Below are 52,974 nucleotides of genomic sequence, written 5' to 3' on the forward strand. Positions count from 1 at the left end.
TTGCCTTCGGGTCATTTTGACCCGAATCAATGTTTCACCCTCCTGTTACCTTTATATTTACTAACATATTTTACCCTTTGGGTTCAATTTGACGCCAGCAATTAAAACCTCCAGAAAATTATTAGAGTTTAAGTGTGAGGCACTTTATGTTTGTTTGTTGACTACCGAAAGAACACCGACATTAAACATTGAATGGGGTCAAATTAATCCGAAGGCGGGGGGAGGGTGTAATATTGATTGGGGTCAAAATGACCCGAAGGCAACACAAGGGTTAAGCTAGCCAATTCAAACAGCCACCATTACCATGCCAATACCTAATTAAATATATAAAACTGACATCATTAGTTTTCAATTATAAAAGCACGACACCAACGTCAGACGTTGCCACAGGCAGTGTTTAATTATGCCCTTTTAATAACAGCAACTTGTCAGAGGACAAAAGGTCAAGCTTACTGAATGAAAAGCCCATTCAGTGTTACCTTGAACTTGAACAATGAGTCTGGTGTGTGAGCTGGGGCCACTTCCTGACCTTTCCATCCCTCTGTGGAAGCAACCAACCGCAGTCTCTCCTTTCATCTTACAGATGTGACCCTGCGGCGACGCACACTGACCAGAGAACAGCCAGTGCAATGTTTATATCACTCCACTGCAACCAGTTGATGCTCCCCATCAGACAAGGACGTGATGTGACTGTTGAAGCTCTGAACCACAAGTTTCCTTTTCTCATGATTCACTGAGCAGACAATATAGACAAAAGATTCCTCCTCCTCCCTTTTATCTTCCTTCATTCTTGACCTCCCATTTCTCCAGCATCAAACCCTTCCCTCCTCCTTCAAGATGCTTTCTCTCATGCTTATTCACCCACTTGTCTAACCATCGCAGACGGCCTGTTTCTTTACGCCTTCTTCTTTCTTTCCCCCTCTTTCTTCACACCCTACCCACCTCTTCTCCTATGTCTGGCACACTTGAGGCTGACACCTCCAACGCAGCTGCAGCCACCGCGAAGCATCATGCAAAGCATTGCGAATGCCATGCGTATGTTGCCAGAGGAGACGCAATGACACATGAAACGACTTTACCTTGAAACGTGTACACATCTCAGGGCTATAACACATTTGTATTTGTATTTCCCTTTCAATTAATCCATTTATTGAAATTACTCAAATGTTCGAATGTTAAAAATGCCCATTATTGTCAAATTACTTTTTCTGTCTTACGTTTGTGGAAACCGTTCAAAAAAGTTGACTCAGGTCTAAGGACTAAGATAACCAACTGGCTGCAGTGTTATGATGAACTGACCGATAGAGTGGTATCCATCTTCTCTTGAAAATACATTTGGTGCATTCCTCAAAAGTGTTTTTTATCAGAGCAATACAGCTTTGTGACAATCCCAACATCTGATACAACACTAAAGACACAATGCCTGATGACATCAACAAAGCCCATTTCTCAGGAACCTGCTCAATAAATCCTACATGACTGACATACTTTAGAGGACACAACGCCAGAGAGAGAGCTGTGCTCGAACAACCCCACTCGCACAGTTTCACTATCTATCTCTTTTTACCCAACCCCAAACTCCTGGAGCTCTTCAGATGTCTCTGAGACTTCTAAAGAGTCTGAAAGGAGAGGGGAGACAAAGAGGATCAAAGCTCCAGACAGAACACGGAAGAAAAAGACGAGATGCAAAGAAGGAACGTGGAGATGAAGACGGAGATCAAATGTAGAGGGAGACGGAAGAGGAAGCCATGAGCAGAGGAGGCGAATGAGGTAGATTGTCGAGGTAAGAGGCAACACTGAGGCCGACTAATGCAGAACTGAGGAATTCTCCCTGCTGACTCCAAACACATTCCTCCAACCTGCAAATATTAACCCCCACCTCACCACCTCAGCCTCCTTCTGAATGCACGAGGCAGCCACCTGGGCCCTCCACGAGGAAACTATTCATTGGCATCAACTCGCTTACTGGAAGAAATTCGAACACTGCAGTGCAAGGGAAACAGAAAACACCTTATAATCAACGCCGTTCAAATTAATTAAGAAATTCTTCGAACAGAACTATTGAAAAATGTGTACTCTCTGAGAAAATGTGCAATATTCCAATCTGTGCAAGATCCCCACATAACCTTCCCCCACCTCCCAAAATGTGCAATATCCCTATATAACTGTCCCCTTTTCACAAGCGAGGAACAGCACTCAGCACTAGCCTGTTTATTTATTAACCTCTGCTCTCTCCTTTTTTATGTTGATAACCTGTTTTTTAAAAACTGGACCGTATATTCTACTACCTCAAGTCTGAGCCCCTCAAAGTGTTGAGGTTGATCCTGAATGTTAAGTTGAAAAGATATTTCAGCTAACATGAAGAGATATTTTAAAGAGTGTTAAAATTGGGACCATGAACTGTGTGCTGAGCGGGCATTTTACGGTTTAAAAAATTCACTTGAATGAACAGTGGTCTTTAGTGGATAATTAATGCAAAGGTGATGCTGTTTCTAAACAACCTCAAACAGATCATTAGCATTTCTATATTGCAGCTTGGTGTTACTCTTGTGCTGACATACTGTACACGCTGATACCAAAATATGATATAACACAATATTGGGCAATACGTCGGTCAGGTGGCTCTACTTCAACATAATCTCTTCTTCAAAGTCATGTCCAAGTGCTGTGTGTAGTAAATAAGGAGTATTATATCAAGCACATAACAGCAACAACAACATTTTCATCCTTATTATTTAACTTTATTGAATATATATTGAATACCTTTAAAATACTCAATTACAATTAGATGTCCTGTGTTTAAGATTCTAGTATAAGTAACAAAATATTCCACAAGAACCAAAAGTAAAATGACTTATCATTCAGAACAACCCTTTTGTTATATTATTTTATATTATTGGATAAATAGTATTGTTTATGAATTAACATGGCAGGAGCATGTTAATGTAGCTGGTCGGGTTGGAGCTAATTTTAAGTATTTTATATACCTTTGGGTAGTTCAATCGATAACAATCTATCCTATTTGACAAGATTATCATATGGAAGTATTTGGTAACAACAGCTGTCAGATAAATGCAGAGTAGTAAAAAAGTGCATGTCAAATGTTATACAATTCTATACCTTAATAGAGAAAAAAGCATCTGCAGTAATTAATGATCTTTCAATATCAACAACATCGCCGAGGAAATGACGACAACATCAAGACGTGCACCGTTTGCAACTGGAACAATGCACAAGAACTTCACCTTAGATTTAAACTGCTCAAACGTTGCACTCTCAGAGAGAAGCATCATCTGTATCTAGCTTATAGAAGGAAAGCCCTTTGGGTACCCAGATGGAGCGCACTCAACGTCAGCCCCCTTTCAGCCCCCATGTCCTAGAGAAGGCCAACAGACACTGATGCAACTAGAACACCGAGTCCGGGGGGAATCGCTCTTGCTGAGACAGCTTGAGAGTGTTAGTACATCCACAGCGGTCACATGGTGCAATGCTTTCTCTCCCTGCTGCCTTGTGTGTGTGTGTGTGTGTGTGTGTGTGTGTCCCTCTTCCCATCTCTTTCACACCCTAGCTACATAATTGATAGCGAAGGCAGAGTTATGTTTTATAAAGTGAAACACATTAATGGCTTCCTCCGCACTCTTAAGTTTAGATGTGCTGGTATCAGAAAGTGACGGCCTCAAGTTGAAGAGGCTTTAAATAACCGATACGTTCATTGTCAGTTCAATAAGCCAGAGAAATCCATTATTTCTGCCAAAGTATTTAGTATTGTTATGGAGAAGCTCTCCATTGAAAATATACGCAATGCTTTAAATACTCATAAGTGATATAACATGACAGACGGTCTTAACCAGACACTAAAAAAGGTTATTATTCTCGGTTTTTAGCTTGTTTGAGAACATTTTATGAAATAAAAAAAGAAGCTCCATATTCGATTTATGAAATGTGCAAAACACATCAAAACTGGTGCATGACAGTGATTGTTCAATTGAGGTTTTTCCTCCAGAAGACAATATCCAAATGATCCGAGGTGCTTTGTGCAACAACCATCAGCAGGCGTTCCCCTGGACGAGCATCAGAACATGCAACCATAGCGTTTAAGGATTTCACAGTGCACAACTGAACATGAATAGAAGTTTCGAAATAATGTGGTTTGATACCAAAAGAAAGAGTCAGCTGTCAGGTGCATTTGGGCATCTGGAGACTGACAGACTCTAAACTGCTGAGCTGGATGAGCGTGGCGGTAAAATAAAGGGACAGCCTACACTTTCAATTGTGCCGGCTAAATTGCCACATCGAGCTCCCGCTGCTGGACACCATCACACCACTCACTAAGTCAGCATCAAGGTCAGTGCGTCCTACATGTGTGTTAGTTTATCGGAGCTAAAACAATTGGTCCATTGACAGAAATAAATCAGTAACTGTCGTGATAATTGATTAACGGATGAAGCAGAAGTGCGAAGAATTCAGAGGTCCTGACTTCTCAAATGAATATTTGCTAGTTTACTGTGAGAGTAAATTGACTATATTTGGGTTTTGTACTGTTGGTTGAACACAATAAGCCTTTTCAATCGATAAATCAAGACAATATTTAGACAAATTGATAATGAAAACAGTTAATGCATCATCAGCATATTACCTAAAGTGGTCATTTTAACCTGCTTAGTTTCTTTTGGGCAACAAAGTATTGACAATAAAACTGGTACTTTCTGCTTTTTAATGACTTTACCTTCATTAGCATTGTAAATATTCCTCCACATTGAGACGGAGGTGGAATATCGTCCTCCTGAACAGCATCAGAAATATATTATGAGTTACTTGAATTCAACTGGTTTGAGTAATAAATTATTAAAGTTCATCTTTTAACTTAAAGACTTGTTAACTCAAGTCAAGATAAAATATGTGCACATGGATGAGGCTCAATGTGCAACGGATCATTTCTATATTTGACCATGGATAAGAACATTGGTTCTAAATTGTGTTGGTGTTTTCTATTAATTGCTCAGTTTATAATCTCCAAAAAACAAATATGTTAGTTGAACTGTCCTTCTGTGCAAGCCGGCCATGGCTTAATCTTCTCTCCAGCCCCCAATAATCAAGATTGTCTCCCAGAGACTTTGGTTTCAAGTATTAAGCCGTCAGTTAAACCTGCAGACAGACATAACTAGAGACGACCATCATCCCGCAGCCACCCTCTGATCCACTATGTATGCCCTTTGCCAAATGGCGCCCCCTGTTTTAGAGATAACCGGGGTGTCTTTGTGAGTTTGTTTGCATGAAGTCAAGGGTACAGACACTCAGAGCTCGTATCAGGTCTCCATGGAGATGGAAGCGGCTTGTTAAGGACATGAATAGACTGAGAATATATCACCGGTCCTCGAGCGCACATGCAAGGGACAACAGTAACTTGTCGATATCAAACAATGGAGGCGAAGCCGAGAGCAACAGGACAACAAGGATGGAGTGAGAGCGGCAAGGTGTTGGTGGACGCTGTGAGACCGTTGAGGGACACACAGCGAGACCACAAACAGTCAGGGGAAGTCGAGGGTGGGACGTGTCAATTCCAGAGTGGAGAGGATGACAGACAAATAATTCAAATATACTATGTCATCTTTTCAACTGCTTCACATCAGATGAAACTCTCAGAACTAAAGTCAGGCCAAACACATTCACTCCCCCACAGTACACGCGTAAAGATTGACAAAGACTGAATGCACAACTGGGCCCCACAAGAAGCCCGAAGCCTTCAAAGATCTTTCAGCAAATACACTTCTTTTTTGTCGAGGAACTACAGGAGATAAAAAGCATATCTAAGTTATGGGAGAAGCGTGGAGACGGGGAAAGTGTTCCAGCGGGAGTGGAAGGAAGAAAAATGACTTTAGTTACACAAACCAACAGAAACCATAGCAGAACTGAACAGAGAAATTACATCGACAGCTAAACACAACACAGAAATCACACGTGGGGATAATTACTTTTTCAACAGCTCAAGGACTTAACAATGACAATTAAAGAAAGCATGAGAATTCTTTATTTTATTTGTTTTACCTTTTCCCGCGTTTCTTTCTCGATTCCAACTTGATTTCTCCTCCCCGTCCCCTCTTCTTCAGTCTGGAGTTAGTGCTTTCCCTCCTGACATGCAGCCGTGCATCTCTATTTCACTCCAGTCTCGTCAAATTTGATCCGTTGTTGCCTCATCTCCTTTTCCTCAGACACCATTTCTCTTTTCTTCACCCCTCCATGCTCAGGACTTTGAAGGGAAACATGCCTTGTGGACAAAGGAGATCAACGGTCGGGGAAAAAAGTGCACCACTGAGACGCAAAAGTCTCAGTGGTGCAGGGAGAGGTGAGAAAACGGAGAATGCAAGAGAAGGCATCAGTCATCGTGTGTGTGTGTGTGTGTATATCTGTGTGTGCGCGTGTGTGTTAGAGAGTGTGTGCATGCATGCAGGGTAGGAATGAAGGAGAGAGGAAGGGACAGAGATTGAAGGAAGCTGGAAGGGAATAGGAGGAGTATAAGTGGAGAGACAAAAAGGGGAGGAGACATTTTTCACCATTTTCCTATTCACGTTTCTTTCTAACCCCCTCTTTTAGTGAAATGATCCCCATACTGTCTCCGTGTACACAACCATCTATCAATACGTCATTATTCTGCCGCTCTTAGACTGTTTTCCCCTCGTCATATTCCCCCTTTGTTTAGAGCCAGCTGTGTCTTTAAGCTCGTGCACTTGAACTCAGAGTGCTTTTCTTTCTCCGTGTACTTCCCCTCCGCTGGCCCCCCAGCATACAGGAAAGAGACACAGCTTGCAGGGAGAGAGAGCGGCAAAGGGGGGAGAAATGCCGATGGGGGAGGGGGAAGGTTTGTACACGGTTGTTCAAGGCCATATGAAACACTTGGAAATCAGTTCGAGAAATGCACGAGATTTAAAAAGACATAAACATGAACACAACACGTTTATATGAATATTAAAGGGCCGTCTAATGTGTTTGTAGAAGAGGGAAGAGGATATACTGCTGCTGAAATATTGATTTGCGGCATAAAGTATATCCATATGTTTGCAACATCATGAAAGCGTTCAATCGAGAAAGTGCAAGGTTAAGGTCAGACCATGAGGCAGGGCTTCACATTACTGCACAAAATCTCCATGGCAACTGCTGACATACAGGTGAAATATGTGTGATAAGACAACTCGTTTGTGTTGTGGGTCATAAAGTGGACTATGAAACCAGCTCATGCTTTTATCTATTTTTCATAGAAAATAAAGAGTGGGCAGTCCCCTCACCTTGACTGGTCTGATTGTGCAGGCAGCAGAGTGGGAGACCGAGGGGAGTCAGGAGCTTCGATCGCAGGCCAGCGGGCGCACACGGTAAACGGAGCCGCCCAGCGACTCTCACCACACAGTTCCAAAATAAATAAATAGTTCTACATTACACAAGGAGTGTCTGAGCATTTTCCTTTGCGGGGCCACGGTTTGTACAGTTTAATGAGTGGCATTTATTCGGATGAAGATTAAGCTCAACAATAGAAAAATAAAGGACAGACAGAAGGAAAAGAATAAACTCAACAGGTCTTTAAGCATCCACATCTGGAGGCCATACAAAGAGATACGAATGAAAACGAGACAGCACTGGCTTTCCAAGCTTACCTCCTCACAAGCACTTTCACATTCAAGTTTAAAAACATCTGCAGTTTGCTGGGAGGAAAGTATTCTTAAAGCCAGAGGAGAAGGCAGATGTTTGGTACAAGCAGGACATCCCTTGAAAGGTAATGGAAGTGAAGGTTGTTGTCTTAATAATTACATTTACAATTATTGATTTATTCATTACTTATCCACTACTTGATCCTTTTCTATATTGTGTTGTTTATTCCTCATGCACTTAGAAGACGGTTTGAGCAGTTTCTTGTTGAGCTAATCCTGTCTGAAGCTCCGATCAATAAGGGTGGATAGAAGACGAGGTCTGTCTACCGAGAATAAATGATGAGGGGAAATGTCAACATGGCTGCACATGCGGCACTTGAACCCTCGCACTGAAGGGCCGCCTTCAAAAGCGAAGGGAGGCTGGGAAACTATTATGATGTAATAACTAATGATTTAGCAGGTTAAAATGGAATTTACTTAGAATTCAGAGATCATGAATATCAATAATATGAACGACTATATCTGAATACGGTTCGGCCCTCAAACCAAAACTCATTTGGCCTTTTTGGCTTGTTACTCTTATTTCGCCAAACAACGCCTTGTCACAGATGTCTGTGAGCTGTGAGGGTTGAAGTTCCCTTCTCGGAGTAGATTGTATTTGTTAGTTAGTTTGCAGTCCTTAAAAAGGTCAAACTCCCACAATCTCACCACAAGGACTTTCCCTAATCTATCAAGGAACTGTTGATGTACCAAACAGATGAGAGCGTTAGCTCGCTGGTGAACATAGTCGAGTATTTAGCTGCTAAAGACCTGCATGAGTCTCTGGATTGAAACAGAGATAAAGAGAGTGAATACGGGACTTGTGTTCATCAGACTGACAACGTTGCTCTTTAAGTGCTTGGTGCATAAATAAGGAACTGTTTGCTAACCAGTTCGCCAGACAAAGGTTGATGTCAGTGTTGCGTTTACAGCTTGTTCCACTGCATCCAGGGGGCCAAAAACAACCGTTGACCAAGAGTGAATAGAAAAGTTGTTGTTTTTTGGACAACCCTTAATTTCTTAGTATGATCCAGAATCTTTAATTTTTAATAAATAAAGTAAAATTCTTTTATTCCATAACATTTTAATTCCTACTTTTCTAAGAGCTTACCCAACAGATACATGTGATATTAACGATTTTAATATGCCTAAAGACAGGAAAGGGGGGGGGGGTGCTCATAATGAATTGTTGCTGTGGTTTGCCTGCAAATTTGCTAAACTGAGAAAAGCCAACTTTTTCAATCTAAAAAGACGGCTCTGCGTCTAATGCATTGCAAGTACAAATGGGTATCGACCCGCTGAGAGGAGGAGAGGAGGAGAGGGGGATGAGCAGATAATAAAGGTCAAAGGAGGTGTGTGCTGCATTCGATCATACCGATTGTCAAAGAGGTAAATACACGTTCCATATATCACATTACTGGGGACCAGAGAGGACAGAGAGTGACTGGATGCCACGAGAAACACTTCTCTCTCTTGATGCATACAAATTATTCCTTCAGCCCAAGGACAGTCATTACCTGAGGAGAAAGAGGCAGCATGTGTGTGAGGGGAAGAGATGCTCCTACTGGCGCTGATCTTGAAAGGGCCCGGCCGATCGATCGCATTAAGCTCCCTGTAAAAGACAGAAATCAATGTTTTTAAAAGCGAAGCAGGTTGCATGTGGTGTATGCGTGTGGGCTTCATTGATAGTGCCAGAGAAACTGTTCCTGAAAATGAACGTTTGGATTTCGAGGTCAAGTGGTTTAATTTTCAATAGTTAACGACAAAATCACGACACTTGTGAGAGTCTTGTCCATTGAAAGAGAAAATAAATTCTGTTTGTATGAAGTGTCACAGTTTGGGTTCTCAAAACTGAAATACTGGCCAGTGTTTGAGGAGCGTTAATAACACACTGACAAAGAACCTAAATAGTATTCAGTTGGAGAAAGTTGGGTAGAAGCTACATCCGGATTAGAAAGAGAGAAAGAAAGAAGCTGAATGACCTGCGGAAATTAATTGCTTTTTTAAAGACACTGTATTGCAATCAGTCTTATAGTTAGCAACATGAATTGTCTCCAGAGGTTTGGCTCAAGGAGATAGAGTGGGAAGGAGGTCAACAAGAGCAAAAGAGTGAGAGAGACAGAGGAGAAACAGAGACAGAGAAGGCTATTTAATTTCCATAAATCATCAAAACAATGCTAATTAACATCAAAGACACCCACTCTTTAACTGATTCTACCTCTCTCATCCAAGCGATTTCTCTTTCTCTACATCTATCTCTCTTGTACAGGCTCATGGCAATAATTTACTCTTGAGTTGGCATTGGGGACAGTGTCCTCGGTGTACCTGCACACACACACACACCACTAACTGCTGGCAGCAAGAAAGAAAGGAAAACTAACATATAAACATTCATCTCATTGAGCAAATGAGAGGACAGAAGAAAAGAAACTGGGCATGGCATGCAGGTGTGTGTAGAAAAAACGAAGAACAAGTTGAAAGAGAAATAGGAGAAATAAGAGGCAACCAAAAATATTCACAAAAAGGTCCTGCAAAACACTATTTTCAATTTGAGCATACAAATTTGAAAAAAAAACATAACAATGGAGGGGTTATAGTTCGACATAACTGGGGATTAGAGATAGGAACATGGCAGGAATACATGAAGAAATCAGACTGATGTTCATTGGCCACGTGAATCTGCACATACACATTACATTACATGTCATTTAGCAGACGCTTTTATCCAAAGCGACTTAAAATAAGTGCATTCAACCTAGAGTACAAACTAAGAACAACAAGAATACAGAAAGTAACATTTCCTCAACATAGTCGAACTACAAAAGTACCACAATAAGAGCTATTTAAGAGCCACTGAAGTGCTAATCTGTGTTTTAATCCAGATATGGTCGGAACAGATGTGTTTTTAGTTTCCGGCGGAAGCTGTAGATACTTTCTGCTGACCTGGTGTCAGTGGGGAGCTCGTTCCACCACTGAGGAGCCAGGACAGCAAACAGTCTGGATTTCGAGTTATTAGCTCGAAGTGCAGGAATCACAAATCGACTGGCTGTTGCCGAGCGGAGCGAATGTGCCGGGGTGTACGGTGTGACCATATCCCGGATGTAGACGGGGCCCGATCCGTTCAGAGCACGGTACGCCAGAACCAATGTTTTGAAGCGGATGCGGGCAGCCACCGGTAACCAGTGGAGAGCGGAGGAGCGGAGTGGTGTGGCTGAAGACCAGTCGAGCAGCTGCATTCTGGATGAGCTGCAGAGGTCGGATGGCCTTAGCAGGTAGACCAGCCAGGAGGGAGTTGCAGTAGTCAAGGCGTGAAATGACCAGAGCCTGGACCAGAACCGGTGCCGCCTTCTGAGTACAGAACAATACTTTTTTGTACCTACACAGAAATAAAATAACAGCTTGTGACAAGGTCAACCAAACACTATCACACAGGAGAAGTAGTCAAAATAACAACATACAAAAGAAAACGTTTGTATACAGGTCAAGTGCTTCAAATAGAGCAGATACATGCATCTGGATGGATGCACATGGACTGGATGATTGACTACAGTGTGCACACGTGTCTGCACAATGTAAACAGCTAGAAGGATATGCAGATACAAAGGTTATGTCAAAAGCAACGTGCTTTAGAATCTAAAGCTTTCAGTTTCATGAGGTTAGAAACATGCAACCACCATTTAAAACTGGAAGAGACGTAATCAAAGAAACCAGCCTGCCCCCTAGTGGTCGCAGAGAGAAACACAGGCTGGCTGGTCACGAGTAAAATGCCACTAATTGATCGATATCACTAATACCGTCTACAAAGCAGTGGTGGAAAGTACCATTTAATGAGGCATTGCACTTTGAGGTTCTTGTATTGTACTTATTTTATGAAACCAAATGTTTTTCTTAATTTAAGAGGGAAATATTCCTACATTCATATTAGCTGAAACTTTGAAATGATGCGTACACATAAGCCCATTAGTAATTATAATATACTTGAATAATATAATTATTTTAATAAAATATCTTAACACTAAATCCACAAGTGCTAAAAAGTAAATTACAACCATACGGGAGGACTTTTTTATGGGGAGAGAAATGAAAAACAACCACACTGAACAGAACTCTGTTAAAATAATATCAGCTTCTCCTGTTTGATTTAGATCTGCAGACTGTGTTGCTATGACATGCTGGTATTTATGGATGCTGTACCTCAGCCTGCAGACTCACTGTGGCCAACAGAACAAGAGATGTGGAGAACAAACATTGTAACGTTACTTATTACAGTAACACTAAGCGCACTTTTCTGACAGCAAAGGGTACATTACTTTGTTATAAATATTTCATAAATAAAACGTATGATTATATTACAAAATGTAAGACATTATTACCAGTGTAATACTTTGATAATGTTAGGTGGTAAACATTGAGTAGCATTGAGCTGCTAAATAGCAACCATTGTTAGAGACCAGTTGAGTGACAATTACTTTGCTCAACCAGAACATTGCAGATTTTTTTGAATTTAGCATAATATACTATTTAATAGTTCCTCTCAGTTGAACACGTGATTGTCCGACTGGCTCTCATGTTACCTGGTCAACTCATTTGTGACTGATCCCCGTAGTCAGTTTGTGTTTAACAACCACGTGCTCCTGCTGCGTTCACGTCTTCCATGTCAATCCTCTCCGAAAGGTGCTTGAGATTATGCCTGTTCTTAAATGTTTTATATATATATATATATATATATATATATATATATATATATATTATTTTTTACCAGCAGGTTAGTTTATAATGCTGTCCCGCAGAAGAGTATAAGTAAAAGCCTTAATTCTATAGTTTAAATGTGCGCCGTAGAAGATATGTTTACAGTGACCAGCAAGTATGAACTTCTTCCAGCGACAAGCGAGCGACGAGCGAACACCGGAGCGGTTGCGCAATCTGCTTTAATTGGTTAAGACGCTGTACATTGTGCCGGGTGCTGGCTCCACCTAGCGGCCACTCTAGGAAGTGCACATCAAACACTATTTTAAAACTGTTCTATCCAGCCACTTAGCTTTGCCCCACTTGCCTCTAATTAAGCAATAGCTCAACAATAAACAAACAAACAAATGGTATATAAAGCAGATTAAAGTAGCTCTCATTAAACTGGCTACGAAAAATATAATTATAATTTAACAACAGAATACATATAATAAAAGCAACACTCTGCCTAATGATTAACTTTATTTAGACATCCAATGTGTTAAAGGTGCTGAGAGGTTGGTCTTGGCCCACCTTCGGCCGTAGGTGAAATCATCACTGGACCCTCTGCTATTTACAAACCAGCCTCATGTGGGTGTGATCATCATCTACCTGCTGCAACCAGCGCAGTGGCACCTGGATGGAACCGGTGTCTCTGTGAGAATCACTTTCCTTGACTTCTCCACGGCATTCAACACCATCCAACCACTGCTGCTGAGTGAGACGCTGCGGGTGGTGGGGGTGAACACGTCCACCGTCTCCTGGATGACTGACTACCTCACAGGTCGACCACAGTATGTCCGTCTGGGCCGTGTGCTGTCTGGGACGGTGGTCAGTGATGTTGGAGCCCCACAGGGAACTGTCCTGAGTCCCTTCCTGTTCACCCTGTATGCCACTGACTTACAGTGCAACTCTGAGTCATGCCATCTGCAGTTCTCTGATGACTCGGCAGTATAAGGGATCTACAGGAAGTGGAGGACTGGGCACTAGTGGATAACTTTGTGGAGTGGTCTGGCAGAAATCACCTGCTTCTGAACGTGGCCAGAGAGATGGTGGTGGACTTCAGGAGGAAGATGAAGGCTCCACAACCACTGAGCGTTCTGGGAGAAGATGTGGACATGGTGGAGGATTACATGTTCCTGCATAGTAAAATTGAAGGTGTCAATTTAACACTTAAAGAGACAATTTTAACACTCAGCCACTGAACATATAATCCCTTATCTTTAGAGTGTTAAAGTAACACTGAACATAGTGTTAACATTTCAGAGTTAACGCAACTCTGGGAGTTTTTATTTTACTACACTACACTGAGAAATGTTCATTTCGAGTAACACTAGTCCGACTGTCAAATGTAAATAACACCAAAAGTGTTATTGCGTGTGAAATGTCAATTCTCAGTGACTTAGAATCATGTTACAATCATACACCATAGACACATACTCTAGTGAGCAATTCAGGGTTAAGTGTCTTGCTCAAGGACACATCAACTCAGGCAGAGATTGAACCGCATGTTGACTGGCTTAGTATTAATGACTCTTTAAGTCTTGAATTAACACTGCCTGTGTAACTTTTGACTATGTCATGTTCGATATTTCAAGGCACAAAAACAGCTTGAGTGTAAGTTGGACTCAGTATTGAGTTATTCTAAAATAGTGCTTCTGCTGAAATATCAACATTTGATATAAAAAATTAAATATAAAAATAATTTCTAGAATTAAAATACGCGTGATAAAACTCAATTTGAAAGGAGAAGGAGGGGACAGAGCTTTCCAGAGTGACGATGAACATTGTCATGACTGGGGGGTAACATTTCAGAGTTAACACTTCTCTGGTAAGAGTTATTATTCTACACTGAGAAGTGACATCATACACTGAAACGTTTTTTTGCGGAGAAGACTACGATACTTTTTCTTATTAGAGTTTTAAATATAATAGAAGTTCACTATTTGTATCTGAGTGTTGTTACCTCTTTTTTCACACCAAGAAAATGTGCTCTTACAATTGATTGATAAGGCATTGGCAAATAATCTACTGTTAATAAAGGAATTAGTTATAACTTTGAAATGAAAGGTGCCTTGTTAGCGTATAAAAATAGGGACATACGTCTCCATCTCAGATCTCACTATTGTAACACAGTCAGTTGTTTGATTAATAATACAAAACAATAGCTTCAGGGAGTTAATAATACAAAACAATAGCTTTAGGGAGTTAATAATACAAAACAATAGCTTCAGGGAGTTACAATATCGGATACACACAGTATTATCTTGCACCAGATGTCATCATGGGAAAGTGAAACGATCACTGTGGTTTGTAGGGATGAACACATGCACTGTAGTTGTAATAGAGTACCCCCCCCCAGCTGTTTACCTGTACTGCCCATATTTGGGTGGGCAGGGAGTGTCTCTCGCGGGGAGCCAGTCAGCGCTTGCTCACAGCCTGGAGTAAAGGAAGTGAGTCACAGTGACGGTAACGTTACGTCTTTGTTGCAGCAGCATCGAGAGCCGAACAGAGAACAAGGAAGCAACATGTGCTCACCATAATAACTCCTACACAGCAGCCCAGGCAGCCACGAGTCTAGAGACAGGAGACAAGGAGGCGAGGAGGCTCAAGAGTATTCTGCGACTGGACACTTATCAGCGTGAGTACCACACTTTGTTTCATCACTTGCATGTTATGTTCACTGTCGCGTATTAACTTTGGAAGAGGCACTTTGCTGGGATTGTTGCTTATTTAAAAAAACAAACAAACATCACGTGTAGCTGTCGTGTTTGTTACATTGTTACAACTTTGATGTTAGTTATCATCGTTTGTCTTTCATGTCTCGTGAGGTGTGTTTTTATTATTATTAATTGTGGGTTTTATCTCCTATTATGTTTTTTCCCACCCGACTTCTTTCTACTTAAAAAAAACTTTTTATATCGAGCCTTATGATATTGTTACCAATTTCAAAGTATGAGTTTTTAACCCGATATGCTTCAATGCTATACAAACATACATCGAGAGTAACTTGATAATATCCGCAACACTTCCATCCGTCGGTTCGTCTCTGCTGAGTTCCTTTGGGGGGTTTCCGCGCGGTGAGAACCCCCAACTGCGTTATTTCCAGCTTGTATCAGGAAGTTTGCTTTATCACACCAGAAAGAAACAGAAACAGACGAGAGAATACATGAGCTGTCGTTCAGTTTGAGTTGTTCTCCTTTATCTGCTTGTAATGGCCATCCATGAGCAGACCCACGCGCACACGCACACCTCGTGTTCACTCCCGGGGTCACACAGCCGTGCCTTCACTCCTTTGTTTTGACTTCTTTGTTTCACACACGCGATTTCTTTCTCACTCAAAGTAAATGTAGAGGAAAATATGCTGTACGGTGCAAGTGGCAATTATATGTGTCGCACTGAGAGCCGAACACAACACATATGAAGTGTGCTGAACACAGTCTGAGCCAAAGCAACAAGATGTTGAGGGCCAGACGAAAGGAGCCTGTCCTCAAGTGAACATCAAACATATGCAAACACACAGTTCGTATGTTATCAGCAGGGTCCAGTTGTTGTTATTGTTATCCAAAGCCAGAAGGACAGAGGGTGCAGTGTGCCTTCAGTCAGATTTGTGATATTGGGCTTGATGAATAAAGCAGACGTGACTCTTGCATATGGGTCAAGTTGTTGTCTTCACACTTACAATCAAAACCTACAGGACTGTCTCAGAAAATTAGAATATTGTGATAAAGTTCTTTATTTTCTGTAATGCAATTAAAAAAACAAAAATGTCATGCATTCTGGATTCATTACAAATCAACTGAAATATTGCAAGCCTTTTATTCTTTTAATATTGCTGATTATGGCTTACAGCTCAAGAAAACTCAAATATCCTATCTCTAAATATTAGAATATCATGAAAAAGTATACTAGTAGGGTATTAAACAAATCACTTGAATCGTCTAATTAACTCGAAACACCTGGAAACACATTTTCAAATGTTTGATTTTGTTTTGCTGTTATAAATCTTTTTTTTTACTTGGTCTGAGGAAATATTCAAATTTTATGAGATAGGATTTTAGAGTTTTCTTAAGCTGTAAGCCATAATCAGCAATATTAAAAGAATAAAAGGCTTGCAATATTTCAGTTGATTTGTAATGAATCCAGAATGCATGACATTTTTGTTTTTTTAATTGCATTACAGAAAATAAAGAACTTTATCACAATATTCTAATTTTCTGAGACAGTCCTGTATATCAGCAGAGTGTGTGATAGTGGCAGCAGGTCACTCTTCAGTAAACAGACACACAGTAAGCACGGTGTGCAGACCGAGAAGCCGGCCCTGCTCGTCAATGCTGGGAACCGTCTACCTTTTTTTGAGGGCGTCACTGAACCTCTGATTATATCAAAACAGCTGACACACAAAGATGAAGTAATCAGGGAAGAAGACAGACACCGTCAGCGAATGTTTTTCAGTTCCTCCAGTATCTAGGACTAGAAGATTGGTGTGATGCAAGCGAGTTGAAAACATGACTCACGGTTCATAGAATACAATACGCTGAATCAGTCGTGGAATGTGGGATGTTGCATCTTGTCAGTGATTTTTGGGCCCTAGAGCCCAAATATTTGTCACAATAACCCCAAGAATTAATTGCGCAATTGAGCAATGTGAAATGACAATGATAAAACTGTCTGGTTGACAAGAAGTTAATCAGCTCCATGTATGATACTCAAAGAATCCTGTATACAATTCTTAAGCGTGAAGATTATAACAAGTTCCTTGAATATTTCAAACTTCGGTTTCAGAAAATGGGTACATTTAAAATGTTATCTTTTTTTCGGAAAGTTTTTAAATGTACACAATTTCAGTGAGACATTTTCATTGCAAACGTTTTCATTAAACGCTGTTTTGAATGCCTGTGGCCTCTTTAACCTGACATTAGAACAAACTACAGGTACAAGGCTGCTCGGGCCAACGGACTCGCATTCTCGACATTCGCAGCAGAAAATGTGAAACTTGAAAACCTACCAGAAAAACCTGTGTTTGTGTGTGTCTTTGTCAGATGTTGCAAAATTAATAACCTTTGGCTGGCAGATACTGTTAAAATGAACATATTTAGTTGCTGAGTGATTGTCAGCAAAGCAGAGTTGTATAAATTATGGAAGCTTCAACAACAACAGTCTGAAGAATATATGCTCTATGACCCGGTTTACCTGGCAGACTAATACTTTACTGCAACATCTATAACATTTGAGGATAAAAGCAAAACATATTTGTTATGGACTTAAAGTTACTACTTTTGTGTGTTGTGTCACAGGCTCATTACGATGCCTAAGTGGAGGCTGTGGCTACTTTTCCCAGGGCAAATAATAATTTTCTCTCACAACGTAATGAAGCAACAGTGGTGTGTTTCGAGCCACAATAACAAATTACTGTCTGCTCCTCAAAGTTCAAGGCACATCATTTTTTTTTGTCAGGAACCTCAGCAGGATGTTACCACGCTGCTCCGGTTCGGCTGCACAATTTGACTCGCCTTGGCCTTTATAGCACACACTCTTCTCTTTGGTCAGGCTGACATTGGCACCCAACCCAAACAGACATCATATCAGAGGTTAAACACCACAGTGAGCATATTGGATTTGCATTACAAAATACTTAATATTGACAAGGCAGCGCTTGTTTGCATCTTGTTTGCATGTATACAAAAGTCTACACACAGCCATGTAAAATGTCAGGCACTTTACACAGAGGTTCTCTTAAGGTAATAGAAATAGGCTCAGGGGCAACTAGACAGGACAGGGCTGCTATCGCTGCAGCTGAAGTTCCAGCCCTCCCCCCACGCGTATCACTTCAAGGGAAGTCACAGTCTGTTACCAAAAACTAAAATCACAACTTATTACAAAGCCACATACTTATAATCATGTACACACAGACACGTTTGTAAACCTTATGTTCTAAAAACAATCTTCTGTCCCTATACAGTCACCATGAAAAGAGAGGTGGCGGCTGGAGTGAACTTCCTCAAAAGCCTGGCTGTGGCACGTGGCAAGCTCAGTGAAGCCAAAGCAGAACTGTTTGCCGAGAAGCTACAGAAACTTCTATGCAACAAATATGATGACCACTGGTACCCTGGCTGCCCCAGCAAAGGCCAGGCATACAGGTAATTACACAATGTTTTTGTGTAGTCCACGCAAATATCATAGAAGAATGCTCTTAATATAAGCTGAGAACAATGCATTAAAAGGGGAGGAGATCCACAAGAAAACCAAATCTTTAACATTGAATCCTTCACAGATGTATCCGGGTAAATAACAGAGCCGTCTGTGATGAAGTGATCCTGAAGGCATGCGAGCAGAGTGATCTCACACCCAGTGAACTAGGCTTTCCGCGTGAGATCACACTGTGGATCGACCCTCTGGAGGTGTGTGCCAGGTGAGTCACTGGCTGGCCTGCTGAGGCACAGAGACAGAATGCCACACAGACACACTTCCACCACATAGACACATTTATCAGGATGAACTAACGTTAGATGTAAAACATGTGTCTTTTTAAATAATCGACTCTCTCTTCTTAGATCTGCAGAGAACGGCCCGCCATTCACAGTTGCCTGTTTCGAAGAGGAAGGCGTGGAGGGAAAACCGTCCGACTCTTCGGCGGACCTGGTAAATCTGGACACGTCAGATTACCACTCTGGTACTTCTTCGGATTGTAGTTCCACTGCGTCGAGCGACACGGAGGAGGAGGCTAAAGATGGCGAGACGGAAGGAGGGCAAAAAAAAGAAGAGAAGGAGGTCGTCAAGAAGGATGCAGCGGAAAGCAACGCCTACGCGATAGCAATGGTTCCCAGGATTCGTAAGCGGCGCGAGAAAGGACCGAATAAGATTAAATACGTCAGACAGATGGTAAATATAGTCAGTTTTTGGATCATTTCTCGGTATCTCACAACTAAGGGACAAGGATGGGGATGTTCTACTTTTTTCTCACTGTCAATAACATTTACAATAGAAAGAGCCCCCCCCCCCCCCACCCACACACACACATCTACAGTTGGTCTGAGCTTCATTGTTTTCCAAAAACTTGGACTACGAGGAATTGTTTTATACACAACTACATCGAATTGACAGTCTTGTACTGAAGTATAACATGTATCCTGACACAGTGTCTATTCTGTATGTTAGTCATTAGCTAACTACTCCAGATATGCGCTCATTTCCATGTGTCAAAGTTTCAGTACTGCATGCTGTTGAAAGGAAAAGTCCACTGATTCCAACCATATGGACAAAGTGTGTGTACCACGCATGCTGGAAACCATCCAGCATCCCTTCTAATCTCTTGTACTCCTTCCAATCCATAGGTCCCTGCCAGCCTCCAGTACTTCTACCACCCTGCACCAGTGTGGCCTCAGTACCAGAAGGCCGCTCCTGTGTTTCTCAATGCAGTGTGCGCACCTCCGCTGCATCCTCCTCTGCCCCAGCAGGTATTTAGCTACTACATTGTGCAGCAGCAATCTCCTCAGTTCATTCTGCCTCAGGCCGCTCTGCAGCCGTGGGGAGCTGTGAAGGGATAGACCGTCCAGGAAGTGTGGGGTGCAGGTGGATAGAGCACCTTCAACTGAGCCATGTCGCGCCCAGCTCTAAATTCAGCTAACCGTGGGCCAAAAAATTTACTTTTTTAAAACTGTTTATCTCATACTCTTTATTGTCAGCTATTACATTCTTATTTTTATTTTTTTATGGGTTGCTTTAACTATGTTTTAATCTGTTTTATTTGTTTTTACTATATGTGTGGCACTCTGAGATTCTTTGAAGGAAGAGTGCGATAAAAATGAAATGCATTATTATTATTATTATTATCTCAAATGATAGCTTGTACTCTGTCAGGTCTGCATTGCAAATTTATTTTCTTCACATGCTGTAAGCGTTGAGAATGACTTCAATCACTGGGTGTTTGGGCTAACTCAGGACATCTCAGCAATACCCTTCACACCAAATAGTTGTCTTTTCAAGTCTTATTTATCTTATTATGTCTTTCTCATTGTACTCTCTCTGACTAAATATGATCCATGGTGTGTTCATCACAGTTAATCAATGTAAAATGTGATTCAGGGGGTTATTCTATTGTAGCAAGAGTGACAATATCTGTATTTTAAGAATAATATTTTACTAAACTGCTTGTAAATAATACAGAACTTGGATACCTTATGATGCACATTTTTTAATCTCACTGTCTTTTTGTTGTAATGTATTTGGCCACCAGTGGGTGGCAGTCAACCTATAGCTAACACATGAAATTGTATATTTTTGTATGAGCGTTGGCTGTTTTTTATAAATCTAACCTCACAGATAACCAACATGATTTTAAATAGCTTAAACTCTCTTTTATGTTCGTACAATGTTTTGATCTTCAAGTGTATCTTACACAGCCTGCTTAATGTTTGTTTTTTTACAGATAACTTTCTTTGCTATGGAAATCTGCTATACAGCTATATATAAATCCTGAATTGTTTTCACCCACTGACTTGCTTAAACTGTGATTTTTTAAATATATTGATGCATATTTATTTCCAATGTCCATGCAAGCTTGAAACTCATCTATGTGTGTATGCATTGTTTTGTTATAACATTTTGTATTGGCTGTTTACCTTCTTAATGCAGCAGATTAAATTCACTCACACCTGGAATCACACATTGTTGTCTTTTGCTGATTTCTGTAATAAACACTTTTCAGGATGTTGTTTCGAGTGTTTTCTCTCACAAATATCTTGGTCTAAAAACACCTGTCAGTCAGAATACAGTCCACTTAATGCCACCCAGAGTGGCAAGGGCCGTATACCGTCCGCACTAGCAGGATGCTGCAGCGGAAGGACTCCTGTGCGCGATGCGTCATTCAGCCCAAGGTCATGACGCTGTTCCTCCTTAGACCGGTCAAGTGAAGAGGGTGAGGGGGAATCTATTTAGACCACTATTTTGACTGCAGAGTGAAGGCAAGGACGGCTATGAGTCATTGAACCTTGATGTTTCACAACAAGTCAAAGGATGAAGGAACTCGACCACGAGGTGTCACTATAGCTGCGGATGAACTCGTGTTATCAATAAATAGACAATGAAACATGTCCAATAAAGCTTCTTCGAGTTTTTATAGGCGGGCTTAATTTTGCTAAGAAGAAGATTGATACGATGATGGTTTGTTTCATGAAAAATACAGATTTCTAACATGTGACATCTCTAAAGGAGTTTGTTTTGTTAGTCTACTTCTCTGAGAGCATCGTGTAACACATACACGCACACACACACGCACGCACACATATTTCGTTTGTGTCAGACTGACGCACACACTGATAACGCAGTTATCGAACAAGAGTATCCCACATCACTCACTGCGGTGTGCAAATGGCATCAGTGCGCGTAACCACGCCGCGCCGGCTGGTAGTGTCGAGGTGATCTTGTGTTAGAAGCCGAGTGCTTTGGTTAAACACGCTACTTCGATGAGCGACGAACGAGAGCAGGGCCTGGTACACAGTGCGCCCATCGGACTATGCCCTCCCCAACTCGGGAGGAAAGCGAAGGGGAGACCGGACAGGCACAGGACGGAGCAACGGACTGCGACGGCGGGGAGAGAGGGACAGGCGGGCGTCTCGCGTGCGCTCTGGAGATGGAGATGACAAACCGCAGCCTGCTCGCCGACTCCAAAGTGAATTGTGTACATTGCGATGGCTTGATCAACCGAAACGGCGGGGACTCGGCAGAAGTGTCCGTGCCGCTGTGTTTGCCCGGGAAGCGGACAGCTCACATGGAGGGAGACGAACTCCACAGACTGCGGGACAGAAAGTTTTTATTAGAGGACAGAAAGCGCCTTTGCGCGCTGTCTTTGGGGACTGCTCTGCTCGGGATACTGCTCATGATTATCCACTCGGAGATATGTCCCTTCGTTTATAAAACGGTAGGTTTTTACACACTAATGCCCCTGACTTCCATATGTACAATTTGGTTTTGTAAGCACTTGTTCGTAAAGCTATATCATTATAGCCGGTTAACCATCTCGGTTTCCACTGTAACAGTCTCACAAGTGAGCTATATGGCACTTTTACACTTAATAATTTAACTTTAAGTCTCCATCTGCATCTACAGAGCTAGTTTGAACACACACATTGACTTTGTGATGGCGGCTGGTTGAGACCCCTCGGTGTTGGCTGTTGAAAGCATCATCAAATACTCCATGAACAAAATGATCAGTGTGTTTCTTTTTTCAGCGTCATGCAGTGTGGAAACAAAATATCAACTTACTGCTCAAACTATAGTTCTAGTTCACTTGGATTATTAGAAAACTGATACAAACAAATTGATACCAACCATGATATATTTCATTCTTGACATATCTTTAGGAAACAAAATTGAGCATAACTTGTGCAGAAAACCACTATTACACAACTCCCTTCATTTGTTGTCATGACAACAGTCTTGATTAGAACACAGCCCAATCCTCTTGCAGCAACAAAAAAAAACCAGCACCTGGGCTTTGAACCCCCCTGACCTACTGAGTAGTTAGTCCATTTCCAGCCACTCTTTGGTAGCACAGCCTCATGACATTACCTCGCAGATCTCAGAGGATAACAATGCAGGCCACACAATCAACAAATTATTAACTCCCCCTGACTTCCTACAGCGCACGCCAGTTTCACATGTGGAAAAAAGTTCTCATGCAGGATGCAAAAAAACATCAAACCACCTTCATGCTGTAAAGTCGGTGATTGATTACAGTGTATAGTGTACATTATTAACTCACATCAGCTGCAATCTTCTGAGAAACCTATGGAATTATGGAGAGTTTGGCCAGTAAGAGCATGGTCAGGAAATTAACGCTGTTGGCACACATATGACATTACAACTCTAATACGAACCAAGAACAGGTGTTGCCTGTCGATTCCTAACAACAGTCATCAGCTTCTGTACCATGGAAATGCTGATGCACTGGAAAAGTGTTCACAATTGTTTTCTCCGGCACTGTTATATTATTTTGGAGAGGCTGCATTGCTGATTTAACCATATAGCTTATATCCCCATTTTCAACATTTGTCTTTAAACTTTCCGTGATGAGTGTGCGCTGTGACATCTTCCTCACCTGTGGACTGACATGACTTTGGGTCACTGTGGTCAAATCTACACACCACAGAGTGGCTTGTAGCACACGCAAAGTCATGCAGGCTATTTTGGATCTAATGTCATTCTACAAAGTAATAGTTTAAGCTTACCTTTTCATGATTATGCATGATAAATAGGGTTATTTGTGGAACACTTTTCCACATTTCACCTCTTCCCCTCCAGCAAGATTGCTCACAGTACTTCAGGCTATCTTTCCACATCAGTTAGTGTGTAATTAGAGTGTTTTCATGCAGTCTAAAAGTCTCTGTCTTGAGTTTGGCTTCGTAGAACCAGGAGGGTGCAGTTGCAACCCTGTATCCTCTTTTCTTAAACTCTTTGATGACTTTCCTGGAATGACTTTACAACCCATGCCATTTCCACATATTGAGGCTTAAAATTGGAGCACGATGTCTTGAGTATTTACATTTTTGTCTTTTTTTATTGTTGAACAAAGGCTTGGATAACTTTGGTGCTATTCACTCTGGTTCTCAGCCATGAGTGATTGTACAACAGACGGTTTGCAGGCCAAAAGTTAAGCACGTTTTGGCAAAACCAAGTTTGACCTCAATCATTTCTGATTTAATCAGAAATATCTGACATCTTAAGTTAATATGATTTATTTTCAAGCATTGATTTTCTCACAAACAACACATTGCTTTAGCAGCTCTCTTATCACTGATTTAATATAACAGCTTACACAATCACAACGTAAGGCCTACCATTGTTGTAATATACTTTAATGTGCTCTCTTACTTGGGAAATTCTTAGTAAATGTCACAATGTTTGCTTAATATACAAACTGACTGGCAGCTCAACATGTTTTTGTTTTGTCTTGATTGCTTGAAAACTTGTCTGACTCTGCACATCACTTTCCTCTTTTGAGCGATTTAATCCTCAGCTCAGCTACTTCACGCCTGCTTTCTCCTGTTAGGATTTTAAATGTTGATTGTTTTGCTGTTTTTAATCAACATCTGGCAAGGGCCACGGGTGAAGTTCCAATGTATGAGCTACGACTCATTAATACACAGCTAAAAAATGTAAATGTCTTCTGCCTATGGTGATTTGTGGTAATACAACCCTGTTGGGTCTTGAACCACTGTCCTGCTCCATGACTATATTATGACTGTAGGGCAGCAGTTCTCAATTCCAGATAGTTTTCTAGGCGGCTGGTGAGACACTGCAGCTGGCCAGTACGAAAGAAAACAAGAATTCCTAAAAGTCCCATGGACAAGGATGGGAAACCTGTTTTTCAGGGAGCAGTGAAGTGGCATCCTACTCCCCGGTGGCCTCAAGGGCAAGTGATCTGCAGGGTTTTGCACCTGCAGCTTGTTCATCAGTTTCCTTATTTCACAGACATTTCACTTAAACATTTTCTGTTGAATTTATTCGACTTACTCACTCTGACTGTAATATTTCCAAAATGTCCATGGTGTCCCCCAGCAGTGATTATGTCGAGCCAGGTAGCTTCACAGTGAGATCACCGTGTGCAGTTTTTGGTTGGTAATAACCAAACCCCAAATTTTCTTTTTGCTGCTATATGTCTCCTTTCCCATGACTGTCCCACTCTGTCAGTATAATATTCTTCTCGGATATTATTTCTTTCCTCAAGTTTTTTTCAGGATGCGTGTAGTTCCATGAGTGACCTACAGCACAAGAATCAACACGATTCCTCACAAAACCACACCGACTAAACAAACAAAATTAGAAAACGTAAGTCAGGTGTTTGTAATATTTCTTTAGCGAGTATTTATTAATTACAGTATATACAAACTAGACCACTTTATATTTCACTGGATTCAGTGTTTTATCGTTGCGGCTCAACGTCCAAGACTACCAGAAACAATCTGTGTTAAGTTTAACCCAGATTAGGTTCATCAGGCTTGAAAGCTTTCCAGCAAAAAACATTACAAAAACAATTTTAGAAACTCAGCAAGAAACATATTGTTGAACTCTTTGTTATGGAAATGTTGAGCTTTTGTGGGGTCTTCTAATTAGCCCTGGACCAAATACAGACGTGATGTGGATACTACGGGAGAAACTGTGGAAAATGGCTTACCTTGCCAACGGACGTCACACCATACCAACTACACGCTCAAGTTTCCTCAAGTTTGAAAGTTTGTAATTATCTTTTTATCCGGAAACCACATTGAACTGCACTTTCCGTTAAACACTTCCATTGACGTATTAGTTGCACAGATGCATGAATGAAGGTGCTGAGACAAAGGTGGTATAGCAGAAGCCATATGCGTGTAGTTCTTAATTCATCTGTGTCTCTCTGAAAATGTTATTACAAGCGCTCTATTATTTATAATTAAGTGACTTTTTATGTACCTCTTTTGCAGTACATTACAGGATCAGTAATGTCACTTTCATTAGGCCGACATTTGTAGATTTCTAATGATGCTCCATTTAGAAAGGCAAGGATCACAGAGTAGCCATCAGTCGTGCTGTTATAACACAATCAGCAGAATATTAAATGGAAAGGAAATCTCGCACCAAACCTTTATTACAAAGAAGAGATGGCCAGCACGCTTTTAACAGCATTACTGACTGAGAGAATAATTGTGAAAAGCACACCTAACTTAAAGTGACATCCTAAAAAGGTGATTTGTCAGATGTATCGTACCACATGCATGTAATGAATATGTTATATTTGTTTCTCCCTAAGTGCTGAATTTAATTATTATTTTCATTATTATGAAGTGCTTAATTATTTTTTAATTCATTCAAGACTGTTTAGCATGGCCAAAACCCAAGAGTGAATTCACAGTGAAAAGCAGCAGTTGGTGATTGAGTTTCTGTTGTTCTACTAATTGATTCATTAAGTAATTAATTCGGCACCACAGTGTAATTTCAAATTGTGAGAAACCAAGAGCAAAACCATGTTTTCTCATCATGGCCTAATGTGTAGTTATAATGTTATGACTGATATTTTTCTTTTAATTGTCTACACGTCTTACTGGAATATGTCTTACTTCCTTGTTCACTTTTTAACGATGTAATTTGTAAGTACATCATGTACCTTCAACGGATACTCCTCCAGGAACAAGTTGTTTCTTTCCAGTCAGGAGGCACATTGACCTGCAGCGGCCTTATGCCACAAAATCGCTGTCTGTTTTTAACTCATATTGAAGTAATGTTCTTTAAAAGTAAATCAAACCTTGCCTTGTAAGATATAATGAGTGGCTCTACTGGATTTGGATACTCTTTCCACACCGTGAGCATTAGATTTTTCACAAAACATAAATGGAGAGAAATCAAATATTTGTGCCTTATCTCCCTTTCCTTCCCAGGGCTCAAACATTGCCTTAATCGTCAATTGTTCCATCAGCCTGTCCACTGGGTGTCTCCTGATCCTCATCATACTTTTCCACCATAAGGACATCAGGGTGAGTTTGGACACTGTGATGCTGCGAGTGGAAGCCTGACCGTTTGTACGTGATGGTGCATTGTTGTTTCTTATTAAGGACGTGCCATATTTTGTGCATCACTTTTTATACCAGTAACTGTGTTCCTAATTAGTCTGGCTGGAACAATACTTTGTTCACGATACCTGTGCATTTTAGAAGGAGTTCTCGGTCCACTGACGATAGCCTCAACACGGATTACCTGTGATCTGAGCGGAAAAACAAACCTGGATGAGAACCTTCGGCATGCACGTATTGTAGCTGCGCCATTTTTCCAATCCACATAGCTTGCTGCCGTCGTGTTTGATTTCAGTTTACACAAAGGGATTTGATTGAAATGAAACAGTAAACAACCTTTCATTTCCCCTTGTGCACACTCACAGCATGCATATTCAATAAAGTGCAGTACGAACGAGTGCTGATGGGTCTTGGTCAGGCTGCTAGGTGTATACTCTCACACACAGTGTTTTCAGTGTGGTTGCAAGTCATGTGCATCTGATACTCGCGGGTTCTGTGCAAGTGCAAAGAGGAGATAAGGAAGGACAGGCTAAGGGTGGAGACAATTACTCAGGCAGGGTTCAACAATTCCTGGTGTAGCTTCACATCTTTGGTGTCAGAGGTGACAAACTAAGACAAGTCAAAAACATCAAGATGCTTCAAACCAGTGGAGCATTGAGAGAAGTGAACCTTCACTCTACTCTCTTCTAGGTAAAGATACCTCTTGAGGAGATGGACACGTTCCCACTGCCTTACATGTGAACTATACTCTCGCAAATCAGCAGACACTTCTGTTGGATATCTGGGGTTCCCTATGTTGAGAGGCTTTAAAGACATTTACCTTATTGCAGACCTTTACACACATGATGTACCGCTGAGAACTGCATATTTGCATTTGTTTTATCTTATCTTTGTTTTAAGCTTGAGATGCAAAACACATAAAAACACAAATATGCAGATCCCAGCATGCCACATAATGAGATTAGTTGTTGTGTGAAAACATAGCATTGGGTCTTTTGTAACATCAGGTAGCACCACGCTTCGATACTGTCATCAACTAGTGTCATCATAAAATAAGGGGTGAGACTGAGGCCAGGGACAAAATATGTAATGTTTTGTACTCAAGTTTCAAGGAGAGAATCGGAAGATTCCCACACGTTATCATAAAGACGTTGTTGTATTTGCACTGTTTTCCATGAGCACGTCTCATTTTCTTCTCTCCCTCTCTGTCTCTACACTGTCCTCCTCCATCTTTCAGCTGTTTGTCATTGACCACAAACAGGTGGACTGGCGTATTGCCATGAGCAGCCACAGGGTTCTTGTGATCACTCTGGAGCTGCTGGTCTGTGTCATCCATCCTGTGGGCACATACTGGGAGGTGGGCCTCCATGCCAACTCCTCTTCCTCAGCTCCGCTCTGTATTTCCAACCACCACGGCGAGGCCCTGATGGACATGGAGCTGCTGTTGTCTGTGCTGATGTTCCTTCGCTTGTACTTGGTGCACAGAGCCATCCTGCTGCACAGCAAAGTGCTGCTGAGCGCCTCCTACAGGAGCATCGGCTCGCTCAACAACATAAACTTCAGTTTCCGCTTCGTACTCAAGATACTGATGAACAAATACCCGGCGCGCACGCTGCTGGCCTTCATCCTCTTCTTCTGGCTGACTGCGTCCTGGATGCTGACTCTGTGTGAGAGGTAGGGAAGAGGGATGTGTGTGTGTGTGTCAAGTTATAAGTCGGACTACTCAAAAAAAACTGGCATGACGTATGTTCTCTGTGCATAAACATTATAGTGAGCACTATTATTTTTGCAAAAAGAAGAAAAAGAAGCACTTGCACCGACCTGGAGGTTTCATTATGCGGTACCCAAAAAATATGATTTTCTTTCAATGGGGAAAGCCTTCAATTAACAATGTATCCTGAAATATGCTTTATTCACAAGTAAAAAGTAAAAGAAAACCGACAGGAGAGTCAGATTTGGGACCTAGTATCTTTTTTTTCTTTTTTAGAATGAAGTTTTGTGAGTAAAAGTTTTAATTCTATTTGGACAATGGATTTCAGTTATCGGAGGCGTTTGTGCTAAATAGAGCTTTTCAAATCTTGCTATCTGAAAGAATTGACAAAAATGTTTCTGAGTGGTATTTCTCATTATATTCAGAAAGCAATGATTTACAAAGTAAATCGTACTGCGCCAATAAATACTGTTTTATGATTTATTTCACGAATACTTTCTGGTAGGAAAGTAAAAGTCAGTTTCTTGTTCTTTGTAGTATAGGTGACTGCATGCACACACACACACACACACACACACACACACACACACATCTCCGTCTGTTCGTTTCACCCCACCTCTACTGTATTCCTTGTAAATTAAAATACCTTCACGTTTGGCAGTTTAACATTCTTGCTCAAAACTTGATGGTCAATTTGACTTCAATAACCGATTTACTAATCATCAAATTCTACGTCGTTACTCGTAATAAATTGCTTCTTAGCGTGAGCCAACTAAACGTCAAGTGTATCCTTCCGCAGTCCGTCTGACCGTAAGAACAGAGTGAGGTCATTTGTTCATTTGAACCTAAATGGGAGGTTTCGCTCTCAGTTTCACATATCCTGTTTGTTTTTGTTTGTCAAAAGTAATAAAAGAACTTATGATTGATCGCTGTAAGACCACCAAACCTTTTACCACTGAACTTTTATCAACAGCCACATTGATGAACAGATGAACATTCACACACTGGAGGACTTCTTTGTAAGGTTTCTTCAAAGTGTACAATGGACTTGTGCATTGTAATGTTTTATACGTTTACACTGGTAGCCACTTCCTAATAACTGGCGCGCATCAACACTGATAACACAGTTTAATTAACAGACCACGCCTTTATCAAACTCAGAAGAGATGTCATGTTCAGGAAATGTTTCATTTATTGCTTGAGCTAAAAAAATAAGTTACATGCAACTGTAATCACTAGGCTTGTGGAAAAAACAATGTTATTTGGGGAAAATTATGAAGAAATGGATTGTTAAGAACACAAATTAATCTATTTGTACACTTCTAATTATGTTCTTATTTTTTAGTCGTGTAAATGTGTTTTTAAGCAAGTGCTCAGAAGGACAGTTAAACAACAATAGACAATATACAAGCATCCACCATCTTGACAGGGTGGAGATATCAAATAGACAATTAGCTGCCTTCAGGGTTTTCGTCATTGTTGTAGTTATCACTTTGATATTTTTAATATCGGCAATATTGAGCCAGAGTGGGAAATGTTGTCCTGCAACGAGCACGACTGTTTCAGGACAGGATGTTTGCATCAAGAATGAAGTCCGTTGATCTTTCAGGAATTTAATTTAATATTTCCATTTATTTCTTTTGTCAATAAACTGTTTATTAGAATTTTCTATAACACGTATTATACCAAGATATATATAGTTTTGTTAATGTATACTGTGATCGAAGATGTGTGAGTATCGCCCGCTCCTATATATGGAGCATAAGCTCTCCATATGAGACTCGTATAATTAGTAATGGATGACTATTTAAATAATTTGATTTAAATAGAGCAGGCCCTTCACAGTAATACATCTGGTAATCAACAATTATTTATAAAGTCAACACTACTATCTCAACTTAAATAACTGTCTCTCAACTGTTTCTCTCTTTTCTTGACAAAACATGATTATTATATTATCGGAACCTTCCAAAAAAATTATTCGGGAATACATTTTTACTGGCATCTGATTAAAAATGGTTAAGTTGAAGTAAAACATAGTTATGTGAGCATACATGTTTAAATGTAGCATTGTTGAGCTGATGTAAAATGATATTATGGAGAGATTTATGTTTAGAACTACAGCCCATAATAACCCACAGGTTTTGTTCCGACACTGTCTCACTCCCGCTTCCTCCGTCATGCAGGCAGACCCCGGCAGCGACCGGCCACATGAACACGGCTATGTGGCTCATCGCCATCACCTTCCTCACCGTGGGCTACGGGGACGTGGCGCCCAACACCAGCTGTGGCAAAGCGGTGTGTCTCTTCACTGGAGTCATGGTAAATAGGTTGGGTTGCTTGTGAGACATTTTTTATTCTATCACATATTGTTTCAGGCAAGGTCACGCTCATATGAAATTAATTAGGAAATATAAAGGTTTCAAAAAATATTGCAAGTGTTTCAACAAACTGTGTGCTCCTTGAGGTACACCGACACCTCTTGAGTCATCTCATTTTCAAGTGCTCGCTTTGGCTTCGTTAGCCTCTTATCAAAAATAATAAAAAACAACGTCTTATCTTTGTTTCACTTCTGTATGTGTTCCGAAGCAAACCAGCCCTTTTTTTCTGCCTGGGTTATCAGCTTCAAGGTGTTCTTTTGCTGTTATTTCTAGTCCATTTCTCCCTTACTTTCACTTTTATTCAGTTTCTGCTTATTGCTGCTACGTGTCTCTTCTATTTGGTTCCATTTAAATCTCTCTATTCATTCCTCCACAATATAATTTGTTCTAGTTATTTCTATTGAATTGCCTTCTATTATGTTCCATATCATCCTCTCCGGTTTGTTTTATTCACTTCCGGTTCTGCTCGGTTCCATTGCAGAAGCTCTATCCCCATTTTCCATTTTAACTTTCCATTTTCATATTGAGTCAGCTCAGCTTAGTTCACTTCTCTCCTGTGCCTTTTGTGTCCTACCCCAGCCTTTATCTTGAATATAAATGTCCATTATTGCCCAGCTGCACACCCTCGGGGTGCTGACAGACCTGCATGCCTCGTTTCCTTTGTGTGTGTAAGATTTCGATCACAGCTGTAAATGAATGGCTGGTGCTTCTGCAGGACCGTGTTGGTACCAGGCATTCACACAGAAAGCAGTCAGCATGCAGTCCACATAAAACATCTGCATGGAGCATGGTGTCCTTGTTTGGCTGGATTCACTAACACTTCTCTCTTGTATATACCTTTTACATTCATACCTTGAATGTAAAAAAAACAAATAAAGTATCCCAGAGAAAAAGAAAAGACAACATCACACATTAAGTCAAAAAATAATTGGAGCAAATTAAAGCAAAATAGTGCAATTAGTTTTAAATTACAGCAAGATGATGTGTTTTCATGGGCATGCAAAGGAGTGGCAAGGAGAAGAATGAAATCAAAGTGGAAGGGATGGTCCGAGATAGAGGTGAAGGGTTGAAGGAATGGTGGAATGACACTTGAATTAAAACACAAAGAGTTACAGTAAAGTAAGATAAACAATAAGTCACTGAGGAATGATGTGTGTTTAAATAGGGACTAGATTATAGTTTGCTGCCTTATATTCTGGTCGAAGCAGATAAGAGCTCTTGATGTGGGCACGAGTCAGCTTCAGACACTTCTGTGACAGAGTGGAAAACAATCTTTTACCTCTCTCTCATTCTCCATCTCCCTTGTTTTTATGAGCTTCCATCCTAATAAGGGGGACATTTTCCACCATATCCATTTTTAGGTGGTTTATTGACTTTGGAACCACGACAACATGATAGTGTGCCAACCTGTGCCTCTCATCAGACTAGTTACTGGAGCCAGTCACTAGGATCTCACACCTGTAATATGGCTGAGCACCTATATGGTCAGCATTTCTGCTTGACCTCCAGCAATAACTCAATTTGCAAATGTGTTCAGGGGTTGACAACGCTGTTAGCATCCCATCACTGTGTGTGGCTGGATCCAAGGAAAGTCTTTGTCCCGCCCAGGTTTCACAGACTGTGTAATTATAGATGTTCTGTGTATAAAGGAGTGAAATATAAATATATATATATATCTTTTAAAAATGTCTTTTCTTATGCTCATGCTTGATCTTGCTCTCTCCTTTTTTCTCTCTCTCTCTTTCTAACGCAAGCTGAAAAAAGGAAAACAGGTAAAGACTTTTTATCGATGAGATCAGCGTGGTGATTGGTCTGCGTCTCCCATCAAGTGTCTGTTTCTGTGACTTTGTGTAGACGTGATTTGCTCTGCGGCCTTTTTGAATCCTGACAACTATTCTGTAGTTCCCTGTCCAGCAATAGCACACAGCTATTCTCAGAGGAAACCAGCACTATAGCAGTGCCACACAGGCCTGTGTTCAACCATTGAACTCTGTGTAAATATAACTTTGATTTATTAGACAACACCATATGAGGTATGAAGATCAACATTCAGATTTCTGAAGAAGTTGTTTCCCAGGAGGGGAGTGGTAGAGGAAAACACACAAGACTGTACAACGTTTCTCTTGAGTTCTACCTTGTTGATGTCACGACTGTATATATAGGAACAATCTAAAATGCTTACATGATTATTGAGAACCCAAACCGATGTCATGTGTGTGTTTGTGTGTGTGTGTGTGTGTGTGTTGCGTTCTAGGGTGTAGCCTGCACCGCCATGCTGGTGGCAGTTGTTACCAAGACGTTGGCGTTGAACAAAGGAGAGAAACATGTGCACTTCTTCATGCTGGACATCCAGATCTCTAAAAGGGTAAGAGCAAAAAGTGATAATATTTTGCAAAAGTATATTATAATGTTAAAGTATACTTTATGTAAACACTGCAATATATTGAAAGGAAGAAGATGGCAACTCACCGATTTGTGATTCGTTCTCTGCAGCAGTTTCTTCATCAGAAGTGTAACTTTTGGATTTACAAGCATGGCCATTTTCACTGGATTTTGCTGTTTCTTATCGTCTGACAAGTATTTCTTCCAAGAAGATACCAGTATTATTTTTTGTGCTGTTTCGGCTCATTCTCTACAAATCATGCATACTTTACTTTACTGCAAACTCTGTTTCAGAACCAGCTGAACTGTTGTAGATTTTGGAATGAACCTTCCGATAAATTTTTGTATGAAAACCAGCCAGTAGAAACTTGGAACTTGTTTAAGTTCAGTAATCTATCTCAATGAACCGTCTGTGTTTATTGTTGTCAAAGTCACTGGAACATTGTGTGGTAGTGCAGTATGATGAGAAAAGTCTGCTCCGCAGTGCCAGACGACAATAACATAACTCGATCGAACACTTTAGTATGCTTTGGAAAATGCTTGGCAGTCATGTTAAAATATGTTTTCCATATTGAAAGTCAAAATCATGTAAAACCATCTTTACATCCAAATATTAACACATTACTACAGCAGCTTAACCTCGGGAGATTACTATTTACCTATAAAATGTAACATAGGTGTCGTGTCATGTGACAAAATAAACCTCATGTCATCTGTAGGATCATCGTACAAACTTTGACGACAAACAGATTTAATCAAAATGTCTAAAGCTACTGCTGCAAAAAAATTTCAATCTTGAAGATTCTCTACAGGAACTGTAGAACCTGAAAACAAAGGCTCTTATTTGTGTAATAAGATTGATCTAATAACTAAACAATCTCCCCGATATAACCATTTAGTAAACGGTTAATTCCCCTTTCCTTCCACTCGAGTTTACGGCACTAGAGCAAGAACAAATGAGAAGAACGACGTGGATGTAAGCGTCATGACTTTCTGAGCGGCATGCATGTTTTGGTTTTTGAGTCTTAATAGAATCTATTTATTTTTCATTAAATAAGAGACACCAAAGGACAGGATAGTGTTGGGAAAAAAGGAGGGAGAAGCCAACCACTTTATAGCATTTGTAGGCATCAAACAGAGGAAATCATCTGATCTCTGTCAGGAAAGACACTTGTTTCAGTTCAGGACGGTTCACCGAGGGGCAGGAAACTGGTTGGGTTTACCTACATGCCTGTGAGCGTGTGTGGAAGTGGCTTCCAGAGGATTTTGTTTGTAGGCTTGGACAGGATTCAAGTGTTGGCTTAATGATAGGAAGAAGGAGGTTTCTGATGAATAAACGCTACGTAAGGAAACATTGTTCATGATTCATTTCATTGTTGAAGCCAGAAAAATGTCTCGGGACTATGTGTAAACATTTAATAATGGATAAAGTTCCTAATTTATTGCGGTCAGTTTGTGCTCCAGCCGCTTTCCAGCAGTGCCAGCGGTAGGTGCACTGCTTTGGAGGATGCAACCATTTCCTTTCTCCCAGTGGCTGCATCCTGTCACTTGCTGCATCTTTATTCCTTGCTTGTGGTTGCTCAAGTCAGTGTGTGTGTGTGTGCGTGCGTCCTTTCCGAGCTATCTGCTGCAGTCCAGATTTACACTAATGGGAAGAAGGGAAGACATCTGGATGCAGACACTGACAGCCTCTATTAATAACCCTCACAACAGGGCCAGGGTGACATCATCAGTGGGCACTTACAGTGATTTCTGCAGGAAGCCAAACAGACATGAATAGAATCAAAGAGAAAGGGGCAATGGTGATCCCGGTGAACTTTAATCCCTCGCTAATCGTCTGTAGCCTATGCTGTTCAGATTCTTGTATATTCGCATCTACAATATGTAAAACCCGAGAATTATACTTTTATCTGAAATCGGCATCATGAAGATAAATCGCTCAGCAGACGAGACTGTCTGGGTTTCACACTTTTACTCCCTCTGATAAGCTCTGTGCTATCTTTACGGCCTCATCATGGTGTTCCTGCTCCTGCAACCTGCACGGTTGGATCGCTTGATCTCAACGCGTCCGTCTCTTCCCCAGATACGACATGCTGCTGCCAATGTGCTCCGGGAATGCTGGCTTCTGCACCGCACACACCTGACCAAGGGCGACCGCGGTGAGCACCGGAGACACCAGAGATGCCTCCTGGCAGCCATCAGAGTGTGAGTTACTGTCTCACAAAAATGGTGCCGTCAGGCAGGATGTCGGTGTGTGTACAGGTTGTTAACTTCGTGTCAACATGCTTAGCCGCAGAGTCACAGTTTTTAATAGCGAATTACGGTTTTTCTGCGGGCGAGGCATGTGGGCGCAACGGTCCACCCTTTTGTTACAGCGACTTCAAGGAAAAGATTAGACAGATGCTGGCAAACATATAATTAAAGCACACTGGAGCCATATTCTTTTTGCACATATTTTTGTATTTGAGGTGTGCCTCTTTGTTACGAAGCCCAAGCTTCTCACAAACAAGCACAAGACAGGCAGTCCAGAAGTGTGATTGTATGCTTCATTACCCTGACAAAAGGATTGTGTGTGTGTTACACTGGGTGGAGAGGTTGTACTTCCTGCTTTACACCAGGGAGAGCGACTCTAAATAAATACACTGTGATGGGATGAAGAACATCATGAGAACGTGGCTCTAATGTCTCCGGAGACTCGCTGCAATATTAGCTTCTGTATTTATTTTTCGGTGGTTTTATCCCAGAAACTACGTTTAGCCCTTTTCCACCTTTATACATCAAAAGCTGTCTCGCAATGTTTTATAGCCATTTAACGGACACAGCGTGACTTCTGCATGTAGAGTCGTGGAATACTCAGCATATTTCTCCACAGATCATTTTCTGTATTGTGCCAGAATGACTACTATTTATCCAAAAATAGGACGCTCATTGGAGCTTTTAAAGTGGCAATGCTTAAGATTTCAGTCCTGGTTGTTTTAGAACGGTAAACGGTATTGCACTAGAACATGTCATGTCTTTTCTGTAACTCCGTGTAACATTTGGATTCGTGAAAATGTTTAAAATAAATGACTGAGATCGATCAAAGCTTTTTTTTGTGCACAGATTTCGGCATTACGCCTGAAACAAAAAAAGCTGAGAGATTACGTCAGTGAGATGGTGAACCTCCCGAAGGTAAACGACAGCTGTCACTGGAATGTTTCACGAAAAAAAAGCGAAATAAGATGACATAAACACTCACTACTTACATAGACTGTTACGCAGTATTTTACAATCTGCTGATTATTGCTCGGTGTTCAGACACATTAAATGCTTGATAAAAAATCTCCATTAAAATGTCTCAGGAGTCATTTGTGTCAGGAATTCACAGGCCCAGAAAAGTTTTCCATGTGGTATAAACCCAAGATATAAAGACGTTACCCTGGGAGAGGCACTAATGTGTAATTTGTGCACTTTAAAATGCATTTTCCTAATTGATTCATAGTCAAAACAAACCTAGTCTTTCCAGACTTGGTAAGATGTCAAACCTCTGCAATCAGTTAGCTCGTCTGTCTGACTGCCGTGCAGTAAACCAAATATGCTGCACACTTTGACGACTGGATGCAGCTGAGCCAGAGTGCACAGGACGAAAAAAGAAAACAGATTTGTTGCCGCTGGCTTCTTTTTTTAAACCAAGTTGCAAAAGGAACTGCTCAATGTAGTGACACCGTTTCTAAGTTGGCAACACTGGATTGGTTTTGAGTGAAGCAGTTATAAACAGAGACTCTCCAAAGCGTCATTATTAATCTGTGTAATCTGTCAAATGTAATAATATTGGACTTGCTTAATATTAGACAGGCTACAGTTTGAGCCCAGTCGACCCGTTTGTGACTCCCTCGTGTGGATGATGTCAACAGATGCAGATGATCATGTGCGACCTCAGTGCGAATTGGAATAACTCCTATCGGGAGCTGGAGCAGCGAATCCTCTCCATGGAGCAGAAGCTGGACGAGCTGAGTCGCTGCTTCCGTCAAACCTCCGAGTTACTGTCCCAGGTCCTCCGTCACCGCAGCCCAGAGATCAGGTACGCGGCGCTTAAGGCTGCCAGCGGCGTTGCACAGTGCAGGATGTGGTATCCAAGCGGAATCGTGAATAACACATTTTTGTTGATTTTTTTTACAGGTGACATGGCTCCACACACTTGTTCCCGGGACAGATTATCGTCTTCAGTGTTTTCATCTACAGTCTCCATGAGAAAGAGGCAACCGCAGCGGCTCTCGACTCCTAACAAGCGGAACCACTTGAAGGACTGGCATACCTACTACAGAGTTCATCTTCTGGCTCAGAGCACTGCACAATGACTCGTGGCTGTAATATTATACGGAGACAATAAGTTACACTCCCTGTGTGAGAATCACACAGCACGTTTTGAGAAATCTTTTGTGTTTCCAGCAGTTATATATGTGTGACGGTGCACTGGATTAATCTCAAAGGAGCACTGTGGAGAGGCTTGTAATCCACATCGTCAAAGGCTCCAGAGTACAGAATGAACCCTAATCCTATTTGTAAGGTTTCATTGATGGACTCCATCACTGCCTTATTCTTGTGGAATAAGATACATATTTTTAGATTTTAATTATATTTGATATTTCTTTGCAGTTATTTACAGTGTAATCTTAATCAGTTTTATAAAAAAACCTCTGCTCCTCTTTTTCATTGATGATTGTTCTCAAACTCTGACGATTCCTCATTGTTCTGCTTTGCTCTAACCCATCAATTGAATTATGAATGCAATGATGCGACTTGATGCTCAACAGAGAAGAAACTAAACTTCAATTCAAGTATCGTGGGAAGAAAACTTTATTTCAAACTGTAAATCCTTGGTTTTTATAAGCGATAACAACTAAAACCCATATATTGATGTTTATGTATATGGTTGTAATTATCTGCACCAATTATCTTTACACCTGCTCTGAGAACAATGCCACTTGGGTGTGAGTTTTCTGAGCACAACACAACTGCTCCATCTAGTGGACATGAACACACAAAAATACATAATATTGTGGAAAGCTGACATTGAAATCATGGAGATTATATAACAACTTGCAAAAACAGACATGCTATTTTAACCTAAATACTAAGACCCCTATAATGTCTCACATACTTATAACATTTGATTCCGCTGGAGTAAAAACAAATATGAAAAGCAAGAGGAATCTTACACAAACCTCACTGTTAAGAATGCACTTTGTGAGAAGAACAATGGCAAAACTGGATTAACTCTTTCGCTGGAGGATAAACTGGAGTCTTGATGTCTTAATTTAATCCAATACTGGAGATTGTTCCATGTGGATTCATTTGTACACTTGTGTATTGTCAAAAGAAAAGAACAGGAACTTGTTTATCTGTATCATGTATCATTTGCACGAGGTAAAAACATGTTAACATACATCCAGGACATTCATATAATTAAAATCCATGAAGAATTAATGCATTTGAATGTTTGAATGTGATTTTGTGTGAAATATTGTCATTTATAATTAAACAAGAAAATACTGTCGCGACAATTTTCTTGATTTAACACTTTGTTTTAAAGTGTTGTGCACATAGCTGGAGAAAAGTACTTAAAAGCCAAGTAGAAACCAGGGGTTTGTCGGCTTTGTCATTTCAAGGGCTTCTTCAATTGTTTAGTTTTGGTCCTGTTTTTAAGTTGGTGCCATATGTAAGCCGAAGGCCTCAAAAAGAGTTGTCCACAGTCGCACGTAAAGGGCATCCGGCACTTTTTCTTAACTTTATGTTTCCATGAACGTCCAGAAAAGGATTTCTTCCGTGACTTGCCCCTCATGTGCTCAGCAAAGAGCTTGGCTCCTGTGAAAGTTTCCCCGCAGCTGACACAGATGTAGCTTACGGTCTCCGCGTGCCGAACGCAATGTCGCAGCAGGTGCAGCTGGTGCTTGAACGCTCGACCACACTGGCACTTGTGTGAGCGGTGGCCTCGGTGGAGGTAGCGGTGGCTGATGATGAAGGAGGGCTGCCGTAAGATGGCACCACACTGCCTGCAGGGGTGAGGGGTCTTGGACCGCCAGCCTGCGTTCATACGCTTCATCATGGCCACGTCGTGGCTGTCGTTCTCAAACAAGGCCATGATCGAGGGCATTGGTGGAGTGACGCCGTCAGATCCCGCAGGGGCGTGACTTGTGTCGGTGGCATCAGCAAGGACAATTAAAGGTGCGGGATGACGGATTAAGGACTGGTTCTTTGGACCTTGGGCGCCGCCCCTCACCGACGTAACCGCTGCAGCTGAGGACGCCGTGCATATAGTGGCACACGGTCTGTCTGCGTGGGAGGAGGTGGACACCAGGGAAGGGCTGGACAGAGACCCTGCATAGGTCTGTCCAACACAGAGCTTTCCATTCACCTGGTTGACCTCAATTGGACGACTGTTGGCTGACTGGGCTGCTGTGCCAAGGACCCCTGGTGAAACATTTGTGTCCGTCAACGCGGATGGATTGGTAATAATGCACACCTTGGTGCTGACCACTGATGTGTGAACCATGTGAACATGGTTGAACAAAGTTTTCTCCGAAGTGAAAAAGGATTTGCATATGTTACACGCTGGCGGCATCGACTCTGAACAAAAAAGGGCCAGAGGTGATTTGGTTCCCTTGGGACACTGATGGCAATGGTACGAGTTCTCATTTGGGAAAACTTGGCTACAGATTGTACAGGAATACAAAGGCATGTAGTGTTCCTGACGAGAACTCTCAGTTAGAAAGAGCTTCTTGCACACTGAACACTGAAATTTTACCTTCAAATCACTACAGTGCAGCAAATGGAGCTTCATTGACCGAAATGGTCCTCTTCCACATGCATGACACATTGAACTACCAACACGAGCAACGGCTGCAGGCTTCTTCTTTTTTGAATATGGACAATAAGAGGAGTCACTGGAAGAATCAGAGGAACTTGAGCCACTGTCTGATTCTGGATCATCTGGACACAAGCTTGGAGATTTAGCGCGTGTCTTATCTTCGTCATCAGAGTCAGTGCTGGAGGAGTCATCGGATTTCTCACATTCGCTTTCCATGTCCCTGTCAATATCTGTATCATCTTCACTCACGATAGACTCCACACTGTTTCCAGATGTCGCAGCTTTCTCAGGCGTCATCTTAATTCTTTGTTGCAAACTCAACTCAGACAATGAGTTGCGATGCACTGCCTTTGTCTTTTGCTGTGCAGTCCCGTCAAGAGGAAAGTTGCCACAGTTCGGACAATGTGGGTGCAGAAATCAGAGGAGGAGCTTTTTGAAGTCGCGGGCCGATGCAGTGTGTCTCCGCATGCTTGTTCGACTCCCACGAGTTACTGAAATACTGATTGCACTTTCTGCAGAGGGGTGGCAAGTGTGCATTATCCAGGTACATGGAAAGGGACGTCAGGCGTCGGAAAGTAACCTTGCATAAGTGGCAGGTGGCTGTGATATTATGGCTTTTTGCTGAATTTTTTGCCACATTCCCAACATTTCAATGCTTCTGGATGTGCATCTTCTCCCTGCCTTTTTGTGGATTACCATTCGCCATCGCTTGAGTCTTCAGACATATGGAGCCGGTCAGGAAAAACTTCTGCGTCGTCTGAAATTTTAAATGGACACACTCACTTTAAAATGTTTGAATATATCCATATTACAGGTCTAATAGTTGCATCCCAGAACAAGCACGAGAGCAGATATGTATTTATTTAGTCATTATCATTATTATGATATCATTAATCATATTAACTTATTAAAATAAATATTTTGCCAAACTACTGAAATGATATGTTCGGTTTGGATCTGAAACAATGATACTGTAAACTAATCAGTTAAAAAAAAAATAGTTCATAATCATAATCCCACTAATTTGTCCTACGAATTTTAATCTAACACCAAGAGCTTGGTTTATGAGTAAATAACTGCAAAATCACCGAATTGCTGTGTATGGTAATCGAGCCACTGTTAGCAAAGATGGTGTATACCTGCTTAATAAGCACATAAAAGCACTGTAAATGTGAGCATTTAACCTAGCTCAAAGCATCCTTGTGTCCAAGGACAGCCTCATAAAGATGCCAGCATGTCATTGGTGTGTTATAATATGTCAATGCAGTTGCGTATTAAACAAAAAAGCAATTTGAAGAGGTTACTTTAGGGTCTAAGAAATAGACACCTTCACAATGTACTTACTGTTTACAGACTCGGTGAATAAAACAACACTCAATTATGATCAATCATCTTAGTGTATTTAAACCGTATCTCCGTGTTTTAGCTACCGTCACATGCGTTTTGGTGTATATATATATCTTACACTTTCAGCTGCACAGTGAAACTGTAACATTAGTTACATACCTCTCTCCACAAATACTGGACCAAAACCGTCCGCTTGCAGTTTAGAAAAGAGGTGAAATCATGTGACGAATCCAGACGGTCGGTCCAAGCACGGAAAATGTGACCGTGCGTTTCTAAAAAAATATGGATCTATAGTGGCAACGCCATCTTGTATGTCATGTTTTAACACATTACAATGAGGAAAATGCCTATAAATATCACACTGGAAGGGAAGCCGTCATGTTGCTGATGGCGTCCACTCACGAACTCTTCCATATCCGGTGAGAGCCGGAAGAGGGACGTCTCCACCTCCCAGAATGCACCAGTGTTGCACATTTCTCCAAATATCCAGGGAAACACGTTATCCAGACCGTACGTTAGTATTACTATAATTCAATTAGTTGGAAACGTTATGGTGCGTTTGACCTGACAATATTCAAGACTAAAACATATACACGGAAGCGTTTGAATTGAATCAATATGTTTGTTTTTAATCGGGGGAAAGCACGAACTCTAGTAATATTTGAAGTAATGTTATACATTTATGAAACCCAACATCACTTAACAATACACATGTGGTTATCATCATAACATATAGCTACAGTAAAGCGAGCCCAAAAGTGGCGGAACTACTAATATCATTGCGATGTTTCACGACGACTTCCTTTGCCAGGCGAACCAGGTTCGTTTGAGCACCAAATCCATGACAGGAGGGTGGCGCTTCATTCAGCGCGTTGACGTTGGAGAACCGGGATCGTAGTCGCAACCTCCGTTTGAAGCTCGAGCTGACTCCACCGCACTATACACGTGCACGATGTCACAATAAAATACCGCGAGCTGAGATTATATTACTTGTTTTGAAGATATTTCAGTATCTCCAGCGCGGACTGGCTTCCCGTCGTTAGCTAGCTTCCTGTTGACGCCGGTTGGGTTGTTGTTGTTGTCGTGGGGATTTAGGAGAGCAGCGATGTCCGAGTCCGGTCACAGTCAGCCCGGGATGTACGGGCAAGGGCGCAGGAGGAGGCGACGCCGGGGGGACAGAGATGTGGGGCCTCCGGGGCTAAATCTGTCCGGCCCCAGTCGGGACCGAGAATATCAACCGAGGGAACGCAGGGTAACGTTCACGTTAACTAGAAAACAAACACACACACGGCATCATCAAGTCTGCTTTGGTTTCACTGCTCGTTGGATTTCTGCACAATAATTGATTCTCACTTTATTTTGGTCGGTCCAGGATGGGAGCGAGGATCCACCGGGCCCTCTCATTCAGAAGACCCCCATTATTCTGGCAAAGCCCCCTGGGGAAAGGGTACGTTCAGTTATAACTGCTTGTATACTAACACATACAAGAATAATTACAACAGAACATGTGCATTTTTTAGGTAGTAGAAATGTTTGAAGGATTTTCATATTGAACACAAAGTGTTAGCAAGACTGTAATATGTGAAATTTATGTTGATATCAAACTTGAGAAGAAAGTGTGGTTATAAATACTATTACGTTAATTATTTGACAGACACTTTTGCTCAAGGCAATGTAAAGTATTTATACATTTACGTTAGTCTTTCAAGAATGTAGGAATATGTCCACAATGTCAACAAAATGAGTCCCAATTAATACGCCATTGTTACAGAAAGTAAAAGTGTTTTGTGTTCAGGTTGTCTACTTCTTAGATTATGTGATCTATTGACCTGTACTTGTTGGACTCCTTTTCAAGGCCAAGCCCTCGCAGAATGCACCTGTCAGTGGAGCTCCAGTTCTGGAGAAGCCCATTATGCTAATGAAAGCCAGGGATGATGGAGCGAAGCTGGGAACCGCTCCTGATGCGGCAGCTCAACCCTCTGGTCCTGGGCCCTCCAAGATGGAGAGGGAGGGGCAGCGACCCACCCAGCCTGTATACCAGATCCAAAACAGAGGAATGGGTGCTTCTGCATCAAGTAGCGCTGTGGACCGTGAGCTATTTGACAAAAATAATTGTTTTCTACTGTAAACTGTGATTGTGCGACTACTTGGATGCACTCAATCGAGCCAAATCACACCTGCGTAGAAAAGAAAAAGAAAGTAAAGCTTGAATGTTTTCACATGACTTCCAGCCATGGTTGGCCAGTTTAAACTCCTCCCTCCTGAGAAGATGAAGCACAGCATCAAGCTCGTAGATGACCAGATGAATTGGTGTGACAGTGCCATGGAGGTGAGTTAACGTTTAATACAATTTAGTTGATTGTGGAACCATTGTACTAAAGGATGTGTTCGTATTTTCAATATAATGAACTGTCTGTTGTTAAAAGAAGTGTTGTTGTCATGTGTTGCAGTATCTGAGGGACCAGACAGATATGTTGGTGGTGGGAGTCATTGGCCTGCAGGGAAGTGGGAAATCTACAATCATGTCACTGTTATCTGCCAACACTCCTGAGGAAGATCAACGGTGAGTCTGGTTGTAACACCAACAATGAGCTCGAGCTTGTAGACTGCTTGGTTATCTGCATTTGTTTCATCTGACAATCAAAATCAGAACAGTGGCTAAAATAGAAGTTGAACTATGAAGAAGTCCACAGTAAAAGGATGAGGCTTTCCCCTAATGACAGAAAATATCATCTAGTACAGGGGTCGGGAACCTATGGCTCTTCTGGTGACGGCATACGGCTCGCAGACAATTTTGAGTTAAAAAAACAAAAAATCTCTGCCCGACCCCCTGTAATTTTCTCTATCGCGCCAGATTACAGCAGAAGTAATGTCAGGTCCTTTTCTTAAAGACGTCTTTGTTCTTTTATTAAACTAAACGTCTGTTATTGATCGTATCTACACAACAGCATGTCATTTCTGTCTCTACGTGTCGCGGTAACACTTCTCGGTTCGCCGTCTCGCGCGCCGCAGAGCTCCGATACCGGCGTGTGCGCGCACATCGGGGCGGAGCAAAGAAAAAGTCACCTGCACCCCCCCCCCCCCCCCCCCGTAGCATCATGCAGCACCAGAAGTTGCATTAAAACAAAGACATATTTTATTTATTATCCGTTAAAAATACTATATGGCTCTCAATGCAATATATTTATAAATATTTGGCTTTTATGGCTCTCCCGTCAAAAAGGTTCCTGACCCCTGATCTAGTATGCAAGAGGAATTTGAAACGATGAAGGAATGCGTTCCAGATGCCAGTTTAGTGGAAGTCGGTGTGTAAAAAAAGCAGCATATGTATTAAAGTTGCACTTACAAAGTGACGGTCGTCTTTCTGAACACAAAGTACACAAATCTACTTCTGCAGAGGCTAGTGGAGCGTTTCAGATAATCCTATATTATATTGTTTATCAACAGGTATGTGTGTTACACTGTACAATGTCCACACTCTAGACAACAAATATGAACTAATTTGCTTATTCAGACCGTTACATCCTTTACATGCATTTTTGTTGAAGCTTCACCAGTGCAGTCTTTTTAAATGATGCCATGTTTGTTTAGGGGCTATGTATTCAGAGTGCAGACTCCAGAAATCAAGGAAAGAGGAGGAAACCAGAGTACAGGCATTGATTTCTTCATCACACAAGAGAGAGTCATTTTCTTGGATTCACAGGTATGAATGTAGTATCGCGGATGCAGTTTATCTTCCTTTTTCTGTCAGTGTGTTGAGTGTAAGAGTGAACTGTAAATTGAACATCACCTTGGAATAGAAAGTAGTTACGGTTAACCTAACACTGTGTCTGGTTAAATGCTGATGAGCTGTGTGTGAATGATGGCCTTTTGTGTTTTTTCAGCCAATGCTCAGCCCGTCTATTCTCGATCACCTCATCAACAACGATCGGAAGCTGCCTCCAGAGTACAACCTCCCTCACACATACGTTGAGATGCAGGTCAGTGGCTCGCCTGCAGGTGGCAGCAGGTGAAAACACCAGTTTGTTTGCTGAACCTGGAGAGACCAATACACACCGGTGTCCTCAGATTCATCGTTTAATAACAGTTAAGTTTCCGTGTCACATGTAACCACATTAGCACTCTGCGTATGATCTGTCCACAGTCTCTTCAGATCGCCGCCTTCCTGTTTACAGTGTGCCATGTGGTCATTGTGGTTCAAGATTGGTTCACTGACCTAAACCTCTACAGGTTGGTACTTGCTAATCTGCAACGGCTCTGTGTTATAGTGACCGCCAAGATTTACGGGAGGAGAAAAAAAGGGTAGCTCTCAAAGCCCCCCTTCTACCTCAGGAATGTTGAGCATTTCATCTGGTATCTTGAGAGGATATTTGTCTTCTGCTTTTTCATAAGCTCAATAATATTTATATTTCAGTTGGTCATGGAGACAACAAATGCAGTCAAACTTGTGCTGACACTTATTCATCTCGTCCAATACAGTATTTTCAGTTTGAGACTTGAAGAGCACGTTCTAATCATAAGCGACTTTGGGTGCCTTGAGAAGCGCTATATAAAATAAATGATTATTATTATTATTATTATTATTATCATGCATTTGAATACTTCTAGTGATAGCTTTTGAAAAGTCCACAAATTAATTAAAACTATATATATATAATATAAATATGTAAACCAAACCTATATATCTTTAGAAGTTATGGAATTAAAGATACAAATAAAATATGTATTACAACTGTATTCAGAGGCCCATACATGTATTGTAATTGTAACCTTGCTAATTTCCCATCAATTGCAGCAATGGTCTCATGTGGAAGTTGAATGTTCTGTTTGTGGGCAGGTTCCTTCAGACCGCTGAGATGCTGAAACCCTCCACTCCGTCTGCGAGCCATGACAGCACTGGCTCTTCAGGCAATGACGATGGAGCAGAGTACTATCCTCATATAGGTGACTTTTTAATGCAGAAAGGCACAATCTCACACTCATCAACCAGGTTTAAAGAGCTTTTTTTTAAATGTCTCCCTCCTCCAGTGTTCCTCCAGAATAAAGCCAAACGGGAGGATTTTTGCCCAAAGAATCTGAAGAACATGTATATGGTTGTGGACAAATTGATGGCCCACTCTCATCTCAAATACAAAGGTTCGTAACTGCCCGCATATCCTCTTCAATAAACATATACTGTCCATTATGTGATGGCTTTTAAGGGCTAACCATGATTCGTATTTGTTTTCGAGATTTGATGAACAAAACATTTGCTTCATGATGCCGTACCTCCGTTTATCCCTGAATACATGTTTTGTTTTCAGGTATATTGTCCATGCTCGACTGCAATATGTTTCCTGGTTTGGAGCAGGACTATCTGGCCACTGAAGTCAACATGTTCCTCCTTCCTATGCAGGAGAATGATGGGGAGGATACTGTGACTAAAGCAGGTTAGAGAGGATGTATTTTCATATCAGGCAGAACTCAATAGTTTTCCTGTATTTTGTGAATTCATCTTTGTACCATGTTTAGGGACGGGGACATACCCGCTCTTCTCTCTGCTGCCGGTTTACAGAGGTCATCCTGCTTTCTCAACCGTGGTTTCAAAACTCCGCAGCCAAATATTGGCAATGCCCCGCTGTCAGCTGTCACACACCATTCTCACTGAGAAGAACTGGTAAACATCATTTTTTCTATAAAACTATGATGAATTTCTGTAAAATAAATGTGCATGTATATTTTTTTAATAGGTGCAGAGAGAATTTTCATTTAATCTCATTTTAAGGACAGTGCTCTTTTTTTAGTTGCAAATATTATAATATTTATAATAAAGTAGGTTTATGGTTTTTGCAAAAACCAAATCTTCACATTTTGTTTGCACAATGGTTTTTTTTAAAAAGTGAACCGTGAAGTCTTTAGCCCCCAACCTGAAGCTGTACACCTAGGGGGAACACTGAAATGTGTTGTGTTTTTACAGGTTTCACTATGCAGCTCGTATCTGGGATGGGGTGAAAAAGTCCTCGGCCCTCTCTGAGTACAGCCGCCTGCTCTGCTAACTCCTCGGTTGATCTGCTGTCGTATACAATAGCAGTTGCAAGCTGTTATGTCTGATGATCAGGTCACAAAAAGGAAAATGTGGCTCTCAAAGTGGAGACCGTTGTTTGCACCCTACAGGTGGGACAAGTGCACCTGGAGGCCCGGTCAGTGGTAAGGGGTCCGATAATAAAGCAGGACACCGTCTCCAGACTGGTGGGAATGAAAAGCTGCAAACCTCTGGCGCTCAGGGTCAGAAAGTTGTGCTTCTGCTATGTGGAAAGGACACAGCTGCAGCCTGCACGCAAGTGGTGAGAGAGCTAAATAAAAACATCTCTGCTCATGTTCGAACAAGATGGGATATTTTTTTGCTTTGCAAGCCGTTATGGACTTTCTGACGTTTCGGTCTTTTACATATGAAAATGTAGAAATCTGTATTTTCTTTTCATTTTCATTCAAACCTTTATGAAAAGGGTAATTGTGAATTACTCAGAAATAAAAGGAAACTAAAGTAAAAAATATTCTATTGCACTTTTTTTTACACAGTAAGGGTGTTGCCAATCCTCAATGACATATTGTTTTTAAACCTTTTCACAGGACATCTCACCGGTCACTTTCGTTTTTCCCCACACAATCGGTAATGTGTAATCCAGCTACTGTAATAGCCCAACTGATTGAAAGAGGAATGTGTACTGTACATCTTTCCCAACTACCTATAAAGTACAGGTTATGTATGTTGACCTGCCTCAAATTAACTGTTTACATATTCAAGGCTGATTCACCAGCCATCTGAGGGTCAAATTCATTTGATTGTCTTAGTCGGGGAGCTGAAAATCCTAGTAAGATATCTCTTGGAACTAAATCCAAAATTGGCGTTTCCTTTTGATTATGCAAAAAGCAAATGATCAAAATGCAGTTACCACTTTATTACAAACCTCACATCAAAATGACCTGTTTTTTAAATAAAGGGCCAGCATGTGAACAGTCAGTGTTTGCCATTGTGTAGTCACTTGACAAAATAATTAGGAATCCTTCCAAAGTGCCAAAAGCAAACGATCAAATACACTGTTAATTAATATAATATAACATGTTTCAAGACTTTTATAATTGAGAGTGGCAGTTCCTCACATGACAACCATGGACAAACATGTAAACATGCATCGAGTTGTATGACAGTGGCAGGTAATCTTAATATGTATAAAGGTATTTCACTTTCTATTTTATTGGTCCTGCTGTAGGTCTGTCTTTCTATGAATGGATACTCTGTGCTATAGTCAGGGTTGCCAGGTCTGTGTGACAAAACCAGCCCAATATCAGAACTCAAAATATGCCCGTGCCATACCATATACACTGCTTTTAAAGTCCAACAGCATTGCTATCATTGTCAAATGTATTGTAATATCTACAAAGTAACACAAAATGTTTAGTATGCCAGCATTAAAAGCAGTTTTCCCTAAACCGTTATTTCACCTAGGTGCGTGTGTGTATGTGGGCGTGTCCCATGTCCATGTGTGTACGTGCTGATCTGGAGTCAGTTTGGTAGGATTTAGGTATAAATAAATTATTTCATTTAAAATATGGATATTTATTTAAAGATTTTCATGTAATTTGCATACAAAATAGGTCTACCCGAACCAGCGGACAAAAAATTCAACCCGCGGCAACACTTCAAAAGTAGCCCAATTCCGTGGGAAAACCGCGGACCTAGCAACACTGGCTATAGTCCTTCGAGCTATAAGACACCTCGTGCGCGACTGTTTCAATTCAAGTGAAGTTACAAGGTTTTTATTTGTTCTAAGTTTCACATTTAGTCACTTTCAAAGCAGGAATAAAGGTGTGGTCTGAGAATAGGGGCAGTCCCTTCTCAGTAGAATACTTCTCGCCGTAACAGATCAGAAGACTGAACCTTGTTGGATCCCGCCATCGCAAAATGCATCTCCTCACACTGATCTTTGGGATTGTTCTTCTACCTAAAGGCAAGTCCAGGTTCTTTAAAAAAATATATATAATCTAATAGGTACATTTTGAAGAGGACGATTTTAATGTAACATGATTACACTTATCTTTACAAAAGCTAAAAATAACAATGTTTAAAAATGATCTGTATATTGTGTTTTCACAGCCCACACACTGAAATGTTATGAGTGTGCCGCGGGAACCCCAGAAAACTGCAAAGTCAGCGAATGCCCGTCGACAGGTCAACAGTGTAGTGCATTGCGTTTGACTTCCTATGCAGGTATGGTCGTATGTGCTGCATTGTTTTCTTGTGAAACTGCGTCGTCCCGGCTCGGTCTACAACAGCTCCTCTTTTGTTGCAGGTGGTTCAAAACTTGTTGATGTCAAATCCAAACGCTGTGCTTTGACCGCCGAGTGTGTTGAGGCCTCACTCAACTTCGGAATCTCTAAAGTCTTAATTAACAGCATGTGTTGCAACGCCGACCTCTGCAATCAAAAAATTGCGCTTGGTAACGTACTTGTATTGTCTACACTGAGAACTGTTTTAGTTGCAGGAGCAAACATTGTTGAAAATATGACTACTCTTTTTCAAGGTTAGAGTTTGTTGCATGTGTCATTTTTAAGATGTAAAAATAATGACTTTTTAATTTAAAAAACAGAATAATATAGATGTTTAACACATATAAACATTGTGGATTGATGATGCCAGGGAAGGTATCAGAACCCGAGACACTATGCTTGGAACAAATATGGTTTGAGAAATAAGACTCACATTTCAAAACAAGCCAGTATGAGGAAATTACTTTTCTCCAATATCAACATCTGATATCGAGGAGCCCAAAGGCAAGATACCCCCAACTGCCACAGTGCAGCTGTGTGTGTATCTGTTCATGCATCTGTGTTGGAGAGAGAGATACTTTTTTTAAATTTTTGAATTTGAATGCTATAAAAAGCTATTAAAAAAAAGGCACTAAAAGACAAATATTGCATTTTAATAACCCCACAATCCTCCCACTTTATAAAACCAAATAGTAGAAATAAAGCATGTTTTGTATTACAGTGTCCATCCAATCAATTCCAAATGGTAACAAGTGCTTCCAATGCAAAGGAAAAGAGTGCACCGCAACTCTAAACTGTGAGGGAACTGAGGACCACTGCATCTCAGCCAAAAGTAACAAGCATTTACCATCTTGCTCTCTTTCACATGTGTCCTTTGTTCAGAGAAGGATTCAAATAGATGAACGCACTAACAATATTTGCTTTCTCTCAGTGAATCTCGGAGGTGAATCTGTGACCATGAAGGGCTGTGCCTCCAAGCTTATGTGCTTACCTGAAACCAAAAAGACTTCAGGATTCATGAGCGCGGAAATAAGCTGCTGTCAGGGGAATTTCTGCAACAGCGCCGGCAGCACAAGAGCTGGCCTTCTGCTCCTGGCGGCACCGCTGGTCTCTTTGGTCGTGCTCTCTTAAATGGTTGTCAGCAGCATAATGTTTATTACAATTGTCAAGAATATTTTGATGTCATTAATAAAAAATGTTAAAAGCTTTGTATTCTGATTTTGGTTGTCATCAGTCCTCTAAATCCTGTCCAAGTCATTTAAAAAGTGTGTGTGTTTGTCAGTTATTCAGAATACTGTGTTTTAAGGTTGTTACATGTAAAAGTTGCCATAACTAAATATATTTTTAAAGGTCTGAGTCTGGCCCTCAGCCTGTATTTGCTTATTCTAGTAAGTAGTTTAAGGCATCCCTGAGTTTTATGGGTCAACATCTGTGAGTCTTCCTCAAATGTTCGAGAGGTGACGGGACCTTGAGCAAGTCTGTGCCCAGATGCCTATTGTTTCTATAATGTTCACATGAGCCTGTCCCCATCTCTTGTCAGTTGTGTATAATTGGTAATAAATGTTAATACTGAAGAGGCATTTTAAATGAACAGAATATCCCCACCTAGGGCTCAAAGTTTAACTAAAGAATTAGAGCAGTGCACTCAACAGAATGCAGATCTCCATCAAGTGTGTCTAACGAGCACTGCTATATGTTTGATTGAAGGAATAAAATCACGTTTGATGCTTCCACTCAATTTGTTTTCTACGTGATGCCCAATAAAAGGTAACAGGATAAATATATGCATCCTCTCCTCACTCTAAGCATGCGCCACACAAAATGACAACATATGACCCAGGCTGTGGTAGGTGGTGATAGGGCTCTTGTCATGGGTAAAGTCTGTCCTGGTTGTGCGACTTCTCAATCTTAAGACTTCAATTCCTCCCCCCAACAGATCCAATGAAGCTCGATATCTTGTTAAACTTACTAATAATGTTTTGTCTTTCGTCAAATACGGGTGGGTACCCATTGCTTTGGAACAAGTACCATATAACTCGTAGGTCAGCAGGCTGGGAGATACTGTCGGAGAATTAGCAAGGAATGATGATTCATGAGCTCCTCATGCCAGTGATGCTGCTGGGGGGGTGAAGGAGAGCATGTTTCCTGTCGAAAGAGGAAGCAGTTGAAGCACAATTTGAGTTTTTTTTTAAAAGCAGTTCAAAATATGAGTGTCGTTTTCACTCAGTGTTTCATTTGAATTATTTTTGGAATAAGAAGAAAAAAAAGTATTAAACAATTTAGTGTAACAGAACTATCAATTATTTCCTTCAATAATTTTTTTACATCCAATTCTGGGCAGTATCTTTCTAAAAAAGCTAGCATTGGGAAATGTTATACTTGCATTTCATTTTCTAAGTTTTTGGAAAAAAAAGAAGAAAAAAACTGCCTGGCAAAATGAGAAGAGTCAATTACATGTTTAGGAACTATTGCAGACTGTGTTGGTGAAGAAGAGATCTGGCATAGGACTGCTTTACAGACTATTGGCTTCTTAAATAAAACGATCATCATTATTTCTCCTTACTCTGTACACGATGCTCTTTTCCTGCATTTGTCCCCCAGTGAATCATGCAAAGCATGTCGAAGCTCATCCGGTCTTTAGTTGATGCTGTAAATGTCCGTGTGGTGACAGACCTCCACTCAGTGGTTCCACTCTTTCTGGTGTCAGTGGATGCTGCCATATTTCCATGTGAGAATTGTAATATGTTTTGGGCGTGTGTGTGAGGCAATGCAGGTTACTTTGCTTGCCTCGCCCTCAAGAAATTCATTCTTTGTGTGGCTGATAGTCAAGAGTGAAAAGGAGGCAGACATTCTTTTTTCATGTCGGCATTAAAGCAAAGGTATTATTCTTGCATAACCATCACATACATTCTGTGTTACGGCCTCTTGGGTGCCTAGGGGTACACAGGCCGTAACATACATGTATAAGAGAGACCAGCATTGGCAAGGGTGAAACAAAGGGAGGCAAACAATAAGTCAGGTGAAGTATTAAAGCAATAAGGACGATTTGACAGTT

General features: G+C 41.1%; 5 protein-coding genes and 1 long non-coding RNA gene across 6 annotated transcripts; 5 read left to right on the plus strand and 1 right to left on the minus strand.

Moving 5' to 3' along the window:
• Window positions 1–14,910: 14,910 nt before the first annotated feature.
• si:dkey-79d12.5 (maternal B9.15 protein) lies at window positions 14,911–21,110 on the plus strand. Its single transcript, XM_056444862.1, has 5 exons — window positions 14,911–15,042; window positions 18,364–18,541; window positions 18,676–18,813; window positions 18,956–19,283; window positions 19,736–21,110. The coding sequence occupies exons 2-5, from the start codon at window positions 18,369–18,371 to the stop codon at window positions 19,946–19,948; spliced, it is 852 nt and encodes a 283-aa protein (XP_056300837.1). The 5' UTR covers window positions 14,911–15,042; window positions 18,364–18,368; the 3' UTR covers window positions 19,949–21,110.
• Window positions 21,111–21,795: 685 nt separating this feature from the next.
• On the plus strand, window positions 21,796–35,639 carry kcnn4 (potassium intermediate/small conductance calcium-activated channel, subfamily N, member 4). Its single transcript, XM_056444853.1, has 6 exons — window positions 21,796–22,320; window positions 26,813–26,908; window positions 28,182–28,618; window positions 30,842–30,977; window positions 33,291–33,401; window positions 35,502–35,639. The coding sequence occupies exons 1-6, from the start codon at window positions 21,916–21,918 to the stop codon at window positions 35,625–35,627; spliced, it is 1,311 nt and encodes a 436-aa protein (XP_056300828.1). The 5' UTR covers window positions 21,796–21,915; the 3' UTR covers window positions 35,628–35,639.
• An 881-nt stretch (window positions 35,640–36,520) lies between these two features.
• Window positions 36,521–38,888, plus strand: LOC130213344 (uncharacterized). The gene is made up of 3 exons (XR_008835461.1): window positions 36,521–36,589; window positions 37,312–37,478; window positions 37,577–38,888. It is a non-coding gene; the product is annotated as an uncharacterized LOC130213344 (long non-coding RNA).
• Window positions 38,231–41,984, minus strand: si:dkey-79d12.4 (zinc finger protein 16). Its single transcript, XM_056444850.1, has 2 exons — window positions 41,772–41,984; window positions 38,231–41,022 (listed from the first exon to the last, which is right to left on the minus strand). The coding sequence occupies exon 2, from the start codon at window positions 40,560–40,562 to the stop codon at window positions 39,057–39,059; it is 1,506 nt and encodes a 501-aa protein (XP_056300825.1). The 5' UTR covers window positions 40,563–41,022; window positions 41,772–41,984; the 3' UTR covers window positions 38,231–39,056.
• Window positions 41,985–42,140: 156 nt separating this feature from the next.
• Window positions 42,141–48,145, plus strand: smg9 (SMG9 nonsense mediated mRNA decay factor). Its single transcript, XM_056444848.1, has 13 exons — window positions 42,141–42,864; window positions 42,985–43,059; window positions 43,468–43,702; window positions 43,844–43,941; window positions 44,063–44,175; window positions 45,204–45,315; window positions 45,497–45,592; window positions 45,757–45,842; window positions 46,450–46,556; window positions 46,641–46,748; window positions 46,916–47,041; window positions 47,124–47,268; window positions 47,569–48,145. Exons 1-13 carry the CDS (start codon window positions 42,718–42,720, stop codon window positions 47,645–47,647), a joined length of 1,527 nt encoding a protein of 508 aa, XP_056300823.1. The 5' UTR covers window positions 42,141–42,717; the 3' UTR covers window positions 47,648–48,145.
• Window positions 48,146–48,243: 98 nt separating this feature from the next.
• Window positions 48,244–51,131, plus strand: LOC130213340 (urokinase plasminogen activator surface receptor-like). Its single transcript, XM_056444868.1, has 5 exons — window positions 48,244–49,600; window positions 49,747–49,860; window positions 49,943–50,089; window positions 50,641–50,751; window positions 50,851–51,131. Exons 1-5 carry the CDS (start codon window positions 49,555–49,557, stop codon window positions 51,048–51,050), a joined length of 618 nt encoding a protein of 205 aa, XP_056300843.1. The 5' UTR covers window positions 48,244–49,554; the 3' UTR covers window positions 51,051–51,131.
• The last annotated feature ends 1,843 nt before the right edge of the window (window positions 51,132–52,974 follow it).

The sequence above is a fragment of the Pseudoliparis swirei genome, chromosome 22 (assembly GCF_029220125.1).
Source record: "Pseudoliparis swirei isolate HS2019 ecotype Mariana Trench chromosome 22, NWPU_hadal_v1, whole genome shotgun sequence".
NCBI classification, from domain to species: Eukaryota; Metazoa; Chordata; class Actinopteri; order Perciformes; family Liparidae; genus Pseudoliparis; species Pseudoliparis swirei.

Coding starts and splice junctions, on each gene's coding strand:
- si:dkey-79d12.5 (XM_056444862.1), top strand. CDS start 18,369: ATGAAAAGAGAGGTGGCGGCTGGAGTGAACTTCCTCAAAAGCCTGGCT. Junction 18,542..18,675: donor AGCAAAGGCCAGGCATACAG/GTAATTACACAA, acceptor AATCCTTCACAG/ATGTATCCGGGTAAATAACA. Junction 19,284..19,735: donor TTAAATACGTCAGACAGATG/GTAAATATAGTC, acceptor TCCAATCCATAG/GTCCCTGCCAGCCTCCAGTA.
- smg9 (XM_056444848.1), top strand. CDS start 42,718: ATGTCCGAGTCCGGTCACAGTCAGCCCGGGATGTACGGGCAAGGGCGC. Junction 45,593..45,756: donor ACACATACGTTGAGATGCAG/GTCAGTGGCTCG, acceptor ATCTGTCCACAG/TCTCTTCAGATCGCCGCCTT. Junction 47,042..47,123: donor GGATACTGTGACTAAAGCAG/GTTAGAGAGGAT, acceptor TACCATGTTTAG/GGACGGGGACATACCCGCTC.
- si:dkey-79d12.4 (XM_056444850.1), bottom strand. CDS start 40,562: ATGACGCCTGAGAAAGCTGCGACATCTGGAAACAGTGTGGAGTCTATC.
- kcnn4 (XM_056444853.1), top strand. CDS start 21,916: ATGCCCTCCCCAACTCGGGAGGAAAGCGAAGGGGAGACCGGACAGGCA. Junction 28,619..30,841: donor ATGCTGACTCTGTGTGAGAG/GTAGGGAAGAGG, acceptor TCCGTCATGCAG/GCAGACCCCGGCAGCGACCG. Junction 30,978..33,290: donor GTCTCTTCACTGGAGTCATG/GTAAATAGGTTG, acceptor GTTGCGTTCTAG/GGTGTAGCCTGCACCGCCAT.
- LOC130213340 (XM_056444868.1), top strand. CDS start 49,555: ATGCATCTCCTCACACTGATCTTTGGGATTGTTCTTCTACCTAAAG. Junction 49,601..49,746: donor GATTGTTCTTCTACCTAAAG/GCAAGTCCAGGT, acceptor GTGTTTTCACAG/CCCACACACTGAAATGTTAT. Junction 50,752..50,850: donor CCACTGCATCTCAGCCAAAA/GTAACAAGCATT, acceptor GCTTTCTCTCAG/TGAATCTCGGAGGTGAATCT.